We start from the raw sequence: 69,773 nt of genomic DNA on the forward strand, positions 1-69,773 counted from the left end.
TAAGAGACTTTCCTTGTGATTTAGATTTGTATTTCCTCAATGGTTAATGATACTGAGCATTTTCATATATTTATTATTTATATTTCTTCCTTTGAGAAATATCTATTTAGATAACTCATTCATTTTGATTAACCTATTGCTATTAAGGTCTTTTTTAGCTTTTATATATTTGGGAGATTTATTGTTTGTCTGATGAAAAGCTGGCAAACATTTTCTTTCATTCTGTGAGGTGTTTCACTGCTCTGGTAATTGTGTGGCCTTTGCTGTGCAGACAATTTTTATTTTGATGCAAGCTCATTTGTCAATTCTGTACAAGTTCATTTCTGAGACTACATCATATGAAGCTGTGTTCAGATATTTATAAGGATATGTGTACAAAGATATCTACTAAGGTACAATTTGACTTTGGTTTTTTTTTTTTTTTTTTTTTTTTTTGGTTTTTCGAGACAGGGTTTCTCTGTGTAGCTTTGCGCCTTTCCTGGAACTCACTTTGGAGAGCAGGCTGGCCTTGAACTCACAGAGATCCGACTGGCTCTGCCTCCCGAGTGCTGGGATTAAAGGTGTGCGCCACCACTGCCCTGCATGACACTATTTTTAATAGGAGGAAAATTGATACAATTTTAGGCTACTAACAGAGGAATGAGTAGTTGAATTATAGCATATTCATATTGGGTAAGAATGTGTGGTGAATGTCCAGAACAACATACTAGGTTGTGGTAGTGCAAATCTGTAATTCTACCATTTGAGAGGTGGTGGCAGGTTCAAGATCATCTACTGCTCCACAGGAAGTTGGAGTCCAGCCTGGGATTAAGGGGACCTTGTTGCAACAATCCAAACAAGAATAAAATCCTAATTAATTAAGAAAATAAATAAACAAATAAATAACAAAAGCAAGTTGAACAATACTCAGCCACATCAAAATACACACAAAAGCGGGATGGTGGGGGGGGGGGTGTGCACGCCTTTAATCCCAGCACTCGGGTTTTAATCCCAGCCGTTGGGAGGCAGAGCCAGGTGGATCTCCGTGAGTTCAAGGCCAGCCTGGGCTACAGTAGAGTGAGTTCCAGGACAGCAGAGCTGTTAAACAGAGAAAACCAGTCTCTGAAAAACAAACAAACAAAATAAAACCAAAAAAGAACACACACACACACACACACACACAGACACACAAAGCCTCCAAACCTGTATTTCTTTGTTTGTATATATGCTACCTTTAAATAAATGTGGAAGGATATTTCCACAATTATTCTGTGGTTAACCCGAGGAAATGGAAACTGAGTGATAGAAAGGTGTGTGTGTGTGTGTGTGTGTGTGTGTGTGTGTGTGTGTGTGTGTGTGTTGTCCAGGAACTTGATTTTGTAGACCAGGCTGGCCCGTAACTCAAGAGATCTACCTGCCTCTGCCTCCCAAGTGCTGGTATTAAAGGCTTGCACCACCATTTTTAAGGCTGGCTTAAAAACATATTTTTAAAAAACAAAACAAATACTTGATTCTGATACAGTGTGCGGGTCTTGACTAGGTTCATTTTCTCTGCCAGTTAAAGAAGTAAAGGCAGGCTGGGCGGTGGTGGCGTACGTCTTTAATCCCAGCACTCGGGAAGGCAGAGGCAGGCAGATCTCTGTGAGTTCAAGGCCACCTTCGGCTACATAGTGAGTTCCAGGAAAGGTGCAAAGCTACACGGAGAAACCCTGTCTTGAAAAACAAAACAAACAAAAAAGAATTAAAGGCAGGAAAAAATCTAAATTGCAAGAGCACTCTAAAACTTTGCAGAAAGGCTCAGCAGTTGGGGGTGGGCTACTGAGGGTGAGGAAGCAGTCCCATGCAGAGACGCACAGTTTGAAGACCGCCTGTGAAGCTGGAAAACCCAGCCTCTTCTTCAGGGCTAGGGTGTTAAGTCTCTGAAGAGTTTTCCTCCCCTAATTTAAAGTTGGTCAGATTGAAGAAAGTTCGGACGTGCTGATTGGCCAGCCGTAGACTTGTTGAGCTTGTCTGTCAGCAGGAAGAGTCAAAGGCTTGTAGGAGGTCAAGTTAGGATTTAGGAAGAAGCTGGCCATCTTGGAGATTGACACTTTATTATCTTGCTGTGTCCTCTCTCCATATTTGTCTGCCTAACAGGAAGTTGTTGTAATTCCTATGCCCTCAGTTCCATGAGTGTATATTCAGATTGGGTTCCTGAAATATTTCAAGTGTGTTAATTTACATTAGTGATAGCTCCCAAATAGTTCAGTATCTGCATGAGTTGCGTTTCCTTTATTTATTTATTTTTTGGCTTTTTGAGACAGTTTCTCTGTGTACCCCTGGGTGTCCTGAAACTCGCTTTGTAGACCAGGCTGGTCTTGATCTCTGAGATCAGCCTGCTTCCACCTCCAGAGTAAAGGCGTGGGCCACTACTGCCTGGAAATCGGGAATCTAGGATGCAGGGATTAAAGGTGTGGGCCACCACTGATCGGAAGGGGAGAATCTAAGAAACAATGAAGTAGTTAACTTTGACCCCTACTGGCTCAAAGAACATCCTCCTGCACCTAGACTAGATGCTTTCTCATTTTGAATAGCCAAATTCTGTTCACTTGTGGTTTTCTCTTTTCTTGTCTGTCTCAGTTTGTTTACAGACAATGTCTCAAAGCTTCAGGATTTTCTCTAGTAGTTGTAAAGTGAAAATACACTGGGCCCCATTCACATATTAATGGGGATTTTTCCCCAAAATTAAGGATTTGGTTAATAATTGGCTCACGTGCATTATATATATAGCTGGTCTTCCCAACTGGACCATCTCTGGAGGAAAGTCTGGAAGCACCGGTTGCTCTCAATAATCCTTATATTTGTTAGCTTTGTTGAGATTAAAAAAAAAGATTAGGGCCGCTCTCAAAAGCACCCAATGCTAAGGGATGTTTGTCAGGGTGCAGTTTAAAACACTAATTCCCAGCTCCGGTTATGTCTTAAAAGTCATGTTTTCATTTGGAATGATGAAGATGACTTGCGTGTTCTCAATTTTGCACATTCTTCTAAACTTTCCGAAAGATGCTCTAGGTGACTGAGTCGGGCCCTCTTTGGTCCCCAAATGACGTAAAGCTGAGAACTTAGACTTTGGAGACGCTGCCTCAGAAAAGACATATAAAAAGCATGGCTGAGCCGGGCGGTGGTGGCGCACGCCTTTAATCCCAGCACTCGGGAGGCAGAGGCAGGCGGATCTCTGTGAGTTCGAGGCCAGCCTGGGCTACCAAGTGAGTTCCAGGAAAGGCACAAAGCTACACAGAGAAACCCTGCCTCGAAAAACCAAAAAAAAAAAAAAAAAAAAAAAAAAAAAAAAAAAAAAAAAAAAAAAGCATGGCTGACTAGTTAGTGGCAAGCAGAGAATCATTCTCCTCAATGACTGGCCCACACTGCCTTTGGTTCCTGAGGCTCTATGGGAAAAAGATGAACTAAGATCAAGCCTTCGAGCAAGTCAAACCCTGAGGAGATTATGCCTGTTGCAGGTCTACGGGGAACCGCAGGGCGGAGAAAAGAGAAGGGAGCCGCTGTCGGGTTCCCTGCTGGCAGGCGCCATCTTTCAGGGTGGGCTGCGCAGCCTCTCCGCACAGCGCCCGCGTGCAGAGGCCCAGAAGACGTGGAAGCATTGGAGCCCGGGAGCGCGCTACAAAAGGAAAGCGCGCCTGCGCCAAGGCGACTGCGCCGGAGGGGCGGGGCCACGAGCCAACGCGCGTGCGCACTGCGAGCCCGCCAAGCACCTGGAGGAGGTGGGGGGGCGAGGTAGAGGGGCTTGGGGTAGGAGAGCGCTTGCGCAGGAGCGCGACGGTGCGGGAAGTAAGGGATCCGGAGCTCGCTCGCGGAGGCGGGACTAGCGCAGATCTCGCGAGACTTCCTGCGGCCATATATACGTGTGGCGAGCCCGCGTCCTTTCCCTGGCGTGATTCCGTCCTGCGTGTCTGTTCTGCGGAGCAGTGGGCAGTTCCCTCCGTCCGACTTCTCTCACACCGAAGTGCGCGCCTCCACCTCATGGAAGACTCGATGGACATGGACATGAGCCCTCTCAGGCCTCAGAACTACCTTTTCGGTAACTGCCTGGCGGGGAGGGCTTGGGCAGGGCCTGGTGGTTGGGGGGGGCGGGAGTCCAGCCGAGGCCTGGCGTGGGGAGGACGCGGCGTGGGTGGAGGCCGGAGGGCTGGGCGGAACCGCCGGGGCCGCGGGACCGGGGTGGGGAAATCGAGGCCCGGAGGCTGAGAGCGGCCGCCACTTAGGGCGGGAGCGGCCCAGGCTCGAGCCTCGGGCGTTGAGAGGTCGGTCTGCCGAGGGAGCGAACTTGTTTGCGGCGCCAGCAGGGGCTCCGGCGACGCTTCATCCTCGAGCGTGGAGAAGCCCGCAGGCTTTGGCTCCGGGCAGCTGTTTTTCATTGCTGGGCCCCAGGCGGGTGGCCCGGGCGAATAGTGACTCCAAAGAGAGGCCTGCGTCGCCTGGATGGGACGCTACATGTGCATTCCACTGGGTTTCCCAGAGGCCTCGGCTCCACTCGGGTACATCCCGGGGGTTCGGCCAGTATCGGGGACTCGGCCCAGCAGGCTCCCTGCTGCGGAGGGGGCCGCAACCGCTGGGAACACGTGGTTGCCACGTGGTTGGGGGTAGGGAGGGGGTGTGGGCTCTACATCCGGGCTCTCTCGGTGTCTTGTCAACCCTGAGCCGTGGGGTCTTGTGGCTTAGTCAAGAGTGCTGGGCGGGAAATGCTTCAAGTATTGGTTTTGAAGGTCTTTGTTCAAATCTCTTAGCATCCACCGTGATGGTGGTGATTTTTAGAGACCCTTTTGTACCTCTGCGGTAGGTGGAGTCATTCCTACGCTGCAGATGACTGTACTGATGGTCGAAGTAGCTTGATGTGCAAGAGTTTCACTAAATCGAAATCATCTTTTTCTCTAGAACTGTTTGTTTTTTTGTTGTTGGGGTCGGGGAGAGAGAAGTGCTGTGTTGAGCAGATCGGAGGTTAACTTTGGAACCTGGGCTTCTGGGGGTCCTACCTGAACACTGCCACCGCACAGTCTTTGGTTTTCAGTGACTCAAGGTTTGCCTTACTAGCTACGTTGAGATTCCTTTAGAGCAGTCAACTATGGCAGTAACAGTTGTGTGGGTTTTTTTTAATACATCATATTAAAATTTAAAACACTCCCTTCCCCCATGTTTAGTCCACATTAAGCATAAAGGCTTAATACCTAGCCATTCTAGATAGCTACACAAAAGCTTTCCCTATGGTTATGTGTGACCACTCTTGGTTGGAATAATTTCCTTCAGAACGTAGGTAAATCTGGCCACTATGTAAAGTTCTGGGTTTTTTTTTTCGGACATTGAACCTACTTTGAAAAGTGGTAATGGTGCCTCATTCATTGTTGACAATGAAATACTATGAGAAATTGAACTTTTATGGGCTTTGTGTGTGGAGTGAAAAAGTAGGTGAGTTAGCGATTGATGTTCATCTCTTTGCTAGGTTTGCTTTTTTTTTTCTTTACAGGTTGTGAACTAAAAGCTGACAAGGATTATCACTTTAAGGTGGATAATGATGAGAATGAGCACCAGTTATCACTAAGAACGGTACTTAAACTTTGAAACTATTTAGCCATTAAATTTCAGCCACTGGGTTCTTGCTGTTGTGATTTATGTCAGGAGTTCCGTGCTTCCTTAACTGCCGGAAAAAGTATTCTTATAACTGAGTTCTTTTTTTTTTTTTTTTAATGTAGCTCAGGTATGCACTGGTAACAAAGAACGGGGCATCTGTCACTTAGTCTTTCGTAGTCCTAGTCACTGCTATAATTAGTTGCCTAGTAAAGCTCTGCAGGAATGTGATCTTTTAAGTTTGGTGGCTTCATTATTGGTATTTCTTGGGAACATATAGTCTTTCTACTCATTTCTCAAGTATATTTTCTTTTTTGTGGGGGGGCTGAGGATTGAACTCAGGGCCTTGTGCTTGGTAGGCCAGCGCTCTACCACTGAGCTAAATCCCCAACCCCTAACCCTGTCAAGTATATTAAATGAGATTATCAATAGTGGGGACAGGCTAATTAAAAATTTGAAGGGTATTCATGAACAGAGGGAACTTAAAGTATCTTTTTGTTCACAGGTTAGTTTAGGGGCAGGGGCAAAAGATGAATTGCACATCGTAGAGGCAGAAGCAATGAACTATGAAGGCAGTCCAATTAAAGTAACACTGGCAACTTTGAAAATGTCTGTACAACCAACAGTAAGTACATTTCTAAACATGGGATTTCACATTGGGTCTCTTAGGACTAAGATACACAAAGATGTTTCAAAAAGCTACATCTTCTGTGACTGAGATTTTGTGCTGCTTCTAAATAGGTTTATTGATGTATAAGTTTGCTGGTGATACTTGGTATAAAATATTCGTCAGTGTTTAATGATTGAAAATTGCTCATTTTTAGGTTTCTCTTGGGGGCTTTGAAATTACACCACCTGTGGTCTTAAGGTTGAAGTGTGGTTCAGGGCCTGTGCACATCAGTGGACAGCACCTAGTAGGTATGTTTTTGGCTTTCATTTTTAAATATACTATGGTATTTCCTGCTTAGTTTCCAATTGGAACTGGCTTTTTTCTTTTAAACATTTGTGTGTTGGCACAAGTTCCATGGAATGTATGTCCAGGTCAGACATGACAATTTGCCTCGAGTCTGCTACCACCACATGGTTCCTGGGGATTGAACACTGATCAGGTTTAGCCACAAAGGAAGGCCTTATTACCAGTTAGACTTGACTTCCCAGATGTCCAGTTTGGACTTTGTAAAGCATGCTTTATTTAGTTCTAGTTGTCTTGTGCCAAAACAGGAATCTGGTAATGTGTGTTTAGAAAGGTCTGATTTTTGCTTATTAAAACTGCAGTGAACATTTATTATTTTAGTTTCTGATCCTCATTTGCTACCCTTAATGGAATTTTTTTATGTGGGGGCTGGAGAGATGGCTCAGCGGTTATAACCACTGGCTGTTACAGAGGACCCCATCCAGAGGACCTGGATTCAATTCCTAACACCCACATGGCAGCTCACAACTGTCTGTAACTCCAGTTTCAGGGCATCTGGCATCATCACCGATACACATAAAATAAATTACTGGAAAAAAATAGCATGTGTTATCTACTGTTAAGTTCTGAAAAGTATATCTAATTTTATTTTAGCTGTAGAGGAAGATGCAGAGTCAGAAGATGAAGATGAGGAGGATGTAAAACTTTTAAGTATGTCTGGAAAACGATCTGCTCCTGGAGGTGGTAACAAGGTTCCGCAGGTAAAAAGATTTTTTTTAAGTTGGCTTTCAGTTTGGTTAACCACTAAGGAATGGCTCTTGCTCATCAATATCTATTTTTCTTTAAGAAAAAAGTAAAACTTGACGAGGATGATGAGGATGACGACGAAGATGATGAGGATGATGAAGAGTAAGTATAAAGTATTTTAGAAACTTGACATTACATATACAAAGGGTTTTAGGAAATTGATTTGCCAGTGTACTCTTGTAAAGGTAATTATATGAATGATGTTTTGAAGGTAAAGATTTCCTGTTCCTGTAAGGATTTTGGCCTGTGACTGTTTCCTTATGACAGGCTATTATAAATGAGACATTGATTTTTTTTTTACTTGTTTAAAATATGGTTAAAATAAGATTTCATTATGATCAAGTGGTATCAGTAAACAGATGAAATGTCTTAACATGACAATTTGTTATCTTTGAATATCTTGTTAGGAGTTCTGGGATTGGTTTATGTATATTTATTGAATATTATGTACGAGGATTAAGAACTGTTCCAGGAAAACAAACTTGGGAGATGGTCTTAAAATTAATGGACTGGGTATTGGATGATAGATGATATATCAGTGGTCTCATGGGATGATACTGGATAGTGATAACTTTCATAAATACGAAATACTTAGAATAAATAATTTTTAGGTAATGTATGACATTACCTAAATACCTTGTATGCAACTACATGGTTAAAGATAGCTGAAAAGATAACTCAGTTTATGGAAATTGGCATTGTTTCTGGTAACAAAGTATTTCAACATTAGGTTCTGAAGCCAGTGTCCTGTTCTCCCCCCCCCCAGGGTTTTTCTGTGTAGTTTTGGTGCTTGTCCTGGATCACGCTCAGTAGACCAGGCTGGCCTCGAACTCAGATCCACCTGGCTCTGCCTCCTGAGTGCTGGGATTAAAACTAAAGCCAGTTTTATACTAAAAATAGTATTTAAAAAATCACCAAAAACATTGGGTTTACCATGTGACTTTCACATGGTATAAATTCCAGCAAGACAATTTTCCCCACTACTGAGAAGGTATTTATTACATACATGAAGTTCATGCTTCTTGCATTAATGAGATTAGTATAGAAAATCTGTGGCCACTGTTGGTAGAACTTGTGGATTAAACTCAGATCTGATTAACTTTGTGTACTTAATATATACTTAATGTTACTTAAGTGGTCTTAACGTAGTAATGTGATTCACTCCATTTTATTTTATTTTATTTAAGGTTTATTTTTTATGTATACAGTGTTCTGTTTGTATGTCTGCATGCCAGACGAGGGCACTAGATCTCATTAAAGATGGTTGTGAGACACCATGTGGTTGCTGGGAATTGAACTCGAGACCTGGAAGAACAGTCAGTGCTCTCAACCTCTGAGCCATCTCTCCAGCCCCATTTTTCACTGCATTTTAAAAAGCATACTGTGTCTGAAGAATATTTTGTACTTAGTATTCCTCTTAGAGCAAGTGCCATGTGGATCCAGATCACAATCTCAGGTCTAGATTGTGAAAGTGAGAAGCATCTCCTTTTTTGAGATGTTAAATAACACTCAAGTAGTTGGAGGTGGATTGTTCTGTTAATTGCAATCTGGCAGCTTAATTCTAATGGCACATATATCTTTAGGAAGAGCCAATAAGCCTTGCCAAACACTGCACACACATTGGAATGAAGAAATGTAAAAGCAAAGGAAAGCTTTGATTGTCCCAAGGACAAGACAACAGTGGTAGATTCAGGACAGATTTAAAAAAAATTTTTTTGAGACAAGGTCTCTCTTTTTTTAAAGATTTATTTATTTTTCATGTATACAATGTTCTGTATGCCTGTGTGCCTGCAGGCCAGAAGAGGGCACCAGATCTCATTACAGATGGTTGTGAGCCACCATGTGGTTGCTGGGAATTGAACTCAGGACCTCTGGAAGAACAATCAGTGCTCTTAACCTCTGAGCCATTTCTCCAGCCCCAGATTTAAAATTTTTATTTCATATTTGTATTCCCTACATTTATTTTCCCACACCAGCATTTCACTGTTTTGTGGTCCTGACTGTCCTGGGTCTCAATGTGAACTAGGCTGGCCATGAACTGAGATCAACTGCTTCTGCCTCCCAAGTGCTGACATGAAAGGTGCACCACCACAACCTTGACTCTTCTCCAGCCTTACTCTTCCTTAAGCTGTAGTTAGCTACTTGTGAGTTTTGTAGACTGACCATTTCAAAGTAATAATTCACATAACAGAAGATGGTTTCATTTGCCTGGCTTCACTTTTTTTTTTACAAAAATTGATTCTTGTACTTTCATGGGATGAGAAATCTTGGGGATAATGCTGTTGCTGTAGACATTGGTTACTGTCGGCAGTATATGGGAGTTCTTCCTAAGTTAAAGAGGAACTTAGTATTGTCTTCATATTTGTTTTACATTCCCTAGATGACTAAAATGATCATCTCATGTTTACTGACCATATTTTTTTTTATTCCTTGCACAATTAGATACAAGCATCTTTGCTCTTGTTAGGGGATTATCAAGCAAGTTAACTCGTAAAAAGCTTGGTTTCTTTGACACAAAACGTAGAAACTTACCAAATTTACTGTTAATGAAAATTAGCCTTCAAGTTTTGTAGCTTATTCCTTATTGAGACCAAGTATGAAAGAAAAACACTTCGGTTTTTCCTTGTGCAGATAATTCTTTTCTACTGAGGTTCCTTGAATATCTGGATTTTTTAGGGCCAATAACTGCAAATGAATAGTTTATGTTCTGAGGAGTATTGCCATTTTAACAGTATTAACTCCACTGATGTTGTTGTTGAGCTATTTACTACTACAGCAAAACCAACATTTTATAAGTCTTAGTAGCTAGTATTAGGAGTAAAATACTATATATCCTTTTGAGTACTTCAGTTTTGCTTCTTAATGATTTGTTGAATTTTTATTTCATGTGCATTCTTGTTTGCATATAAGTGAAGGTGTCAGATCCCCTGAAACTGCAGTTAGCCAGTAAAGAACTGGCATGTGGGTGCTGGGAATTGAACCTAAGTACTCCCTTTAACTTAACTCCTGAACCATCTCTCCAGTCCCCATGATTTAGCTTTTTAAATGAGTAACATTGTGCTGTTAGATTCTTTAATATTTTTGGTTTTCCAGACAAGGGTCTCTAGCCCTAGCTACAGGCTGGCCTCCAACTCAAGATTGCCTGCCTTTGCCTCCTGAGTGCTTTGATTAGAGGTACACTGCTCCCTAAATAAACACTTCATTAATCTATTCAAATATTGGTGCTGTTTGACCTGTCTATTAAAAACATTGTGCTGAAGGTAGCATCTTTTGTCAAATTGACCAAATGTTCTAAATGCCTTGATTGTTTTATTTATAGTGATGATGATGATGATTTTGATGATGAGGAAGCTGAAGAAAAAGTTCCAGTGAAGAAAGTGAGTACATACATAACATGCTATGAGGTTGAGGTGTCAGGTATATATAGTTAATAAAAGAGCTTGGAATTTCTTAGTGCTAATAGGTGAAAATTGACTTAGTTGGTTTCATATTATTAAAAATTGGTCTGAAATAGACTTAAAAAGTTTGAAAGTGAGAGTTTGTCTTTCCAACTGTTTCCAACAATTCATTGCATATACTAGTTTAGGACATTGTTGTCTACTTGCTGGAGGGGGCCATACTGATTAAGGCCATTCTCTAATTGCAGTCTGTACGAGATACCCCAGCCAAAAATGCACAAAAATCAAACCAAAATGGAAAAGACTTAAAACCATCAACACCAAGATCAAAGGTAAGTTCCCAGGAAATAAAACAGATAAGATAGCATTACTATATAAGAAACTAGTCTGCCTAAAATTTGATAGGTGCTTGAGGAACTTCACCCTGGCTTCATAGTGCAGTGTTAAAATTGCCTAATACTTAACTGAAGAATATGTTCTGGGGTGGGCTCCAAGCATCAATAGTGAGCTCTTGCTTCATTTTGTAGAGCTATTGAATTCTGAGCTTTATGTTTATAATTTCTTATTTCTTTTTTGCTTGTGTGCATACATATGCCCACTGCATTTCTTAGAGAATTCAGGCCAACACACAGGAGTTGATTCTCTTAAAAGATGCTTGTCAGGCCCTCCACCTCAAAAGCCAGATGGTGGCGACATGTGTTTTTTTTTAAACACTCAGAAGGAAGACACAGGCTGGTCTAAAGTATTCCAGGACTGTTAAAAAATATGCTTACCAGGTTTGGCAGCAAGTGCCTTTACACTAACCTTGAGGCATCATTCCTGACAATTAGATTTTTTTTTTAAAGAATAATCATTTTAGTATTCTGAGAGGCACGACAGGCTTTTTGAGTAGCAACAATCATCCCTCAGCCTTTCAAAGGATGAGAATAAAGGTATGAGATAGCCTGGCTAGGAACGATCTTAAAATATCACAAATTTTATGAAGTTATGAAATTGGCATTGTTTCTGGTAGCAAAGTATTTCAACATTAGGTTCTGAAGCCAGTGTCCTGTGTCTCCCCTGCCCCCCAAGAAGGGTTTCTTGGTAGTTTTGGTGCTTGTCCTGGATCACTCTCGGTAGACCAGGCTGGCCTCGACTCATCCACCTGGCTCTGCCTCCTGAGTGCTGGGATTTAATATAATTTATATATTATTTTAATTATATATATATACTTGGGCTGGAGAGATGGGTCAGCCGTTAAAGGCTAGGCTCACAACCAAAAATATGTATGTAATTAATATAACTTAATATAAACCTAATAAGGTTTATATTAGCAACTTTTCCATACTTCGTCTATAAAGGATTGTAAGAAGAATTGAGACATCATGACAATTGTTACTTAATAAAAACTTTACCTTTAAACTTTCCAGGGTCAAGAGTCTTTCAAAAAACAGGAAAAGACTCCTAAAACACCAAAAGGACCTAGTTCTGTAGAAGACATTAAGGCAAAAATGCAAGCAAGTATAGAAAAAGTGAGTAAAATTACCTTTGAATGGATTGGTCTTTTTCCCCACTATGTATGGGTGGTTGGGTTAAAAAATAGATTATAGAAATTGGTGTATTCATAATCTTTTGCATATATGAACTATGTTTTACTAGAATAAAAAGTACAAGGATGCACGCTGATCTTCTAACTTAAAACATAAGTGAGAACATGACCTTTTCTGGGGTTGTGCTGTAGAACCAGTAGAGGGCGTTTGGGTTTTCAGTAAAATTGAAAACAGCTGGAAAAGTAAGACTAAGACTTTGGCTGCTTGAGATTATAACTAAGAGAAAAAAAGGATCACCTTTAAGTATTTCTCAGCAATATGAGTATTTTCTGTGCCCTCTATACCAAAACATCCTGAGTCTGTGACCTGGAATTTGTATGTGGCTAATAGGCTTACATCTAGTCTTAAATACTTATCTTTTGCTGTTTGGCTGGTACTAAAACTATGGACCTGGCTATGTAAAAAATGGGATAATCAGTTCAAATGTTCCCAATTATGATTCTAACATGCTAGTTATTAGGAATAAATGTGGAATGATACGGAAAAATTGCCCTTTTCCATGTTTTTCCTGTCCCATAGACCTCACATGGCTTCAGAAGATTTTCCTTTGTGCAGCCACCAGTGGATTGGAAATTTAGCACTTTAGTGCCAGCACATATAATATTTACACTGAATTTTAGCTTTCCTGGTGTCACTCACTGATTTATTTATTCCTTGCATACACTGCTAAAATGGTGCCCCTCCCCTCCATTTTAATGTGGTCCTATCTCCTTGGTTTAATTGCAGGCGCATTGAACAGTCCTGGGCACTACTGGTAAATTAAGCCCAAAGATGGGGAAAGAGGAAAAGGAGAAACAAATATAGTCCATACTGAGTACCATCAACAATCCAGACTGAAGTCTTCTATTTTAATCTCAATCCCCTTTCCTGATTGGCCATCCATTCCCCCCTTGCACGCTGGAAGCAATCTCTTATTTTCCTAAAGCATTTTTCTTTCACTCTTGTGATGCAGAGAACTTTACTGCTTTCTACACTTGTGCATATGCCTCATCTCTGACCATGTTTTAATACCTTTGTATCCTTAGCTGCTCAATAAATTTTTGAATGAACCAAATAAGAATGTATGTGACAATATTTTAAAATTACTGTAGTGACTTACTTTCTAGGTGGAGGCAATTGTTCCTCACATTTGGAAGGAAGCCTTACTCTTGGCTAAACATAAAACAATGCAAAAAGCTAAAAATTTGGTTAACCAAATGATGCATTTAATGAAATGAAACAAGGGATGATAATTTGTAGTGTAGTGGTACTTACTTATATACTGATAAATTAAGGTATTTAGGCAGTAACTAGTCTTAAGAATTTTGATGATAAAACCTTGGGTATTGGTGATATTGTGTTAATTGCCTATATTTATAACTTGAAACACGCCAAATTTGTGCTGTTTAAGTAAGATAGTTAAGAGATTAGCTACTATTAACTTCAGTTTGTTTCTAGGTAAATGGTGTGCTTCTTTCTTGGGAAACACCTCAAGTTCTTGATTAACAGATTGGATTGAATTTAGTTTTGGGTGATAGAGGGTGATGAAACTAAAATATTACATAACATAGTTAGGCACCCAAATTGACTGTAATTGTATTCCTGTAGAATTACCTGTAGCTTGAGTTGGACTTTCAGCAATTGAAATAACATAGTCCAAATGTGCTGCATCTTAGGTTCTTTCTGGGCCCCAACGATGACATTGTGTTTAAAGTTGAAGGGACAAGAAATGACTTGTTCATGTAATGGCATGCAAATCTTGGAGTTTTCTAATGAGATCTCAAACAATTTCTATGCTTATCCGTAATGATTCTTTTTTTCCTCAATAGGGTGGTTCTCTTCCCAAAGTGGAAGCCAAGTTCATTAATTATGTGAAGAATTGCTTCCGGATGACTGACCAGGAGGTAACTGAATTTCCTGTGGACATACCAAAACACCAAACTCTTCATTTGTGATTTACGATTTTTTTTAAGCTTTTAGTCTCCTCAGTTGTTGGCTTTGTGTAAAAGGTTCCTAACCACAGACAGTTCTTAAATACATGGAAAGAATTTAATTGGCAGACTGAGCAGATAATTTTTTTAGTACACATTTTTCCCAGCTTTTAAATAGTTGTTAAATTATCTCTTGGTTAGTGAACCTAGTTTTACTCTTGGTAGTTTGTTGGCTAAGAAAACAAGCTGTGGTTTTCCTTTGCTCCATTTGGCTGCTTTACAGTCTGAAACTTGCTCTCTTGGGAGTGATAGTATCTTCTCCAGATACTAGATGGGTTAAATTTGGAGGTAAGCATCTTAAAGCCCTTGCAAGTGAGGTTTTATGTAAATACCAGAAAAGATGTTTATTTTTATGGTGCTAGAATTCACTTGGACCATGCAAAGGCAAAGCTCTGCCAGTGTCTTCCCAGTGGCATGAATTTCAATTTTTTTAAATTGAAGCTAGGAGTGAGAAAGATAAAAGCAGTGAAACTGGTTGTTAGATCTTTTGTATGCACAAACCCTTTAAGAGATTTCATCAATATCAAGTTTCTAACAGGTTTCTATACTTAACCTTTTTACATTAAGTTAGAAAAGTTGGGGGTAATTAACCATTTGTACTTAAACATTCTTAAATTCTGAAGACAAAATGTTGAGCCATAGGCTAACTTCTTTTTTATGCTTACTCACTTAAGGGATCTTACGCTATATTGGAGTTGGTAGAATGAAAAATAGTGAACTGTTGAAGTGTATTGATTTGTATAGTTACACTTTACCATTTTTTCTCTTTACAGGCTATTCAAGATCTCTGGCAGTGGAGGAAGTCTCTTTAAGAAAATGGTTTAAACAGTTTGAAATAATTCCGTCTTACTTAATTTCTGTAACAGTTGATATATCTGGCTGTCCTTTTTATAATGCAAAGTGAGAACTTTCCCTACTGTGTTTGGTAAATGTTGTCCAGGTTCCATTGCCAAGAATGTGTTGTCTAAAATGCCTGTTTAGTTTTCAAGGATGGAACTCCACCCTTTACTTGGTTTTAAGTATGTATGGAATGTTATGATAGGACATAGTAATAGTGGTGGTCAGATGTGGAAATGGTAGGGAGACAAATATACATGTGAAATAAACTCAGTATTTTAATAAAGTAGCACTGTTTCTATTTGTTTATTTAACTGTTCTATACTTTGAAGTTAAAAATTTCAGTGACCTCAAATCATTTATGCTTTCCCAGCTATTCCTGATCAGTTTTGGTCCATGTAAATTTAGTCATAGACGTTTAGGGACTAATACCCATTAACCTGATGATCTAAGTTGTACCTAACCATTATGATTTTTCCTGGTTTTCTGTGGTATATTAATACAGTGTTGTCACAATGCATGGGAGAGTCCTTATGTACTTGAAAACAAAACTGTCTTTAGGAGGATTTTCAGTGTACTCCCATTTTAGTCTTGCTGGTTTTAAGTGTGTTTTCTGTATGATCTGTTTTTCTACAATTTAACAATTGTAAGTAATCAGTTCTGGGAATTTTCTTAATTTTATTTTTAACTTTGCAAATGATTGTTTTGAGTATCTAAATCTGGTTGGTGATTGAGATACTGAAGTTATCCAGAAGGTCAAGTATAGTACTGTTTTGTCTTCCAAATCATTTTAAATTTGAGCATTTTATAACTTTCAGTCAAGGGTTTTGTTTCTAACCTTTTACTGGGTAAATTTTAAACTTACAGGTACACAACAGGCACACAATCATGACATTTTTAAATTTGGTAAATATACAATGAAGATTAAAGTGGAATTTTCATGGATTTCTTGATTTCTGCATAAAGGATACTTGGCTCAATATTTGTAAGTTGTAGGGTGATTATCAATATGGAGAATACCATTTTAGAAATACAAATGGTAAAAGTTTTTGAGGTATTTCAGAAGCCCAGAACTATCCTTAATTGCAAGCCAAACTTACCAGGATGAAACTCAAAGTGTTTTCTCACTGTCATCTAAAGATGTTGAGTACATGCTGAGGAAGGATAGGAAAACATTCTTAGATTTAATGTGGGCCAGTCACCAGTTTCAGGTAGTGACTTATACAGAGTGTGGTGGGCAATTAGTGCTGATTATATTTTCAGAAGTGGAGTTAACATTTACCTTTTGAAGTATTAGTGGAAGGGGAGAGATCTGAGGTGTTACAGATGAATTTGAAGCTGCTTTTGTCTAAAATTACTTCACTTGGGGGAAAGGAACATAATTTGTTTCCAACTTGTTGAATGAAAGCAGTTTGGTTGACAAAGTTCCATCTTTAAAAGTTCCACACAAAACTTGTTTGCTAATTTTGGGTTTAAGATCAAGGTACATAGAATATAAAAACTTACTTAAAATGCTTATTGTGACAAGGCAAAGATCTCTGTGTCTAGCATATTGGGGATGGGTGACTGCATCTGCAACTTCCAATTGTGCGGTGTGTATAGTTCTCTATGGGAGAACTCTAGAGCCTCAGGTAAAGCAGTACAGGCTGAATCTCACCTGCTAGATGTGCATGTCCATGTAATGCCATTGCTAGTGCTTTGTGAGGCACCAGCAATAGGTATAGGGGCTTGAGCAGGATGCGTTTCATCTTTGTCTTCATACACTGCAACAGACTCCAGGAATGTTCCCATTCAGGTTGCCAGTTTGTTTGCTTTGTTAATAAGAAGTCATTTAAATACCGTATACTGTGTCCACAGTTCTACAAGTGCTTGAGGATAGATAAGTGAAGCAGGACTTAACATTTTATTGTGTATGCCGTTGATATTCTACCTACAAAGGTGTGTAGCTTTATTAGAGTAAGGAATTGAGTGCAGGTGCAGGACCACCACATACTGGAGACCTGAACAGGCTAGACATCTTGTGCTGCTGTTTTACTTTGTTGTACTGAGTATCTAGCCTAGTTCCCTCATGTGTACCATCATTACTTCAGCTCTAGTTCTCCATTTTATTCTCTACTTACCAGAAGTAGTACCTGGTTTCTGACCTTCAGTTTCAGCTCTTACAGAGATCAAATAAATGTAGCAGCAGATAACTAGAATAGGATTCCACTGGTGGAAGGGAAGAAAGGATCTTGTCCTAATGGACCATTGGTGGTGGTGATGTTTGTACATAGGTGGGTTTGTCAACTGGTGGATTAAACTCAATATAATCCCTCAAAGATTATTCACTACTTGATTCCTTACAAAGGCCTCCTGCCTACAAGGTGCTGGTTCTGCTCTTTACTGCCATCTGGTCACCCCAAAACATTACACTTTGCTTTCTCTACCTTTGGTCTCAAAAGATACATGTTACCGGCCGGGCGGTGGTGGCGCACGCCTTTAATCCCAGCACTCGGGAGGCAGAGCCAGGCGGATCTCCGTGAGTTCGAGGCCAGCCTGGGCTACCAAGTGAGCTCCAGGAAAGGCGCAAAGCTACGCAGAGAAACCCTGTCTCGAAAAACCAAAAAAAAAAAAAAAAAAAGATATATGTTACCAAGGTCTTTGGACTACAGTTCTGCAGTTTATAACTTCCACCGCCGCCCCCCCCCCCCCTCCGTCAGGATACTGGTTTAAAAAAGGAAAAACCTATCTCTTGATTATTCAGCTTGCCCAGGAAAAGTGGATTTATTTATGTTTGAGGTATGCTTGTGTGTCTTGCACATGCATGATTGTTAGAACCTACATGTGGAAGTCTGAAGACAAGTTCTCTTGACATGGTTTTCAGGAACTTCCATGGAGTCATCTCACTGCCATATACCCCTTCCCCCTATTTTAAGCTAGGTACCTTGTCTCAACTAGGACAGACAATAAGGTAGGATCTCAAACAGCAGTGGAGTAAGTTATCAGATGAGCACTGTTAAATACACTATCTTGAACATCTTTGATTCATATGCTTATTGTGAAACTGGGCTTCAGGGTGTGTAATTGAGAAGGAATGATCTAAGTGGCTATGATTGAAGTCAACATTTTGCCTCAACTGTAGAATGACCTTGTCAATGAAGTTGAGTGATAAGACTGGAATTAAGGTTACTGACAGCTGAAATGTTTGGTTGTCTTCAGTATGTACCAGTTACTGTATTTTCAGCTGCTGTATTTTGTAGGCAAGAAAACGAATCAAGTCTAGGGCCACAGGTGCAAATACCCTAAGCACTTACCTGCTGAGCTAGCTCTACAGTCCCCAACCCCTTTTGTTATGAGACATCTCATGTACCACACCCAATGGCTGAGCCCAAGTATAAGCCTGGAGTGATCTGCAGCTTCTACCTCTGGAATGGCAGGGATTATATTATAGACCTGTATGCTTTTGCCCACTTTAAGGGGGTGTTGGGAATTGAACTGTGGGGTCCCCACTGAGCTGCATTTCCTAGGACTGTTCAGAATGCCACTGGATTTGGGGGGTTTGGGAATGTCTTGAGAGATTAATGAGGCCATCATAACATCGTAGGTTAGAATAATAGTTAACCATTGCAAAACTAATGAAAACTGGAAATAGAATGCAGATAGGAAGGAATGCTTAGCCAGAAGATAAAACCTGTACATCACCTCCCAGGGTGTGTTGTGTGCACACCACGCGCTTTCAAGAATCTGTAAAGCAAGGCCAAAGGCATTTGGGTTCATTACTATTTGTGGTTTGTCATTTCACTGCCTTTAGGATTGGTTGGTTCATTAATCTCCAAATTTAGGAAGTTTCTAATAGCTTTGCAGAACTTTGTCTAGAGCTATTTGTCTAGAGAATGCATCTACATAAAATGAATCTAGCCGGGCGGTGGTGGTGCACGCCTTTAATCCCAGCACTCGGGAGGCAGAGGCAGGTGGATCTCTGTGAGTTCGAGGCCAGCCTGGGCTACCAAGTGAGTCCCAGGAAAGGCGCAAAGCTACACAGAGAAACCCTGTCTCGAAAACAAAACAAAACAAAACAAAACAAAACAAAAATAATAAAATGAATCTATCACGCAAGAACTATCTCAAAGCACAAGCTTTTGCAAAGGCTTTTAGGATTTGTGTAGTGCGGTGTCCCATGTTGTCCATCTCCTACTTCTCCCCAGCGTTTCTCTGTGTATCCTTGGCTGTCCTGGAACTTGAACTTTTAGAAATCTGCCTGCCTCTGCCTCCTGGGAGTACTGGGATTAAAGGCCTGTGCCACCACTGCAGGGTTCAGGATTTTGTTTTTAATACTGTCTCATTGGCTTCTGCTTGGAAAAGGAACTGAAAGTTTCTGAACTGAAAGTTTCTGACAGGGAGGTCTGATACTTCATCAGTAACACCACTGAGCAGCCTCTCTACTGTATGCTCCAGAGAACGGGCAATAGAAACAACAGCTACTGACAAGGTTTTTAAACCAAATAATCTGAATTCCTGAGTTTTGCATTTTGAGCTTGTTCTCTAGTTTCTTGCCCACTGTGACCTGTTTGCCTTAGCAGAGTCCAAAGCAGAGTTTCGCTGACCTAGGCTCTAGACAGAATGAGGTAGTGCTATGACAATATCTACGTTTTGGGCTTAATGGACAGAAAAAGTTCAGGGTTGGTGATCAAGGGCAGGAAAACAAGCTGCTTAGTGTGTGAACCAAAGAGGGCCTGGAGTGAGCGCTGACCAGAGTCCTGGCTACTCAGGCATGTAGCCCATCAGCGATGGGGTTACAGCAGCACTTTCGAACCGCTAGGTGGTAGCCGTGTGCTTCCAAAAACCGGGTCACCTACTAGAGAACGCAGCTGGAATCCCTAGAACCGACCTTAGAGTCCCTGAGCGGGGGAAGGGAGAGAGACTCTCCTGAGCCCTTTCCATCTCCCATGGCAGGAACGGAAGAGAAGGCTTCACTTAGTGTAGACATCCCATAGTGGGGAGGGTGTGAGGGACTATCTTACGTTGGCCTCAGGGCAAGGGTAAACGCTACTTTTAGTTGAGCCACTCCAGCTGGTGGGCCTCGCCTGTCCTCGCCCTGATTCTGAGCACTAGTGGATATGAGTGCGAACAGCAAATGTGAGGGAGGCAGGACGCTCTGCACCTAATTGCATTCTTTGGGAACCCCGCCTGCTCCATTCGGCCAATATTAGCGTTGTGACACAGAGCTCCGACGGCTCCCAGCGCTCACCAGCTCAGCCTCGTGGGTTCTGCCCTGCTGAACGGCCAGTCCCATCGCAGACAGTCTGAGTGCCTCCCCTCCAGCCCTGAGCCGCCAGAAGAAGGAGGAGGCAGTGGAGAGGCCGCGGCAGGCAGGCAAGCAAGCAGGGCCGGCTTTGATGTGGGCGCGGCGCACCCAGCGGCTCTGAGCGCCCGTCCGGCCGCGCCCCGAGGGGGGAGCCCCCGGGCCCCGCATCCTCATTGTGCCGGCGCGGGCCCGGGCCCGCCCCCGGCCCCCCGCCCCCTCGCCGCCCGCGCGTAGAAAACGCCCGGGCCGCCGCCAGCGGTGGGAGGCGGCGATGCGCACGGCCGGAGAGACACGGAGGAGGAGACATGAGCCGGCGGGCGCCCAGACGGAGCGGCCGTGACGCGTTCTCACTGCAGCCGCGCGCCCCAGCCTTGGAGCGCTGACCCCGGCCCCGCCGGCCCCGCCAGCCTCGCGCCTCGGCCGCGGGGCCCCAGCCGCAGCCCCCGCCGTGCATGTTGACCCTGGACTGAGTCGGCAGCCGCGTCCTTCGAACGCCCAGACGGCCCTCCTGCCCGCCTCGGACCAGCTTCCCCGTACCGGCCGGGCGCCTCCCGCACCGCGGTCGCCCCGCAGCCCCCGCGCCGGCTCGGAGGGCGCAGCGCTCGGGAGGAGCCGCGCGGGGCGCTGATGCCGCAGGGCGCGCCGCGGAGCGCCCCGGAGCAGCAGAGTCTGCAGCAGCAGCCGGCGAGGAGAGAGCAGCAGCAGCGGCGGCGGCGGCGGCGGCGGCGGCGGAGGCGCCCGGTCCCGGCCGCGCGGAGCGGACATGTGCAGGCTGGGCTAGGAGCCGCCGCCTCCCCCCCGCCCCGCGATGTATTCAGCGCCCTCCGCCTGCACTTGCCTGTAAGCGCCCGCCTGGGGCTGCCCACCCTGCCTGGATGCCTGTCCCTGTGCGTGTGGCTCTGTCTGTCTACCCGTCTGCTCGCATGACTTTTTGCCTGCGTGTCTGTCTATCCATCGGCTCCCTCTCCCTCAGGTCCCACTGACCACCTCTCCCTCTTTCTCCCGCAGGTGTTTACACTTTCTACTGCTGTGCTTCCAGATTCAGGTACGTGGACTCCAGACTGAGAGGTTCTCCCCCTCCCCCGCGCGCACTCTTCCTAGAGGTTCGGGCCGACCCCCCTTCTCGGGACCGCGCCCCCTCTCGGTGCCCCACCCCTCCTGGGCAACAAGCCCAGTGCACCTGTTCCCAGGGCTCGGAAGGGCGGCTTCGCGCGCGTCCTGCGCTGGCGGTGTTGGGCCAAGGGCTAGGAGCCGCTGCGGGGCTCGAGCCAGTGCGGGCTGTCGGTAGATTTCCCAGAGCCCAACGGCTCAGCCCAAGCGCTGTGCGGGACCGCAGCTGGCGAGGGGTAGGGACCTAGGGGTTTTTCTGCCAACTGTCCCTTTACAGTCTGCTTCTGCTTGCAGACAAAAAGGTGGTTTTCAGCTGAGTGGATTTTGAGTCCAATGAGAGCTTTAGTTGTAAATTACTGTGTGTGTGTGTGTGTGTGTGTGTGTGTGTGTGTGTGTGTGTGTGTGGAGAGAGAGAGAGAGAGAGAGAGAGAGAGAGAGAGAGAGAGAGAGAGAGAGACTGCTCCCCATCCTGCTGTGCTCCGCTCCACATGTCCTTGCCCAAGGTGGTGCAGCCCAGGGCTTGTTCCCTGCTTGGTCCCCGTTCGCTCTCTGTGCATCAGAAGAGGGCTTGGCGCTCAGCCTGGAAAGCACTTGCTAAAATCTGATCTGTTACTTCAGCAGCTTTCAGACTCGGGAAGGTCTTGGCACACAGACAGTTGGAATGCTCTGGCTTCCAAAGCCGTGGAAATGAAGGAAGGGGGGGGGGGTAGGGAGTCGTCGACTTCAGCCCCGATTAGAACCAGACCAGGGCTGCCTCAGCATGGTGTGTGTGTGTGTGTGTGTGTGTGTGTGTGTGTGTGTGTGTGTGGTGGGGGCAAAGGGAATAGGAAACACCAGCTGCCCAATACCTCCACCTACCTACAGCTACAAGGGAGGGGACTTAGAATAAATTGGACACAGGCCAAAAGAGGATTATCTGTCCCCTCCCCCTCTCCATGAAAGGCAGGTGTCCTTGCTGGGCTAGTGGGAAGATGCTTGGTCGGAGCACTCTGAGTTCTGGAGATGTCTGGAGACAGCCCTGTGCATGGACCAGAGGTGGTTCTCCCAGATTTCTGGTATAGGAAGCTTGTGTGTAACTGCTGTCTGGTCAGTGTTCGCTATTGGGTCTCATGCATCTCTTTCCACTGGTTGGAGAAGACTGTTCCTTGGAACAGTCATGGACACTCAGGGCAACCAGTTGAGACTGGGGACTGGAAGGCTAGATGGATGGACAGACTGATGGCCTCTTTCCTTCTGTTGGCCAGGCTGAGTTCCCCAGTGACTCCTTGAATCAATACAACTGGAGTCAGTAACTTAACGCTGGCTGTTTGCCAAAGCAGATGTGACCCTGTGTGGTGAAGCGGGTGGGGGGGGGGGGATGGTCGATTTTAGAGAAAAAGGCCAGTGCCAAGCATGGGCTGCTAGTTTGTCTGCAGCTGAGTCCCCAGGCAGAGGGCAGGTTCCAGGGTCACTCCAGGGGGTCTTCTTGTCTGGTTGGGCCGAGCCTGGGCAGGAGCTGAGGAAATGGGTGTGGAGGCAGAAAGGAACCCTTGGATCTTGCTGCCCAAACCTGCGCATGCTTGCTGCTCTTGTTCTTCTTTAAGTAGGGCCCGGGAGGGGCTGCCGGGTGGTCTTTGTGTTCTCTGATGGGAATGTGAGGGAGAGAGTCTGGACTCCGCTTCCCACCTCCACCTCCTGGCCAGAACTAGAGCCAGCATCTTTAGGAAGGAGCTGGGTGGTCTGCTTGGGTTAGGCCAAGAGGCAGGATCTGTGCAGGTGAGGGAGCCTCTCCTCCCTCTCTTTCACCCCCTTCCTTTGACCCTTTGTCCCCTGCAGCCTCTCCACTTCTGAACTGTATAGGGCTGGTGTTTTAACCCCTGGTCTGTATCCTTGGGACTGGCTGGGGGTGTCCTTGAAGAGCATTCAGAAAATAGTGTGCAAATTTGGTGTGTCTGGAAGAGGAGTCATAGCAATCCACATATATACATATATATAAAACATAATATATATATTATTATATATATATTATATATATATACATGATTCCTAAAAGGTAAATAAATACCAGGGGGATAATTAGTAGGCTCATGGTCACTTTAGTTCAGAGACAGGGATGGAGTGGCCCTTAGAGGTAGAAATGAAGATGACTTCAGATGTGTGGATTGCCATGAGTCTGAAGTCCGAACCTTGCAGAGCCAATTTTGTCTGATGCTGTGAAAGCAGGTGTAGCCCTGGGCAGGGTGCACAGGCTCATCAGCAGTAGGAGAGCCTTTGGTGCAAGTAGACCAAAGGCCTTCCTTCCCATGTGAGGAAAGGGCCCAGGGACTTGGCAATAGGTGATCTCTGCTGGACCCCAGCTTCAGTGTGCCCTGCCGGTGGTTCTGCCGCAGTTTGAGTTGCATCATTTGTGAAAGGTGGCCCTTAAGTTGAAGTGCTGTGTGACGGGAGCAGAAGAAACGTTGCTGATTATGACCCACTCAGGGAGGCATGTCTGCCAACTGAAAAGCCAGTGGACTTCCATCTTTACTATTTTAGGGGGTTTGGGACAGTTTTAGCAATGGAATTTCTGGGTGCCTCCCCTCCTCCCAGCCCTCAGTCACCAGGCCTCAAATAGATTCCCCCCAAGTCAGGTTTCCATGAACACAGTCAATGCCAGATACTGTCCTCCGCCCACCGCCAGTGTGGTGAGCCCCGCCTTCACCCACTGGCCACCCTGGGAAGTGGGAAGCTGGGAATTTAATAAAACCCCTTCATCCTTTCTCCACACGACTCAGGACACCGCAGATAGCTCAAATCAGAAGAATTTTAAAAATTTCCGCGGGGAGCAGGCAGCGTGACCAGTAAATTGCTTTTCTGCACTTGGCTGAGCTCTGACAATGACACCAGGCCCGGCTTTTCACGACGCTCTGCCGGCACCTGCCCAACATTGTTCCCGCCGCCAGGCTCCACTAGGTCCTTGCCTTCCTGAGACAGGCTAGCGTAAGGCAGGCCAGTGCGGGAGGTGTGTGTGTGTGTGTGTGTGGGGGGGCTTCCTGCAGCCTCTTGTTCTTCCCACACAGCTACTTCCTGTCTCACCAGGAGGTGTTGGAGTTTGGAGTTCTAGTCCTACCCCTGCGTAGCCTGACCACCCGCACCTAGCCTCCTCACGGTTGGATGGCGCTTTTAATAACTTAAAGCAACGTCATTCATGGGTCCATTCCATTGAGTTTCCCTTCAACACTCAGCCTGTTTCTTGTTGACCCTGGGGGTGAGATCTAGAGAGTCCCTGGCCGCAAGAGTCTTCCAGTCCTAGAGGGGGCACTGCCAGATGCTCCAGCATCGTGACATCTCTTCCACTTTCTGGGAAGTGACTTGCCTGGGTGCAGAGGGGGGTTGCCTGTAAGAACGTAAGGCATGTCATGCAGGGAAGCTGCTTCCATCCTTCCAGCTTTCTACAAGGGAGCCAGGTAGGATGGAGTCACATTGCTGCTTCACGGGAGGAGGAAGCCGGACATAGAACTAGCTAGGAAGGGGTTTGTTCAGGGCCATGGCTACAAGCCAAGAATCTGGATTTAAGATCTTGTATTAATTCTATCTCTTCTAGAAGGAATCCTGCCGTTTACTAGTAGGGGGAAGAGTCCCAGGAGGCAGGCATGCTGGGGGTCCTTAGTGGAAAGTCCTGTTTAGTGTCTCATGAAGGTAGGAGACTCTAGTAAGATGGATTCCTCCCTGTCCCGGTCAGGAGGCTCCACTCTCCTGGGAAAGTGCTGATCTTTGAGGGCCCCGGAGCTAGATGTGGGTGCCTCCTTCCCAGGGCAGAAAGAGGGGAGGGGTGGGGCACCCTGCCAGCATTCCTGCAGCCAGGGAAGGTCACCCACTTGCTTTGAGATAAGGAGGTGGATTTTTAAAATTTCTTGTGGTTGGCACAGCGGGTGTCAGTGAACTGGGGGCAGCCTGTCAGAGTCGCAGGCCTAGCCTCCTCCCTGCACTGGGGCGGCACAGCAGTTCCGTGGGCTCCCAAAGGAAGGCTGACAGGGACAGGGAAGAGGCATCTATCCCAGGACAACTCTGGGGTTCTGACTTGGTCCTGTAGCAGAAAAGTTCTGGGGGTGCCGGCCCACAAGGCTGCCGACAGCAGCTCCAGCCCACCGTGTTCCCTGGGTGTCTGGCATGGTCTTACACTCTCCCGATTATAGCTCACCACCAGCCTGGGGTTAGGGGACGCTGTCGATAGAGAACAAGAGCCTCCGCAGGGCACACCAACCTGTCTGGTCACACAGCAAAAGGGAAGCAAAGCTGTGGATTCGACTCTGGCTGCCTGACTCTGGGGCCCAGGCTAAAAGGCAATTGAGGGCTTTACATTCGTACAGCCTGGTTCAAACGGTGGCTCTGCCTTCTGTTTGCTGTGTGACCTTGGGACAAGTTACTTAACCTCCCTGGGGCTTAAGTTCTGTATGTGTAAAATGGCAAAAATACCACTCTCCCCTACAAACAAACAAACAAACAAACCAGTAAAATAGTGGCTGTCTTCTAAGGGAAGTAGATGTCTAGGCCTGAGAGCTATGTCTCTGGTCCTCGGAGGATTCTTGCCTGCCTCTGTTGCCTGTTGTATATAGCAAGCGCTGCTCCCTCCTGGTGTGTGTGTTGTGAACAAGGGCTGTTCTGATGAACCTGTGTGTGTCTGTGCTCTTGACTGCTCACTAACAAGGGCCTGTGGCAGACCACTGGAGGAAAGGGCATTCAGACATTTCTCCCCATAGGCCAAGGCAGGAGGAGAGGCACCTGGCCTTAGGATGAGTTTAGGTCAGCTGCCACACTGTGGACCTGAGTGTGGGAATTTGTTCTGGAACATCAGTGGGTAAGGGGCCTCTTAGGCCGTGGGCTGGCCGGCTGGTAGTTCTTATTTTCTGACATCTAAGTGACATATAAAATGTTGCCGTGTTGATGACGGGGCCAGGGACACTGTATATTGATCAGCTGAGGGCCACAGAACAAAGACCCCAAGGTTGCATGATGAGCCTCTGCCTTGGCTCAAGTTCACCCTGGGCCTTTGCTCTACTTGGTTTATCCGGCTGGGTAGGAGTTGGGCACTGAAAGCTTCTGAAGGGCCCTGTGCACCGGCGCTGGCATCAGAGAGGCCTCGGTTTTGATTCTGTAGCTCTTCAGCCCATGATCGGTGGCCTTCACCCACCTGCTCCTGTCTTCCCTAGATCTGCAGAGTGGGTCAGTGTGAAGCACCTCCCTAGGGTTAGCGAGAACTAAATGAGCTATTATATGGAGAGCAGCCAACACTCAACCAATAACTGAGTGGTTGTAATTGCCTGGCCAATTATATGCTGTGTCCTAGGTACAGCATGTGCTGCCACGTGCTAGAGAAAGCAAGGGAAGAAATGTTCCTTGGATGAGTGACAGCAGGTACTCTGGTCTGTTGGGAGCAAGGGTCTGATCTCAGGTCTGTGTGTTATTCCACCATGATTCAGGCTGCATGGCTTTGGGCCAGACCTTCGAACCTCTTGCAGTCACTGCTTCCTCATCATCTGTAAACAGGGGTTAATCATGTTATTCCCAAGGCTTTGCCTGGTGGTGCTCACCTGTAATTCAACACTGGGGAGACTAAGGCAGGATGTTGAGTCAGCCTGGGGCATATAGTGAGAACCTGCTTCAAAAAGTCATCAACGACCACAACAGAATTCTCAAGCATTCCCCAGAATCACTGATAGACATAACGAAGGCCATATCTTGGGTCACGACACGGTAGACACTCGTAAACAAACAACTAATGAGCATTTATGAGATACCTGCTGTATTCCTGGCCCCCACGTGGATTTGATCTTCAAGGCTTCAACTTTCCCTCAGTGTGCTATATGAGGAGGTAACAGACACTTTGGGTTGATCCCCCTCTCCTCCACTTCCTGCCTTAGAATCCCATGGTTCTTGTTACTCTCTTTGACCAACTGCATTCTTTGTGGGGACAGGAAAGAGCCTGGGGTCTGAACTCAGTTTACTGGTCACACCCTGTCTTGGACACTCACCAGCTGTATGACAGATAGGATTGACTGCCCCTCTGTACTCATCATTAATGGAGCACCAGGATACAGCATCGGTCCTGGTGTTGCTGGGAGGGAGACTGTGGTCCCTGGGGGAGCCGTTGGCATGGAGCCAGGCTTTTCAGATGTTAAGTGAAACAGAGCTATTGCTCTCAGCTATGAAGCCTGCTTGCCCACCAACCAGCTTGTACTTATTCCTAGAAATTCAGGGGAGGGCAGGCCCTCGCTGCAGGCTCTGGGCACTGAATGGACCCTCTCAGCTTGAGCGGAGAAGCTTAGGGGCCTGGACCTGGACTGAGTGAGTCCCTGTGCCCACTGTGCCTGTGCTAGGTGCTGGACCCCTAGGAGATTTATACCTGTCCCAGCCCTCAGGTAACAGGAACTGAGGGCTGTTGTTGGAGAACAGAGCTTGGACCCTGAAACCAGACCTGAGCCAGAGCAGTTGACCAGATGAAGAGTGTACTGTGAACCTGCAGGTGCATGTGTGTGGGCTTACGCGTGTGTATGTAAGGTCACCGAGGCACACGGAACAGGCTACCTGGAAGTGGGGAGCAGCATTATGTGTTCAGGGTGCTGCAAACCCTTTGTGCTTGCTGGAGCATCACGCTCAGGAATGGGCTGATAGAAGAAGCCCTCTTGGGCACTGAGCACCAGAAAAAAGCTTGTTTGTCATCTCCTAGGCATGATGGCTACCCCTGCCCACGACTTCAGGGAGATGGAGTGATATTGAGATGCTGGCAGTGGGAGAGATGAGGGAAAAAGAGCGCAATCCATCCAGGTCCTGTCCCTATCCAGACTAGCTCCAGGATTGACTACCTGCCCGGTATTGACAATCTGTATGGAGAAGGCTGATGTATGGGCAGAGGGAGGCTGGACCTTGGACCCAGCCCCCATTCTGCAGTGCCCCACCCATGCTGATGGCTTGGCCCTGCCAATCAATACATTGATAGCCCTGGGAGCTTAATGGACAGGCTGGGGGTGGGGAAAGGCCCTTTGCGGCCATACTGTCTATCCAAGCTGCAATGGGTGTGGGGAGTGTGATGCGAGAGGCCATAAGCTTGGGCTGTGGGGAAGATGGGGCGTCAAAGAGGCTGAGAGGGGGCACCTTAGTCCCCTTGTTCTGAAGCAGTGCCAGTTGGAGAAAACTAATGCTTCAGGGCTGAATGTGTTAGATCTTGGCTCTGCTGTGCCCTGGGCACCTTGGCAAGTCTCTCCCTCTCTGTACCTCCCTGTGTCACCGGGAATACAGGGGTAGTAGAGCTGACACTTGCTCAGGTTCGGTGAGGAGTGAGCTGATGGCCCCCGGGCGGTGCCTGGGAATTCAGAACCGCTGTGAGTTTCTCTCTTGATGTAGCGGGAGCTGACTCGGGGCTGACTTCCACCCTCAAGGAAGCATTTGGATGGCTGCCTTTTGGAGTGGAGAAGGAAGCTGACTTTACTGGGGTTCACTCTTAGAAGGCCTGGAGTCTTGGAAGAGCTCTAAAAGCCCTGGCCTCCTGCTGCTGCTTGAAGCCTGTGCGTGTCCTTGGGACCAGGGAGACTCTTCACTCCTGGGCAGGGTGCCTAGCGATGGACATGGATGACGGAGGGTAGCTGGGACAGATCAGTGGGACCCCATTTCCCTGTTGCCCAGAGGACTTCAGGTTTCTAGCTCCTCAATGGATAGTGTCCCTCCCCCTCAGCCATGCCACAGGTTCTGATCTGGCTCCTGTCCCGGAGGAGCTGTGTCCTTCTACATGCATGGTACATGTTCAGATCTCCCAGGGATGGCTACCCCATGTACAAGCACTGAGATGATGAGTCTGTAAACCTGAGAGCCTAGATGGCTACTAATACCTAACAGGTGGGTAGCAGATGCAGCGTGGATACGTTGGACAAAGAACAATGTGGAATTTTATCATACTGCTCATAACAGCACTGAACTAGAAACATTGTTCATGTTTAGAATTTTCCATTTAATGTTTTTGGCTCTTAGTTGACCAGATATAGCTGAAACCAAGGATAAGGGGACACTAGTGAGGAGGTGGTGAGAACAAGGTGGTAGTACTTGTGGATGAAGTGGCTGGCTTGAACTCTAGGTGCATGGGAAAGTTGTGTTTGAATCTTGAGTCCTCTCCTCACTAATTCTCTGACTTAGGACAAATGATGTGACCTCCCTCACTTTCTCCAGCTCTAACATGGGGGTGATAATAATTCCTGCTTATGACAGCACTCTGTGACTGTGTAGGATCAGTCACCCACAGTGGGTCTTTCAAAAACATGGCTGCTGAGCTGGAGAGCTGGCTCAGTGAGTAAAAGTGCTTTTTGTGCAAGTGTGAGAACCCGAGTTCAAATCCCCAGAACACACATAAAATTGATCATGGCAGTGCATGCCTATAATCTCAGCTCTCCTGTGGCAAGATACGAGGTGGAATCAGGAGGACTTCCAAAGCTCATGGGCCACAAGGCCTGGTGTATACAGCAGAGAATGATAACAGAAAGAGATCCTGTCTCAAAGGAGGTAAGAGACAAGGACTGACATGTTCTCTGACTTCCATACATGCATCTCAGCATATACCCACCCCCTCCAAATAGGCACACATACACAAGTGCACACACAAAGACTGGAAACCCTGTGACTGTTTATAAAGCAAGACTTAAAAGAAAAAAGAATGTAATGGCTATTACAGTTACTAATGGAATTTTTCAAAGGTAAATGTTATACATAATTCCCATTTTGCAGACAAGAAAACTGAGGGCAAAGAGCTCAAGTGAGTCAGCTATTGTGGTTGGATCCAGGTAACTTGCAGGTTGAATGGTACTACTTTTTATCCTGGTGTCCAAGGTTCGTGTGGGTGACCTGGATCTTGATGGAGGTCTTCAGGAGATGGCAATGTGCAGGGTCTGAGAAGAATGAGGATGCCCCCAAACATGCTTCTCAGCGTCAGGGGGGCTGAAGCCTTCAAGGAAGCACAGGTGGATGGTGGATGGCAGGTGCCCCTGTGGAACAGGACACCTTGGTTGGTCTCTGGAAGCTGGCAGAGCTCCCTTTCATATGGATCAGGTTATCTCCAGGATGAGGGCGGTAGACTTGGAGTGCAGGCAGGGGCTGGATATTGTGCCTGGGAGGTTGGGGCCTGTCAGACTTCTGAGCAGGAAGGTGCGCCCATCCCTGAACTGAGAGCACCCAGATGAAGACAGGATGTAAGCCAAGGCGCGTGGCTCTGTCTACTGAGCACCGTATTGGCATTCCTAGGCCAATTTGGGAGAGCCCAGGATCGGAATGAGGTTCGCTGTAGGGCCCTTGTTGCTCAGGTGCAGCTCCTGGACTGAGGAACAAATATTTGGGACAGGGGAAGGGGCAGGTTGGGAGTACTCGGGAGTCTTAGGATGCATGGACAGTATCAGTCACCCACTCTGGAGGGTCCATTTTGACCAGGGATCACCTGTGAGTGTGGCATCGAGGGAGGTGGGGCCATTTTGTCTATGTATTAAGTCTTCTGGCTTTCTTGTGTGTGTTGTGGCTTTTGGCTCATCCCAAAGCTTTTCACCTCTTCTGAACATTGTGCACCTGGAGGGGTGTCAGCCAGGCAGACCACTCTTAGGCACCATAGCCAAGGGAGCTGCCACTCACTCGGCTAGAAAGAAGGGGCATTGACTCTCCCAAGGCAAGCTTGCATTGCATATGGAATTTCATGTTCTCATGGGGAAATGGTTTCTCCCTGGCCCCCTGATATATTATTCCATAGCTCTGGAGCTGATGGAGCTAGAACAGGACATGTCCAGGGGCTTCTTAGCAGGATTCCTGGAACAAAGTGATGTGCAGCTCCCATAGTTTGGCATCCCTCGTCTCTCTGCCGGGCACTTCAGTTATCTGGATGGAAAGATAACTAAATCTTGCTGCTGGCCTCCAGGTGTCCCTTATTCGTGGCCAGTCATTTGGCAAGCACTGCTGATTGCTTCCTGGGGACAAGCTGATACCTAGGGATGAGCCTGGTGGTAACTCCAGAGACGATAGCATGTCCAGATCCTGCCCTGTGGAGGGCTCTCCAAAGCAGGTGTCTAAGGGCAGGTAGAAGGGGCTGGTGCCCTGAGCCCACCAGAGGTTTGGATAGGAAGTCTAGGGTATCCAGCCTTTCCAGAAAAGGGGCCCAGTTTCCAGCAGAGGCCACCAGCTACTTCCCTAGGGATTGACCTGGTCAGAGTATGGCTTAAGTGGTGGAAGCTAGGCAAGATGGATTGTGCCCCCACATCCTGGTGCAGGGCCACCCAATAGACCTTGCTGACCCTGGGTCACTTTGCTACTTCTGTCCAGCGGGCCAGGAAGAAAATCATTATGGAAGGGCAGCTTCTAGGGTAGGGAGGCGCCCCTTGGGAGCTGGGGGTGAGGAGACGGGCTTGACCTCTAGTCAATAGGGTCTCCTGTGAGAGGAGGAGGGTGGGAGGACAGGGATGCTGTGCCTGCTTTCGGGGGAGGGGACAGGGCTAAGCTGACTCCAGGATTCATTCCAGAAAGGTCAATGGTTCCAAGTGTGGGGTCTTTCCGAAAAATACCCCCCATGTGTGGGCGCCCCTGGATGTCAGGGTGGGAGGAGAGGCAGTCCCTGGCACTGTGGCTTGGCCATCCTGGCTGGTGGAAATGGAGAGTGGTTGCAGAATGGGCATTTGTGAACCTCGATTTCTGCCCTGCTGGGCTTCACTTGGAGTCTGGTTAAAAGTTCTGACGTAGCCGGGCGGTGGTGGCGCACGCCTTTAATCCCAGCACTCGGGAGGCAGAGCCAGGCGGATCTCTGTGAGTTCGAGGCCAGCCTGGGCTACCAAGTGAGTTCCAGGAAAGGCGCAAAGCTACACAGAGAAACCCTGTCTCGAAAAACCAAAAAAAAAAAAAAAAAAAAAAAAAAAGTTCTGATGTTTGCTCAGATGTGGAAGGAACGGACGGCTATGTTACCCTTTGTATTTAGTCTTCATAGCAACCCCCACGGTGGGTTCTGTCTTCATCGTGTTCATTGTGAAGAAACTGAGTCACAGAGCCTCGTAGTTAAGGCTGAGACCGATGCTTGGGCTGCCAGGGTCCAGAGAGCTCTAGCAATGGCTGGGTGAGCAGTGCTTTTCTGGGAATGGGGTCTTGCATGCCAGACTTGGTGGGTCCACAGAACAAACCTGAAATTCTAACCATTACCCCGGGACATCTTGCTATAATTCTAACCCATGCTTCAGGACTTGTTCTGATTTATAAGACGGGATGGACCATGCATCTAACTAGCAGGTACAGGTGAACATAACTTAATTCTTAATGGCAAGGCAGGACTTTATCTCTTCGTTCATTCATTCATTCATTCATTCACTCATTTGTTGAACAAGTGCTTGGGTGTCTGTGCTGGGGCTGCAGGGTCAGTAGCACAGGAGAGAGAGACCTCTGGCTTTTGTGGTGCCGCCAGTGTAGTCGGAGCAGAAAGATCAAGACTGAGTAGGTAGATGGTATGTTGAGTCACACGAGCTAGAAAGACTCTCATAGCAGAGTGGAAGCATGGAGATTGGCAGGGGTAGGGCAATCCCAGGAGGCCTGTTTGAGGTGACATCTGGGCAGAGACCTGAGAGAATGAGTGCAGAGAACTGAGAAAGCTTGAGAGCAGAAGTGAGAGCATGTGCAAAGGGCCTGAGGTTGGGGTGTGCTAAGTACTAGGAAGGTTCCAAAGACTTTAAAGGTAAGGTGGTGTGGCTGGCATGGAAGAGGAGAAAAGCATCAGGGGCTGCCGCTCGGGTCTAGAAGCCTCAGTAAGGACCTCTGAGTGTGGGGAAGCCCAGAGGAGTGTGGACAGGGAGGGTTCTATGGGAGGGCTTTGTTTGGTGGAGGATGGGTTATCAGCAGAGCAAACGTGGACGAGGCTGAGGAGGAGGTGGGTGCATACTGTTCCGGCGAGGGGCGGTATTCCTGAAGAGGGATGGGAGCAGTGAGTGTGGGTGCAACCTAAGAAGGCTTCCTGGAGGGTGTGGCTGATGAACTAAATGGCAAGAGGTCCTCAAAGTTACCGTGGAGGATGTAAATTGGAAGACGATACAAGTAGTGAGCTGGGACATGGGCCAGTACCGTGGAGTGAGTGGGAGGGGTCCCTGTGATGATCCAGGAGAAGCGGCATGTTGGAGGCTGGCCCAGTGGCCAGTATTTGAGACCATGTGTCCCTCCGACTTCTCCCCAAAGCCCTGTGGACAGTAGTTCTCTTCCTAGTTGCTTAGGCCCTCCTCATGGTTCCGGATGCCATTGGGAAAGGGGCCTCTGTACTAAAAGAAGATCGGAGGCAGAGCAACCTGCATGCCAAGGTCACAGAAGACCACGTGCCGGCGGGTGGGAAGATCTGTATACCCAGGCCTGATTCTCAGCTTTATTATCTCCCAGTTGCCTCAATTACCTTGTCCGTGAAATGGGGCCTGGCCAGAGGTGGTGGAGAGGAGAGACATGGCTAGCTCACCATTCTCCTCCCCTTGCGTAGGTGTTGGCAGCCGAGGAGAACGTGGACTTCCGCATCCATGTGGAGAACCAGACGCGGGCTCGCGATGATGTGAGTCGGAAGCAGCTGCGCTTGTATCAGCTCTACAGCAGGACCAGTGGAAAGCACATTCAAGTCTTGGGCCGCAGGATCAGTGCCCGTGGCGAGGACGGGGACAAGTATGGTATGTGCCAGACCCTACCCATACCCCTTGTCCATACTCTTCCCAGCCGTGGAGAGTCCTCATTCAAATCCTGGCTCTGTATTGGGCTGAATGCATGGTCTTGTACCTAGTGCTAGCCCTCCTGGGCCTCAGTTTCTCGGTCTATAAAATGGGGACTCATTAGTGAGTCCTTAAGACACTCACTGATGTGAATAAAAAGTGCCCCCTTACATGGTAGTTTGGGTGGGAATGCCCAAATGTCAGAGGCTACTCCTTGTACCACAGCTCCCTCCCTCCCAGGTTCAGCTGCTCTGAGGGATGGAAGCCTCTGGTCATGCACTATGGATGCTCTAGTGGCCATGGAAGTCATCTTCATGGTTGCTTATGGGAATGTGCCTCTGTGTGTATGTGAATGTGCATGTGTGTGTTTAAGCTTGACCTTGTACACCCGCAAGACGTGGGTCCTTACAATAAGTTGGGCCATGGGCCCTTTGACCTTCTCTTGGTCCTGGAACAGCCCAGTTCTCCTGGAGGAGCAGTGCTGAGGGACACTCATGTCCTTCCTCTGCTGCAGAAGTCAGAGGAGGGACACTGGGACTTTGTCTCTTCCTAAGCTCCCAGCCCGTGAAAGTCCAGGGCAGTGAACAGAGCAGACATAACTCCACCTCCTCAGCGCTTTGGAGAGGATTCAGCCAAGATAGATGCTGGGCAAACACTGAACATGCAGACATTTTATTTAAAATTGCTAGATAGGGCTGGCTGGGCGGTAGCGGTGAATGTCTTTAATCCCAATACTTGGGAGGCAGAGGCAGGCGGATCTCCAAGTTTGAGGCCAGCCTGGTCGACAGAGTGAGTTCCAGGACAGGCAGGGCTACACAGAGAAACCCTGTCTCAGGGTGGGGGGCGGGGGAGAGAAAGCAAAGTAAAAAAACAAAACACCAAACCACTTCTTTAAAATTGCTAGACAGGAAAGGCCCGGGGCTGCCAGGAGGCTTCTTTCTGGTCCTCACCCATCTCTGGGATGCACTGGTCCTCAGCCTGCTGCTTCCTTGGGCCCAGGTTCTAGAGGTAGTGGCTGGGGGCAGGGTCCTGCACGTGTGCCGAGCCTGCCAGCGTCGCCTGTCTGGGATGGTGCCCTACCGGCCCCTGCCCGTTGCCATCAGGACATGACAAGAAGACGAATAATTTCTTGGACCTTTTATCTTGGACACCATTTATTTCCCCACAGCCCCAGGGCAGGACTGACCTCATGGTAGGGCCCTGAGTGAGGCAGCTGCACCGTGCTGGGGGCTGGGCCAGGCTGGGCAGCATGGGCTGGGTCCCGGGCCCGGGCCGGCACCTCCAGGCCAGCTGCCTCCTCCTCGGCTTCCTGCACAGTTATTCTTCCTGGCTCCTCTCCTTTCCCCCCCTTCTTCCTGTTTCGTGCCCCTTTCCCTCTTTGTTTGGGTCCAGCTCTCCTCCTCCCTCCCCATGGTCTTCCTCTGTCCTTCCTTGCTCTGACCACAGCGTCCCTCCACGCAGGTTTCAGGCCCTCTGGCTCTTGTGGGGGGCACCCCCCAGATGCTGGGCTGTGCAGGGCAGACCCAGGTGGTAGTTTTCCCTGGGATCCTCTGCCCAGTGCTGCCAGGGAAGGGGCAGCTGGCTGGCCAGGCGGGAGGAGGTGCCCTCCTGGGGTGTCCCCGGAGCTCGCTCTGGGCCCTCCAGGCTGGAGAGTACAAGAGGGGGGGGGTCAGATGCTGGTTGAGCCATCTGTCCACACCCTGGGAAGGGAGGCAGGGGCTGGGGAGGGAGAGGAGCCCAAAGTGGCCCACCCTCTCTGCAGAGGCCGCCCACACTCTCTGCCTCGACTGGGCTGCTCTGTTTCCTCCACCCAGCGCTTTGCCTTCTCTGTCCCCGTTTCTCATCTGTATGGTGCCCTTAACATGCACGTGGCTCTCTGAGGGAGGGGTCTAGTCAAGGTGTCCTCGCTGATTCGTGGGTGTGCGGGTGTGGTCTAAGCTACTGCCACTCTGACCGGCACCCAGGTGGTGCTGATGGAACCCTGCTTTGATTCTAGAACCGGCCTGGCTTGCTGCTCTTCTTGGCCTTCATCTTCTTTCTCAAGGAACATGTTTACACGATCTTCCAACCCCGCCCCCCCCCCCAACACCCAGGGCAGCATGGGGCGTTGTGGACTGTCGCTGTTCCATTTGAATGTCCCATTAGAAACGCAGATGAGGCTGGGAGACCCCATCTGTGAGCCCTGGGAGAGAAAGTGAGACAATGGAGCCCACTGAGGCTTCCAATCTAGATGATCAATACAAATATTATTGGGAGGGTGATTTATGTGACCACGCAAGGCAGGAGGATGGGCCGCTTCTCTGCATCAGGAGCTGCCTTGCTGGGGGAGGGGCAGCAGGATGCAAGGGCACTTGAGAACCTGCTCTGTCTTCTCAGGGCTGGGTCGGGCCACCAGAGTCTTGTGATACCCACTTGGCTTCACGGCCTTGCGTCATCTGCTGAACCAGATGAAGTACAGCAGATGGCAAGTGAACGCTTGCCGTCCTCAGCTTCGGGTCTGTCGTCCAGGGCCTGGCCTCTGTACTGGGTCCTCTCATCTTGCTGCTTCTTTGTACTTCCTAGTACTTTCTAGAAGGTGGTTTGAGCCACGAGCAAGGTTCTTCTGGACCAGCCATGGCTGAAGCTGCAGGCCCCTGTTCTTATGGTTCCCTAGTCTCTGAGTCTGACCCCTTGGTCCATTTTTCTGTCCACCAGTCCGAAATGCCACTCTGTTGTTGAAAGACTCATGTCACTTAGAACCTAAATCCTTGGGTCCGCCAGAGGCCTGGGTTGGTTCTGCTCGTGAGACACCCTGTCCCTCCATAATCTCAGGCAGCATCACCTCTCCTTGCGTACTGGGCTACACCGGGCATGGTACCTTGGTCAGGCCAAGCACATTTCATCTAAAGGCCTAGGATGCTCTCCACTCACACATTCCTGAGACCCGCCCCCTCACTTCTGCCCTCTCATTGGGGACCTCATCTCTGCCCTTCTACCGGCATACTGTTCTCTTGTGGCCCAGCATCTTGTTATATGCTTCCTCACTGTCTCTCAGGAGATGCTGGGCTTCTGGGGCTGTGCACAGCCTCGTTCTCGGCACTCATAGCCAGCCACAGGGAGGTGATCGGGATTGCCCGAGTGCAGGGACCCCTCCAGGGTGCACCTAAGACTGAGGACAAGGTAGTCACCCCAGGACCTCAGGGCAAAAGCCTCTTCCACACTCAGGATGCCCGGGCCCAGTGCTCAGGCAAGCTCTTCTCCCCTCCTCCCATCTGTTTTTGTCTTGAGAATACAAAGATGAGCAGACATGGCCTCCCCAAGGAGCCCTCTCATCGGGCATGGGGTCTTTGCATCCCAGTTTAATCCTCCCATACTCGGCCTTGCCTCTGTCCCCAGGGAGCAGTGGCCACCCACGCCTTGTGGACCCCACGTTGAAAGGGGTGTGTTAGCGCTACAGCCAGGATCCAATATAGTTTCTGATCAATCCTATTGATTTTTTTTCTTTCCCTCTTCCTTTCTGGTGAGTCTATGTGGCCTGCAAACCTCCCCAGGGACTTGTGGAGAAGGGGAACCCTGGGCACCTGAGCATGCGTGTGTAACAGCAACCGGGTAATGGCTCCAGAAGGCAGCTTTTCAGCTAGCCCACCTTCGCGGAGGAAAGGGAGAGCTGACTGGTGACCCTTTGGTGCTTTTGGTGGCAAGGGCATGTCTTCATGGGAGGGTACTGTCTAGAGAGCTCAACAGCTCTGTAGTGTGGGAATGTGTCAGCCGGTCCCTCATGCACACGGATCTGCCTAGCCTCTCCCCAGTGTGTGTGTGTGTGTGTGTGTGTGTGTGTGTGTGTGTGTGTGTGTGTGTGTGTATGTGTGTCCTGGGGGATTTCCCTGGTCAGGGAAGTACAGGGAGATCTAACCCATCCTGGCTTTCTTCCCTGGATTGCCTCTCACTGAATCAGGCTCCCAAGTCTTTCTGTCTCCATTGCCTCTGTATCCCCTACCATTTCCCACCCTTCAAACCCAGAGTCTAAAAGCGGAGGCCCCGAATTGCTTTTGGGAAGGCCCGCTGGGGACCTACACTTCAGTGTCTGTCTGTCCATCAGGACCTTTCTTGCTATTTGAGGTCCGTCCTGTTTGCCCAGGCTCTGCCCGTGCAGCTCAGGTCCAATCCCTGCCTGTCACCATTAGCTCTGGAGTTGCAGACTGTCCTCATGTTTCCACCTTACAGTGAGTCTCTGGGCAAGCGGCTCAGCGGCTCTGCCGGCTGCAAGGCCTCAGGTTCTCCATGTGTGAGCTGCTATCACGGTCCCTGCCTCACATTCCATGTTCTGACTTCCAACCCACACATGTGATACACATGATAGGTACTGGCTGTTGTTATCAGTCTCTCTTATTTTTGAGATCAGGCGGGCCTTGAACCTGTGATCTTCCTGCTTCAGCTTCCCAGTCTGGCTATGGGTGCCATGTTTTTTCTCCAGGCATATCAGAGAAACAGAGGGAAAAAGACAGTGGGCTGCTTCTTGGAGGGCTTGGGGAATCCTCCTCTTCTGTCTATGGCCTGAGTTTAGCCCTGAGTGCTCCCATGGGCTTCCCCATCTCCCCTTGTTGACTCCAGGTGTCCTCTTAAGGTGATCTGGGGACTCCTCCCCTTTCAAGGTCGTCTGCATGGGAAGCTGAGAAAAGGATGAGTCCCGCTTGAATTCTGTCTCAGGGAAGTAAGGCCGGAGGAAGGAGCCCCACTGCTCCAGCCAGGGCTCATTCACCTGGGAAAAGGTCTGAGAAGGGAAAGGGGGTGAGCAGGCTAAGAGCAAGACTCCGGGGCTGGCCTGCCGGGGATTGCTTTAGCCTCACTGTGCGTGCTGTGGGAACCCAGTTTCTACACCTGAGAGGCGGGAGGGCGGGGACAGTGACAGCAGTGCTGACGTCATAGGATGGTTACAAGAGTTAAATGAGATCGTGACCCAGAGCGTCACCAGCCTGACACGAGTGTGCGTTTCTATCTTTTCCTAGAGGGGCTGACGCAGAGGAGGCCTCAGAGTGACTTTCCCCTGACCCACATACTTCCTTTGACACACAGCAAGGGAGTGTTCCCTGTCACCGTGCCTGGGGATGTGTGGGTAGGAGTCTAGAGTTCTAACAAGGCATGGACAGTGTGAGGAGTCACAGCAGGAGGAACTAGATTGAATCAGAGGCTGATTAAACTTATCATCGCCAGCTCTGTGGGATATGTCGCTTCACCAAACTGAATCTTCCTTGAGCTCTTAATCATGCTCGTCATCACCTACATCCTGAGGCTGTCCGTGAACTTACAGTAATTTAATCAGTGGCCATTTACTATGAGCCAGGCCTGGGCTGGGCGCTACAAAAAACCCAGTGGGGAGTGAGGAGAGCTGTCCTGTCTTCCTGGGGCTTACCCTGCTGGTAAGGAAGGACACACCATGGACAAGGTAACAAATTGTGTTAACTTGCTATTATTATAATAAAATATCTGAGGTGGTCAAGTTAAAAAGTTTTGGCTCAGGTTTGGAGGCCCACTCCATGATGGGCTAGCCCCTTGTTCCTGGGCCTGTGGCAAGTCAGAATGCTATGGTTTGAGTGTGTAGAAGAGGAGGCTTACCTCCTGATGGCCGGGAAGTGGAAAGAGAGACAGGAAGGGGCGTGTTACCTCACTTCCTCCTCTGGACCTCACATCTGAAGGGACCTAGTGATGCTGTAAGCAGGCAACTAAGCCTCCCACACATGGGCTTTGGAGGGAACATTTAAGACTGAAACAATATCAATAAACAGTTGTAGAGTGCTGGAACACACTGCAGAGTTGGCTCAGCTGTTTAGAGCATTGGCTGCTCTTCCAGAGGACCTGGGTTCAGTCCCCAGCACCCGCATGGCAGCTCACAGCTGTCTGTTCTAGTTCCAGGGGACCTGACACTCTCACAGCATCACAATAACACTGCACAGACAAAAAACCAACCAACCAAACAAACAAAACCAATAGAGTGCTGCAACGTGGCATGGGAATCGTGCGTGTTCGGTTGGGGAGGATGGTACTAATATCAGGCAGTTACAGTCAGGGAAGGTGTCTCTCTTAGTAACTCTTCTAGTTGGTAAAGAGACACCTCAACCAAGGCAGCTCCTATACAGTAAAGCATTTAGCTGGGGGCTTGCGTATAGTTTCAGAGGTTTAGTTGGTGATCAGCGCGGCAGTAGGCATGGCAGCCATGGTGCTGGAGAAGTAGTTGAGAGCTTCATCTTGATCTGAAGGTAGGGGTGGGGGGATGGGAGAGAGAGAGAGTGTCTCTAAGAGACTGCGCCTGGCATGGGCTTTTGAAACCTCAAAGTCCACCCTCCAGTGACACACTTCTTCCAACAAGGCCACACCTACTCTAACAAGGCCACACCTGCCAATCCTTCTAATCCTTTCAGGTAGTGCCACTTCCTGAAGAGTAATCATTCAAACGTAGGTGCCCATGGGGGCCATTCTTATTCAAACCACATCTCTAAGGAGATGCTTCTTGGCCACCTGGAGGGATGAGACTCAACCATGGGAAGGTTTGGGCAAAGCAACCTCCAGGAAGACTAGCAAGCACCAAGGGCCTGCCACAGGAACTAAGTGTGTCAGAGAGATAGCAAGGGAGACAATGTGCTTGGGAGGCCGGGAAGGAGGGACAGCAGGGGCCAGATAAGGTGGGTCCCGGTGAAGAGCTTGCATTTTCTCTATGCTGCTTATGAATCCTGGGAGGTTTTTCAACAGGGAAGAGATGTAATTTGTGTGTGTGTGTGTGTGTGTGTGTGTGTGTGTGTGTGTGTGTGTGTGTAGATAGAGGTCAACTTCATATGTCTTCCCTCAGTCGCTCTCTATCTTTAATTTTGAGAAATGCTCTCTCACTAAACCTGGAGATCACCGATTGGCTTAGACTGTCTGGCCCGTGAGCTTTGTGAATCTTCCGGTCTCCGCTTCCCTAGCACTAGGGATGTTCGCCCCCATGCCCAGCTCTGACGTGGGTTGTTGGGGATCCAAACTCAGGGACTCATGCTGCAGGGCAGGCACTTTACCGACTGAAGCACCTTCTTAGCCTCGTCAGGATTTTAGAAGGATGCTTCCAGCTGATGTGTGGAAGGAATCGGGGCGAGAGTGGCAGTGGGAGGTGGCTGTTGAGCTGGACGGGCTGGTGGGGGAGGGGTGGCAAGATAATGTCATCCCCCAGGCCAGCTGCAGGCCCTGCCGACGGAACTGAGCCAATATGAGGCTTCTGCTCCTGAGAGCCGCATCTTTGGAGCTTGGCTCTCAGAAGCGGGTGGAGGATGAGGAGGACCAGGAAGGCTCTGGAGCAAACCTAGCTTGGGTGGAGTGTCTGTTCCTCTTTCTCTCCTGCTGCTGCTGCTGCTCTATTACTCCCCAAAGACTTTACATAATTCTGGCCTGCCTCCCGCCTCATTATGTCATTCTCTGAGTGGAGTCTAGGTCACTCCACTGCGTGCCGTGGCCAGGGTGGGTAGGAAGAGCAGACTGCTAGTGGCTAGCTCAGACCCTGCCTGGGCTGGATGGGGGTGGCCTGGCCTGTGGAGGGTGGAGTCGAACTGAAGCCCTAGCCTCTCTACCCCAGGCCCCTTGGATGTCCGCACCCACCCTGGGGATGCGGCGGGATGCAGGGGATGGCCAGGGTCCTTGCTGCTGAGAGGTGGCACAGTGTTGGGAGTAGCTTTCAGAGCCAGCCAACCCTGCCGTTAGTCCTCCCGCTGGGCCCTTAGTCCTCCCGCTGGGCTGTTGCTGGGCACCTCACTCCTTACCCTGGGAAATGAGGACCAGGGCCCCTTACTTCATGTGGATGTGGCGGGAGCTTTAACTGTATCCTATGGAAGCAGATCTGGTCCATGGAGGAATGGGGGTGAGGATGGGCCCTCTCCCCAATGCTTCTCCCATTAATGACAGACTCCCTATTCCCAGGTGAGTCTGCTCTTCTCTGAAGCTTGACTCCAGGGCTCCAGAGAGAAATAGAAGGGGGCCGAACTCCACCCCCTTGCACCAGGGAGGAAACTGAGGCTCAGGGAGGGGTGTGGTGATCTGCTCAGGGTTCAAGTCATACAGTGTGGGATGGCACCAGACTGGTGGGCATTCTTAGAGGCCCTCTCTGGTGTGGGGTGCCTGTGCCTGGAGAAGGCTGGGTAGGTTCAGAGCAGGGGCAGGGCCTCGGGAAGCAGGCTCCCTCCCACCCTCGTGTGAGCATGTGGGGTTGGCCACTGGGCGCCCTTTTCTTCCAGGAAAGGTTAAACTTTGTAGCTTTTAGGAAACTTAAAATGAAGGTTAGTGAGTTCCCCCTCTGGACCTCTAGAAGGAGGCACTCTCATACTACAGGCCCCCCGGGCCCTGTTGAGGGTCAGGACAATTCTCCCCAGTTCACTGGGGAGACCCTGTGGCCCAAGGCCACACAGAGGCCAAGTAGAGCCTGGGGGTCAAGTCCATATTTAGGCATGCCAGACTCTTGCCTTCTTCACACACATGCAGCCCCCCACCCAAGCTTCTAGAACTTTCTCACTATGGGAGGCCTGAGTTCTGCCAGGAGATGGTAGAGCAGCCTGGGGAGCTACTGTGAATCTCCCGAGCGAGTGTGAGCGGAGAGAAGGACAAGGGGTGTGAATGAGGGCATGCAGCGTACACAAGGCTAGTTCACGGTCCTAACTCAGTGTTTACTGGGGGGGGGGGGACGCGGAAAGAGGAATGTGCCCCACCTTGCTCCCAGAATTACAAAATTCTTGTTAGGTCTTTAAATTTTATGTAAATTCTTTTTTTAAGGTGGGAATCATATTTTAATTAGAAGTGGTGTCAAAGGAGGCTAGATTAATTATGGAAACCCCAAGTTCCAGGTGGTTTCAATTTTCACAGCGGGGCACCAGGGCCTATATTTGTAAATGTTTTTTATTAAAATCATACCTAGTGTATTTTAGAGGCACCGAGGTACACCCCTTGTGGCTCCGCAGATACTGTACTCAGGAATTTGGGCCTGTGATTGTGGAGAAGCAAGTCCCTTGTCACTGAAATGAAACTTTTGTAGCTGAGGGAGGGGCAGGTGCTGGAAGTGAAGGGGTCACAGCCAAAGAAAACAGCCATGGGGGAGGGGAGTGGTAATGGAGAAGGCCATGGGGGGTCAAGACCAGAGAGGAGTGAGAGCCCACCCCAGGTCACACTGAATCCTACGCGGGGGAATGTGGACTGGCTAGCAGGAAGGTCACTGATGCCTTTGTCTGCCAGGGGTTTCGGGGAGCAGTGTGGATACCTCCATCCTGACCCTGAGGCATGGGTGGGCTCCGGTCCTGGGGATGGGGGAGCGGGGAGAATTGGGTCCTGACCAGACCTCTGTGGTCTTGAAAGGTAGTTAGTTACCCATCAGTCAGGAGGAGGGAGATTCTGAACATACTCTTTCCCAGGGGTGCGGCACCTTCACCTCTGTGTCTTCCTGTGTCAAGTGGCCAGGTCAAGGGTGCCAAAACTGCATTAGTAGGGAGGCCAGATGTTTGCCCTTGGGGAAAAGGACATCTGACCTAACTTTTGAAGGAAACAGCACGGGGTCCCGACGGCTCTGTGTGTGTGTGTGTGTGTGTGTGTGTGTGTGTGTGTGTGTGTGTGTGTGTGTGTTCCCTTGGTTACTTCTCTGGGCATTCTGTGTGACTGTTGGTCCCACTTTGAGGAGTGGAGTTGAGGGGCTGGGAGATATGTGAGGGGGAAGGGCCGCAGACAGAACTCCTCTCAGACTGGATCATGGGGGAAATAGGAGCAATTTCTTCCCCCCTGTCCTAGAGTCAGGGTGTTCTCATGGGACCTACCAGAATCCTCTTCTATGCTTGACTTTGGGGGAGTGAGGGGCCAGGGGTAGGGTCAGGGAGCATGTCACTGGGTCTTTAGACTATACCATTGCCTCTGGTTAAAAAGCTTGTCTTATTCTCCTTCTGCCTTTCGAAGCCCAGCTCCTAGTGGAGACAGACACCTTCGGGAGTCAAGTCCGGATCAAGGGCAAGGAGACAGAGTTCTACCTGTGTATGAACCGAAAAGGCAAGCTCGTGGGGAAGGTGAGTGCTGAAATCCTGGGTACTTGGGAGTCCATTCAGCCAGCTTTGGAGAACTGGCGAAGTATATCCAGGGTCCTGTTAGCCCTACCTGGAACAGGGGTCTGGAATATATATGTGGATGAGGGAGATCAGCCCCTGATGGTATCTCTCTTCCAGTCATCGTGGGTTTTTGTTTTAGTGACTGCAGCAGCCAGGTTGAGATATTTATGGCTGCCACTTGGTGCCACAGAGCCCTGGACTCTGCTGGAGAAGGATGTGGAGTTCTGGCTTGTTCCATAGGGAGGAACCCCTGGGGTAGCCAGCTCCTGTGCTCCTGATGGCTGGGAACAGAGAACCTGCAGCCCACGGGCTGTGACTGCAGGGATCAGCTTAACTATCCTCAGGGGTTGGCAGCAACCGCAGTCTCCAGAAAGTCACTCAGAGCTGGGGCCCACGGTTCCATCAGTTCGGGAAGATTTTGTTACTTTGGAACAGGCCAGAGAGCTGCAAATGTCGAATTAGTGTTTTTGTGTGTGGTGTGTGTGTGCGCCAGAGAGAGAGAGAGAATACACCCACTTGCCGGGCTTGGTTGCTCTCTGAAGGCTGCCCTTCACCTCTCCTCTTTGTATTCTCATGTGCTTGTTTGTGAGGGTCCTGGGCTTGCTTGTTTCTCCCAAAGGTTCAAGAGGAAGATGTCGCCCACAGAAGCTCTGTAGTGGAGTCACCTCTCTGTCCTCTGCTCTCTTCAGGGACTCTCCCTGCTTCTAAATTGAACTGAAGGTGGAATCTGTCTGGACAGGTGGTGTGGAAGATAGGCCTCTGCTTAGGAACAAGGTCCTGGGGAAATCGCTTCCACTATACCTTCTCGGCATAAGCAGGGAGTGGTCAGTCTTGTTGGAGCAATTCTTGGTTTTTTTTTAGCCTTTTGTTCTAACCTCTGTCCCTTTATCCCTGGGTGGAGGACCAAGGAATTGACACATGAGTAATGACGACTTTCTCTAATTGAACACCTACTGTCTCACAGGCATCGGAAAAAAAAAAAAAAAAAAAAAAACCTGCAGATGATTTTGGCAGGTTGGCATCACGACCATTCCCATTTCACAGGTGGGAAAGCTGAGAGCTGGCCACATTCCTGAGCACTGATCCCAACCTCCCATACTTAGCGCTAGGCGGGATTCAAAGCCGGGTTTGGAAGGGAAAGATTCCAGCCACACACCCATACCAACCCAAGCTGCAAAATAATAGTAATCCGAAGAGCACTGGGATGCCGAAGAGTGGTTTCAATTAGTGATTCACTTTCCGCCGCCGTCGCAGGCCGGCCGGCGAGGGGGTCCCTCAGCGGCTGGGGCGGCGGGCAGGGGCGGGTGCCGTGTCCCCTGGCCCAGCCCGTCCCGTCTTGGCCAGCAGTTTCCTGCGGCGGCGGCCCAGCCCCGCGTCAGGCGCTTTGTTCTGTTGCCCGCCTGGGCCTCCTCCCAGACCAACCTGCTCTGGGTTTGAGCCTCGGTTTTCCCCTTTGCTCCCCCTGTGCCCAGTGTCTGCGCCGCCCGGTGCCGCCTCCCTGCCTGCGCTCTTCCCGGCATCCTGACCCCCCAGGAGTGCCATCATGGGGTCAGGAGAACGACAGGTCCCCTCGGGCTGGAGCCCTGCCGCCTCCCGCCGGCTGGCCGCTGAGTCACTGCTTCCACAGGAGCCGGCTCCGATTTCCTGCCCCCTTGCCCTCTCCCCCGTCATTAATATTGGTGACGGTTCAGCTGGCTCAAGGCAGAGCCGCGAAGCGGGCCGGGCCCCCTCTCCACCTCTGCGCCCTCCCAGCTCAACAGCCTCTACCACCCTTCTGGGCCCAGGGGCTTGGTGCCTCCCCTCCCCCATCCACCTGTGCTGGGTGGGGTGGGAATCACGCTTTTGGTAGGCTGTCGATGGCACGCTCGCTCCCTGCTCACTCAGGCTGGGTCCTGCGAGGGGAGAGTCCCCTCTTTAATGGCTGGGTGTGCCTCCTCATTACAGTCTCAGCGCTTTCCAGATATTGTCGCCCCAAACTTCATTGCCTTGCTTGGGAAGTTTCAGGCCTCATTCGAGCCTTCCCCTCCTCCCCTAGACCAGCGTAGGGCTCATTCAGCTCGGCCTCTCCTATTCCTGGAAACCTATGCTCCAGGTTCTCTGAACTGCTCACACCCATTCCCTGGATGTAGATTTAGGGCTCCGTGCTTGAGCCTTCCCAGCCCTATCCTGCTCTCTCCATGGACCCTTCAGGGACATCTCTAGATGTCCCTAGCCCCTGGCTAGCTCACTGTCTGCCCACAGCTGTCTATGCCTCCTCTTGCTCATCTGAATGTCACTCCTTGCCCTCACTCAGGTCTGCATTCTCCTCCAGGCTGGGAGCTCGTGCAGAGCCTGGGGGTGGGGCTGGGGGTGGGGGTACCAGCACAACCCAGAAGCAGGGATATTGGCTCTTGCTTTCTGAGATGACTCAACCTGCTGCAAGAATGATGCCTATCAGACCAGCCTGGTGTCCTGGCCCACTAGGTGTCCTGGCCCACTGAACCTTGGAGCTTTGTCTGTAAGGGGGACTCATGCAGACATTTAAGCAGTCCGCATAGAGGATGATTAGGACCATGGGCCTGAGTGCAGGTGTCTGAGATGGTCTGCACTTGGCTGTACTGGGGGATGGTCTGTATGTCAAGTTGTTCTGATTGATCAATAAATAAAACCTGATCGGCTGTGGCTAGGCAGGAAGGATAGGCGGGACTAACAGAGAGGAGAAATAAAAGGACAGGAAGGCAGAAGGACTGACTGCCAGCTGCCGCCATGACCAGCAGCATGTGAAGATGCCGGTGGGCCACCAGCCACGTGGCAAGGTATAGATTTATGGAAATGGACTAATTTAAGCTATAAGCACAGTTAGCAAGAAGCCTGCCACGGCCATACAGTTTGTAAGCAATATAAGTCTCTGTGTTTACTTGGTTGGGTCTGAGCGGCTGTGGGACTGGCGGGTGACAAAGATTTGTCCTGACTGTGGGCAAGGCAGAAAACTCTAGCAACATTCCCCTTTCAAATACAGGCTTATTTTACTTTATTTTTCGAGACATGGTCTCCTCCTTCGAGGGCTGTACTGGAACTCTGGAATTCCCTATGTAGCTAAGGATGACCATGGACGTCTGATCCTCCTGCCTCTACCTTCTGAGTGCAGAGATTAGAGGCATGCATAACTATCTGATCCATGTGTTACTGAGAATGCACCCTGAGTTCTGTGCCTGTCAGGCAGGCACTATATGGACTGAGCTACACCCCCAGCCTGAAGCTGGCCTTGGCATCACTGCCACACCCCCGGGCCCACTCTGCATTGGAGTGCCTTAGCAGGATGCTTTCCTCTTTCCTGTGGGTTATAGGTATCAGCCCTTGCACATCTCTGGCCGGAGCAGGGGTCATGCATTGAGCCCTGAAAACAGCTGTTTCAGATGCACTAGCCATTGGCTGGAGTCATTCCCTCTGTCTGTCCCTGCATGGTCTGGTAGCCCGCTCCCAGCCACCTCTCTGAACCTATCCACTTGGCCAGAAGGTAGCACAGTCCGGAAAGAATTGCTGAGCATCTCCTATCATGTGCCAATCAGAATCCCCCCCCTCCGCCTGTCCTTTTGGGAGTAACAGAGCCTCAGAGTCTTTCAGGGCAGGGGATTAAGGCCACTTTGGTTGTAAGTCACTGAAAAATTCAATGTTTTCAGCAGAAGGGGATTTTTCCTCCCTCATAGATCTAAAATCTCTTGGTGTTAGGTGAGGTGTGATTTAGTGATGTTATCAGCATACAGGTCACATAGAAGGACTGTGACTCTCATTGGAAATAAGGGGGTGGGAAGTGGGGTTGGAGGAGAAGGCTGATCTCTACTAACTTTCCAAGGTTCTGAGGTTACACTCTAAAAGCTGATGCCCCTGTTTGCCTTAGCCAGCAGAGTTCAAAGTTCTGAGGTGCAGCCCAAGCTTTGATTTTTTTTAAAAGTAATTTATTATTTTTTTAATTGTCAACATAAGTGACTTATGGTCATAGAAGGGGTCAGAAACAGAGGCAATGGTCAAGCTCAGGTGTAGCCGGCTGTTAGCCTCTTGGCCTTTCAGGCTGAGTCCATGGTGGAGAATATGTGCTCATCATTGGCTCCTACTAGTTCACGCACTTTATCTTTGGAAGTCCCTGGGTACCCACCTCTCTCCTACCCCATGCTCCAACAGAGTACTCTACTCTGCATCTACCTGCCTCCTCCATAGTCCAAGAGCTCCCTGAGACCAGGATTGCTTCTGACTTACTCTAGGAGCTGAGCACAGGCCTTAGCCCAAGACAGGGTTTGTGGTCAAACAAATGAAAGCCTACCAAGACGGATGGAGTAAGTGGATGATACAAGAGCGAGCCTGAAAAAAAAGAGAACCTACCTTCTGAATCCCTCACCGTGTCTCTCGGATGTCCTTCCAGAAGGACTCGCTGTTCAAGGAGACCGAGCAAGCTGAGGGTTTGAGCCTTTTCCTGGCCCACTTGGTCTCCCTACTCATTCATTCAGTACTTATTAATTGCTGACCACAGGCCAGACATTCCCACATCCATTATGTCATTTCGCCCTCTTAAGTCATTGAGATTGACTCGGCCTAGAGAAAGGGAACTGCTCAAAGAGGCCAAGGGGCTTGCTCTCCCAAGGTCATGGCACTCGACAACGGCCCCTAACATCCTGGTCTCATGTCCAGTTCTGGAGAAGTCCGTGGGGAGACGAGAAGAGGCAGAGTGAGTGATGGCCACCAGAGCTCCTCACCTCTCACAGAGCCACCACGGGCACATAGTAAAACGTGGGCACAAACTGCAATGTTGGTCTAGCACAGATCAGGCATGTAGGATCAGTACATGTCTATGTTTCCTATGTACAGAGGGCTGGGAAGCTGGGCTCTGGATTGGTCCCAACACCACAGGGCACAGAGGGGCTTGGGAACCAGTGGCAGAGCCTATGATGAGCACAGATTCTCCACCATGGACTTGGCAAGAAAGGCTAAGAGGCTAACAGTAGGCTGCACCTGAGTTAGACCCGTGCCTCTTGAGGGAAGTGGAGACGCTGCCTAGAGAGTGAAGCAGCAGTCAAGGGGTGCTTCCCAGAGGAGGCAATTACAGAGCTGAGCTTCGAAGGACAGAGAACCAGGACGGTGTTGTCTAGCTCTTGCTTTGGTTGCTTTGACTTTGGTGAAGATCACGTAAAGAGTTGGAAGAGGAGCTTCTAGACCTTTTCACAAGAGACCTAGAGCCAAGAGATCACTGGCCTCAACCTGCCTTACACACGTTTTTTTTCTGCCTTCCTTTATAATAGTCTTACTACTGTCTCTGCCCAGGTTGTCCTCTGGGTATCGTGTGGTCTTGAACCTGCCCTCTGTCTGTTCTGAAGCCGGCTTAAAAGACAGCATTTCCCAGAGTTCCTCTACCGGGCCTTTCTGCAGAGTTCAGCACTCTGTCTGCAGGGACTAGGTTTGCCCTCCTCTCAAAGGTGAATGTCCCTGGAAGCTCCGGCCAGTTTTCCACTTCAAACAAAAGGCTGGAACCCTCACCTCAGTCTCCACACACAGCCAGACCGCTGGGCTTCCAACTTGGCTGGGCGGCCGTCCGGAACGAGGAGTGGGCCCGGCCTAAATTTGGAGATGTTAGCTGGAAACTTGTGCTGCTAAGTCAGCCGGTCCAACTTTGTGTTTCCCATTGTCTCCCATGAGCCATTGCTGCTCCAGGAGGAGGCCGCAAGGTCGCCCCGCCGTCTTTTGTTCCGGGTAGTCCCAGCAGTGCCAACCTGCCCTTGTACCTTGAGGTATTTGTGAGGTTGAAATGAGGCAGCCATTTTACCAGCCTGAAAGGAAATCCTGCTGGGTAGCAGTGCCAGAATGAAGAAACCACGCAGCCCTGGTCGCTACACTTGGGCTGTGGACCCAGCTGCATCTGCAGGTCACGTGACCTCACCACCACGTGGGCCAACAGTGTCTCATTTCCTTTAACTCAGCTGATGTTTTAGTCCATCTTTTGTAAGAGAAATGGGTCCTGGCAGGTCTGCACGAAATCTGCCGTGATGTCAGCCGTTCAGCTCTTCTTCGATACAGTTCAACACACTCTGTACTCAGTGGGATGTGGCACACTTTACTACTTGGTATGAAGCAAGCTAGGAACCATCCAAAAATAAGACGTAGCATGGCCAAACTCCACAGGCTGCGTCAGGGGGCCCTGGGGTCTCAAGTTCCTGAATAGATGTTCCTAAGTCTTGAGAGACTAGACACGCAGGGCAGAGAGCACTGACTTTGGAGCCAAAAGCCAAATGAACCCAAGCACATCCCGTGACCTCAGGGTGGCCAAGTCCTCCTCCAAACCTCAGATTCCAGGCAAAAGAGTACAGTGACTTCTGCATCATAGACAGGCGAGGAATGGCACTTATAAATGAGGTTGACGCACTGGGGGACTCTCCAGGTTGGCTCTGCTGGGACTACCCGGGACAAAAGACGGTGGGGAGACCTTGCGGCCTCTTCCTGGAGCAGCAATGGCTCATGGGAGAGAGTGGGAAACACAAAGTTGGACCAGCTGACTTAGCAGCACAGGTTTCTTTTCTGTTTGTTTTGTTTGGGGCACTGGTGGTTGTACCCACATAGTACACTGATTGGTGGGCTTGGGTCACATGTCCGGGAGGGGCTCCTATTTGATTGGCTAGATCTAGGTCTGTTGCTCAAGTAGGGATGATATGGAGCCTGTGAGGAAGGATCCTAAGGACGCTGTGGACTTCTGCAAGACAGTGGGACTCTGCTCCCTGCTAGGAGGACTGAGCAAGCTGGGAGGGCCTATGACAAAGGACTATTTGCGTCTAAGGAAGCAGAGATTAGCCCCTTTGTGCTGTGGTGTCCCAGCCTCAGCCACATCCCAGCGCCCACTCGGAGCTTCGTGCCGCCAGGGTCTTTGCCCTTTATTTTCTCCTGCAGGCAAAGGTTTCCTGCCGGGCTTTTAGTTGGGCTCCCGAATCTTCTCCTAGGCCCATCCTTACAATGCTCGTGAAGTCTAGTTTTAAGCAGAGCCCCTCTTGGTATCTGATCACCTGCCACGTCCACAAGGCATGTGTGCTCCTGCCTGTCTGTCCTCAACCCCTTCCCCTGGCGAGACTACCCTTGTTGGTGCCGTGAGGCTGGGAGCTGAGTGAAGCCTCTCTAGACCTGGGGGGACCTGGGTGCAGTGGGCCCCGGTCCCCTCTCTCATCACCGTGGTTGTGTGTAATGTCTGCCGTACTCTCCTTTCGTTGACGCTCCTTCTCTCTCTCCTGCAGCCTGATGGTACTAGCAAGGAGTGCGTGTTCATTGAGAAGGTTCTGGAAAATAACTACACGGCCCTGATGTCAGCCAAGTACTCAGGCTGGTACGTGGGCTTCACCAAGAAGGGGAGGCCTCGCAAGGGTCCCAAGACCCGGGAGAACCAGCAAGATGTGCACTTCATGAAGCGTTACCCCAAGGGACAGGCTGAGCTGCAGAAGCCCTTCAAGTATACCACGGTCACCAAGCGTTCCCGGCGGATCCGCCCCACTCACCCCGGCTAAGTCCGGCCACACTCACCCCTAGAGAACTACATCAGAGGAATATTTTTACACGAAAAATAAGGAAGAATCTCTATTTTTGTACATTGTGTTTAAAAGAAGACAAAAACTGAACCTAAAGTCTTGGGGGGGCGAGGGGTGATAGGATTCTACCGTTGACCTGAACCCCACGACAAAGGACTCCCGAAAGGGGACTGCTGTCAACCCACAGGTGCTTGCCTCTCTCTAGGGGGTGACAACTCAAAACTCATCCCCAGAGGAGGACTTGAATGAGAAAACTGACGCTGCGAGAAACCAAAGTCCTTTCCCCAAAGGTTCTGAAAGCAAAACAAAAACAAAAAACAGAAAAAAAAAAAAAAAAAAAGGAAAGTAGTGCCCCTCCCCACCCCTCCCCCTGCCCTAGACTCCAACAAGAATCGCTCTCTGGTTTGCAGTCATTTATTTATTGTCCACTGCAAGCTGTCCCGCGACACCGCGCAGGGAAGGCGCCCCTGAGAATTCTCCGCGCCTCGACCTTCCGACGACAGACGCCTCGTCCAATCATGGTGGCCTGCCTTGCCCGCAGTTCTGGAGGATGCTGCTATGGACCTTCCGTGACTCACGTGACCTAGTACACCAATGATAAGGGAATATTTTAAAACCAGCTATATTATATATATTATATATATAAGCTATTTATTTCACCTCTCTGTATATTGCAGTTTCATGAACCAAGTATTACTGCCTCAACAATTAAAAACGACCCACAAATTATTTAAAAAAACCGTGAGGAGTGTGGTGGCTGGGGACCAGGCTCTGGCGGGGCAGTCTCTGTGTGCTTTTTCCTCTCGGTCTTTGTGCTGGGACCACTGTTCTAGGCACTGAACAGGCAACCTCAGAGCACATGGGAATCTGTTTCAGATTCAGAGAAATCAGTGTCCTTGATGCAGGGTTGGGCCCAGTCATTTGTTCATAGGCATCGACATGGCCTCCTCTAGTCTGGTCTGGGCTCTGGGGATCTACCGGAGCCCACAGGGAACTTCACCTTTAGTAATTCAGATTCACTGCTTCATTGATGTGTGTGTATCCACTCGCCCTTGATTAACTTGATTTTTGCTAAGTGTTGGGAATCCATCAAAGAACAGTTTATGAAATCCACAGTATTTGGTCAAGCTCAGGCTGGATTTTGAGGTCATTTCCATCCTTGGAGTTTCTCTTTTATGTGTGAGTCTGGCTTCGGTGGCTTGGAGGACCTGCTCTTCCAGGTGACCCCAGGGCTGGAAGCAGACTCCAGGGGACCCTTTTCTTGAGGCTTGGGTGAGGGTGTGCAGCCACGTCCTTCCCTCCTGCTGCCCCCAGCCCAGGCCTCATCCTTGGAAAACCAGCTCTGGAAGGTGGGAGGGGACCCTAAGGCTCCTTGTCATCCTCTGCCTTTGAAACATACTCCTGCAGAGACTGGCTAGAGGGGTCCTGTGTGGGGCAGGGATTGGGGAGGGAAGTCTTCTGGCCAGGGAAGGCCTTGGGGTGGGCTTCTGAATAGTTGCCCTGGACTCTGGACAAGCAAATCTGCATTGTGACCTGCCCACCACCCTCGCCCCAGCTCCTGCCACTTGGTTGGTTTGCCCGCCTGCCAGGGGCAGCCTGGGTCCTTGAAACTTTGTGAGGCCCTCTAGGTGCCCAGTGGGGTGGGGAGTTCTGTGATTGTTCCGTTTGTAGATGATGAACTGAGGCTAAGAAGCATAAAACTGCTGGGCCAAGATCGCTGAATAAGACAGAGGCAGGGCAGGCCCCTTCTGAGGCCCACTGCCTCCTCCCGCATCTGACACAGATACTCTCAGGCTCAACAAAATCATCTCTCGCTCAAGGCCTCAGTGAAACCCTTGGCGAGAACCCTAACGCGTGGGGCCTGGATGCACCACAAGGAAAGTGTGAGGCAGGCCACAACTGTTACCATGGCCACATCATGGCCAGGAAGAAAAAGAGGAAAGGGGGACGAGGCCTGGAATCCTCTGATCCCTTTCAAGGATGCACCGCTGGGGATCTCCCACAGGCTCCATCTCTTTCCAGTAAAGTCGCCCCAAGGAGCAAACTTAACATCCGACCTTTGGGAGGCCATATTCAAGCCATAGTGCCTAACTGCCGGGCACCCTCCTGTACCTGTCTCTTCCTCTCTGCTCTTCCTCTTTTGAAAACTGGAACCAGAATTGAGGTATCCATTCACTCACCCAGACAATGCCATGCTCGCTCTTGCTGGCTGCTGCTGTCCCAGGGGCTGGTGACAGCAGTGAGCTGAGCAGTCTCTAGGGATGAGGAAATGGCTTATGGGTAAAGAGCTTTCTGGAACAAGCATGAGGATCTGAGTTCGGGCACCCAGCACTCAACAAAAGCTGGGCTTGTAGCACTGGAGAGGGGACACACAGTGATAGACCGCCTCTGGGGCCCCCGTGGAGCTGAAATGTGAGATCCAGATTCAATGAAAGACATTGTCTCAGAGTCAGGTGGAGGACGGTAGGGGAAGACACCTGGCGCTGACCTCTGGCCTCCTTATAAACACACCTGGGTGTGTGCACCCGTACACATAGGTCCGTGTATAAAACACACACACACACACACACACACACACACACACACACACACACGGACTATGATGTCAGGTAGTGGGGAAAACTGGAGAAGGTAGGGAGAAGAAGGGGTAGGGCTGCCGTTTCAGAGTGGGCAGAGGAGGCTTCTGGAAGGGATTTGTTCGGGCCTGAGAGACAAGAAGATGCATATCCACACTAAGGGGAAGGGCATTCGGCAGAGGGAGCAGAGGGTACGAAGGCAGGAGCCCTGTCGTGGAATCAGAAGGTGAGTGGGGCCGTGAAGAATCATGGAGTCAGGGTCTGGAGGCGGCTAGACTTCACCTTGAGCAACTGTTGGTGTGAGTCAGGCAAGAAAGGGCCTTTAGCTGTACGGAGGAGAATGGCAGATCCCAGCCTGAGGCCGTCCCGGAGGAACCTGGGCTCTCACAGACTCAGGGTGTCCAGAAACAGCAACCCTGAGACGGCTCAGGCCTCTGAGCTTGGCCCCCCAGGGTGCACTGCTTCCATTTCAGGCTCACTGGGCCTGAGGTGGGAAGACACGGTAGATGTGGCCCAGCTTCTTTCTGCTCTAGACAGCACTTTCTGTACATTTCCTGAGTTAGGAGAAATATGTGAATGATAAGCATAGTGGGCTGGCGAGACGACTTCCCTGCATGGATGATGTCGTCTCAGGAACGCTCACTCTAGGGAGGAGGTCAGGAAGGACTCCCACAGTCCAGCTGTGCAGAGAACCTCAAGAAACACAGTCACCATGTTGAGAACGCATGCTGTGCACCAGGACCCACCACAGGCGGCTTCTTGGGTAGTCATTGTTAACTGTACTTTATAAATCTGGATCAGAGAGGAGGAGTCCCTTGCTTGAGGTCACACAGCTTGGAAACAGAGCTAGGATTTGAGGCCAGCCCTATCCATCTCTAATGCCATAGCTTGACCCCAAGTCTGGATGCTTGGAGCTGTCTATATTTGTCAGAGTTCAGCGTCTTCACAACTCCAGACCCACAGTTCAGCCTTTGTTGGGAGCAGAGGGACCCTTGAGTGAGTGAAGTCCTCGGGTGGGTGTGTGTTGTTGACACGAACCAGTCCAGGACCAAAGCCTCAGACCCACTGGAAAATGGCAAAGCCTTCCCCCTGGGCGAGGCTCAGACAGACGGCAAAGCCTTCCTTTGGTTTGTGTGTGGATGTTGACAGTGTGCACAGAAAACATCCACAGCAGCTTTCTCTCCCTGGATGTTTATGGCCTGCAGACTACCTCTACAGGGATTGGCTAAACTTGCCTCCCCGTTCAACTATAGCTCCCAGGGTGCCAAGCTTCTCCATTCAAGAGCTCAGACCACTGGACGCCAGCTCTTCTGGTGTGTCTGCCATTTCTTCATGCCCTGCCACCCCAGTGAGGTCAGTCCCCAGAGCCCTGGAGGCTGCCGTGTGCCTTGGTGTTCACTATGCCCCTTCCCACTTCCAGTCTCCCATGCTCGTTATGGCTTTTCCTACTCTCTAGACAGGACCTGCGGTGGGTTTTTGACTCATCCACTCTGCCTCATCGTGTGACCTCAGGGAAATCACACCCTTTCTAGGGTGGTTTCTTTCACATCCCGATGGCTTTGACCTCACGGGGCTGATGTCTTGCTTTGCGGGAACAACAGGAGACACTCCTGTTGGGCAGGAGCAGGGACGCTCTCTCTGTTTCCCAGTCTCTTTAGAGACTGGTATCCCAGACCAGGAGAGGAGCAGGGACTCTCGGGGCCTTCCAGTGACTTATGACCCGGCCTGCTTGATGATAACAGACACAGGGCTATGGCAGAGGAGGTAGTGGGAGTGAGTGCAGTGAGTGAGGGGTCAGGATGACTTCGTCATTGGCCAGCCAGGCCCACTAGCACCCTCCTCAATCTGTTTCTATGATCTGAAGCAGGGGGAAGCGGAGGGACACTGGCTCTTTGCCCTACACTCACGGTGGGGATGTGTGCCCGGGCATTGGACAGGGGTACAAAGGGGGCTGGGCATAGCGTTTCAAGGTGATGGCAGGAACGGTATGGAGAACACCAAATCTGGGCTAGAGTGAGTTGGAGGACGAAGTGCTTTTGACCGCCACCCAGGCGTGCTGTCTAGATGGAGTCTCCCTGCAGGCTCTGCAGCAGCACATGTCTGATTCTGACCTGTGGTTCCAGCAAAGCTCTTGGTATCTCAGCTGTTACCATATTGAGCAAGATGTCACATAGTGTCCTTTATAGATGGGAAAACAGACCAGAGGAGAATGATATTGTTTCCAGGACCCATGCTAGGAAGCGACTGAACTGAGATTTGAACCCAGGTCCCTGATCCCACATCTCATGTCCATCCTGTGTTTCTTCCCATTCTCTACTTTTGTGGGGGTGGAGTGGGGGATAGAGTCAAGGCCTGGGGCAGGAGGCTAGTCTGGTGTTGGGGGCAGCTTAGGGCTTGAGCTGAAAACCAAAGATGCTCTCCTGGCCACGGGGCCTACTGGAGCCTTGCCAGATCAGACCAGGATTCCAGGGGCTCAAAATCCCTGTAAACGGGCATGTCCCTCTCTTGCGGGCAGGGAATGGGGCTTCCAGAGAAACAGTAGTGAATTAGGTGCTAAAGACGTCCAGGCAGCGCCCCAACCAGGCAATTAGCTCAAGGTCTGTTGCAGACATTAGGCAGCATTGGGGACCAGATGGCTGCCAGGCTCAGCTTTGTATGCTGTCCTGGGACAGGACTTGCCTGGCCTTCTGGCTGCCATTTCCAGCTCCGGCCAGGAGGGAAGGTGGTAGGTAGCCTTGGGTGTGGCCCCCTGCTGGGAAAGCCAGTTATTAGGCAGGCTTTCCCCCCTCTCTGGGCAGTGTGCAGGCCTAATTAGCACTCTGAGAATTTCTGTCCGCTGCAGTGGGAGGGGGGGGGGCCCTCCCATCATCGTCCGAGGCTGAGGGCCTGCAGGGTCCACCCCATGCAGGCTGAGGTGTCATTGGGCAGCAGCAGCAGCAGCAGCAGCAGCAGCAGCAGCAGCAGCAGCATGTGGCCCTCTCTGACTTTTCTCATTTGTTTCTCTCTAGTTCTCCAAGTTGCTTCTTACCAATAAAGAAACCGAGGCACAAACAGTGAAGCTTGCTGGCTGGAGGTCATTTGTCTGATTTCCCAAACCCTGCACATGTTTATTAAGCCAGAGAGGTCTCCCTTCCCTTCCCACCACAACACGTTGGTGATTTTCCTGGTTGCCCAGAGTCACACAGTTAAAGTGAAAGAGCCAGGATTTGAACTTATGTCTATTAGGCTAAAGAGCCTTAACTCTCCCCCAGTCTCCAGTTCTCCCTGCGATGTGTGAGACTCTTTGGGCTCTAGGACACACAGGAAACCAAAGCCCAGAAAGAACCTTATTCGTATGTATGGTAGAAAAGTGAGCTGGCAGCTGGCTTCAGCTAAAGCTGGGTCCAGGCGCTCGATGTCTTCGCGCTCCATCTTGCTGGGTTCCCTCTGATTCTTGGGAAGAGGTTTCTTGTTCTTCCCACCTCCCATCCAACCAGATTTATAACTTCATCCTGCTCAGAGGCTCCAGCCCAAATCCTGCCGACTCTGATCCGATGAATCTCTCTCTCTTGTGCTTTTACACCAGTCACTGGGGACACAGAAGCTGATGTAGCCAGGACTAGATCCAGGGCCAGTCAGTGGCTCTAGGTTGGGATAAGGAAAAGCCAGTTCCATTGAACTATAATCTCTGAAAGTGGGACCGATGATGGGTCACAGCATGATATGCCAGGTGAAAAGCCAGGGCCTGCCAGGGGCCCTCACCTCAAAGCATATTGCAAGCCCAGAGACACAGGTTGCTGGGACCCACCTAACAGGCTCACCTTCAGAAGGCTTTATACTGCTGCCAGGTTCTGAGGATCCTGATACTGCAGGTTCCCATTCTTCTCCTCTTGTGTTCTGACCCTCAGTGCATGCTCCTGTGCCATGTGGGGATGTCCCCCCCTCCCTCAGGGCTCTGTGCTAGCCTGGCCTCCTGCACATGTCCCAGGGACCAACAGGATCTTCTGCCCTCCCCTTCCCACAGTGGCCCTTCTCCACTTCACTGGAGAAGGCGGCAGCTCTAATCACAATGCATTGCTCTTTGGCCCTTGCCCTGGGCTGTGGAAAATTCTAGAGCATGGAATCCAAGGTAGGGATGCTGAGTCATGGTGCCTTCATCCTGTGGGAGGGACCTCTGCCTTCCCTGCCTGGTATCCACCAGCTCTAGAAAGACGAAATATGGCTTTTGTCTTGGCCCAGTTGGGCTGTTCTGAGCTTAGGCATAGCTGGGCAGCAGGAGTGGCAACAGCTTGGTTTGCTACCTTGTCTCTCTTGTTCTCCAAACCTTGCCTTGCATTGCATTGAGTGGTAACAGAGGGTTCCTCATAGGGAGAGATATTGATGGTAGTAGAGGCTTGATTCTGGAGACACAAACTCAGGGCTAAGTACTCAGTCCATTTGACCATCAATACTTCTACCTTCCCATGCAGATGCCCATCCATCCACTTGTCTATCCATGCATTCGTGCATTTTTCCATCTATCCACCCATCTACCCACCCATCCATCCATGTATTCACCCATCCATCCACTCATCATCCATTCATCTATCCACCCATCTACCCCTCATCATTCACCCCTCCTTCCACCCATCTACCCACCCACCCATCCACTCATCATCCACCCATCTATCCACTCATCCATCCACTCATCATCCACCTATCCATCTACCCATCCATCTACACATCATCCATCCATCTATCCACCCACCCATCCACTCATCATCCACCCATCTATCTACCCATCCATCCACACATCATCCATCCATCTATCCACCCATCCATCTATTCATCATCCATCCATTTATCCACCCACCCATCCACTCATCATCTACTCATCATCTAGCCATCCAGTCACCCATCCATCCACCCTCCATCCATCCATCTATCTGTCCATCCATTGGCACACTCAGCTGCCTATCTACCTACATACTGTGTAAGATTTGGAAAAGGCAAATCCCGGCTGGGGAGCCATGACACTCTCCTGTCCACTCCTGTCATAGCCCGTGTCTCTGTGAATTCTCCGTCTCTCTCAGTTTCAAAGCAGGAGTGAAATGTTCCCAGCTTACCTATTTTTTAAAATTACATTTATTTACCCTGTGTGTGCACGTGTGTGAGTCCCACGGTACATGTGGCAGTCAGATGACAGCTTGTGGGACTCAGTTCTCTTCTTCCACACGTGGGTCCCTGGGATCAAACTCAGGCTTGGTGGCAGATGCCTTTGCTTGCTGAGCTATCTTGTCAGTCCCAAACTCACTTTCTGCAGATTGTCCCACGTAAAATACCATGCACTGGTGCTTAGCATGTCCCTGTCGAACACTTGTGTCCTCACTTAACTTTCATACAAACATTACTAGATTCTATAAATACACTTTCTGTTTGGCTTTGTTTTGAGACAGAGTCTCCCTATGTATCCCAGGTTGGCTTTGAACTTTCCATGTAGCCCAGGCTGCCCTTGAATTCCTGATTCTTCTGCCTCTACCTCCTGCATGCTGGATTACAGACATGTATCACTCTGACCAGACCCCGCCCCCTTCTTTTTCCTCGCACCTGAGGGCACATCTGTCTGTCATTTGCCGTCACTTGTCATTGACATGGATTTATTCAAGATCTGATGAACTTGATTGTGTGAGATACAGCTTCTACAGAGTGGCTGTGATTTTCAAAGTTACTGACAGGGTCTCATGAGCAAAGTAGGCTAAGCCCGTCCTAGCCCAGCTGGTACACATACACAGATAGCTGGTCTCAATCGTCAACGTTCTTCTGGCCTCTGGCTGCTTACACCCCTTCCACATAGTCCCTTAGGAGGACAATGGGAAAGTCTGGGCATACACCAGCTTAGAAGGCGTGGGTCTGCCTCCCTGCCTTCTTCCTCTCCTCCACTTGCAATGTTTCTGAGGGTTTTACTCTATCCTGAGCTCCTTGGAACCCCAAAGTGAGTGTCACACACGTGGCTGAAAAGCAATGTAGTCAATAGCAACCATCATGTGGTAAGCACCACCATGGGAAGGACTGCACACATGCAGTCAGAGAAGCCTGCCTGGAGGAAGCCACACTCAAGCTGAAGAGAGCAAAAATTGGAAGGGAGAAAAGGGGTGGGCTTCTCTGTGGGGGCGTTTACCCACCAACCCCACAGCTCCCCAGAGTTTTCTTGAGTGCAAGCAGCAGGAAATATTAGATAGAAGGATTTAGATTGTGGAGATAAACAGAGAGAAAATAAAGGATAGCCTCAAGGGGGTCTGAAACCTATTCCATCCAGCCCTGACTGTCTCTGCCCCAGGGTATTTATAGAGACACCAAGGGGTGGAGCAAAAGACCTCCCCCCAGCACAGCCAAGTGCAGACCATCTCAGACACCTGCACTCAGGCCGTGGTCCTAATCATCCTCTCTATGCAGACCTGCTGGGTAAAGCCATGAGGAACCTGAAAATGGGCTCCCACACTTCTCCTAGGAGGACCTTGCATTGGAAACACCTGTTGAGAGAGCAGGTCGCAGAATCTGGGTGGTCCTCCTTGTGTCTCCCTCCTGCCCACTCCCTCCCCCCCAATCTGTTCAGTTCCACCATATCAATGTGACTGTCATTTGTTTACCTGGAACCTCCAGCTGGGCCAGCTTGGATCCCAGAGAAAATCCAGCCCCTAGAAGGGGCTCACAGGCTAGTGACAAAGTCAGGCTCACAAGCAGGTTGACTATTACATTTTAGAGTGGAGCGTGGCTTGGCGATAGAGTGCTTGCCTAGCATTCAAGAGGCCCTGGGTTCTAGCCCCAGTATTTAAAAAAAGTGAAAGAAAACATGTATTTGATATAAGTAAGTGTAAAGTAATCCAATGAGACTAGACAAGACACATACAAACACGGGGTAGGGGGAAGGAAAGAGAGAAGAGAGAGAGAAAAAAGAGAGGAGAGCAAGATTGGGCATGGAGGGGTCTTTGTGCATAGGGGGCTAGAAGGGGAGACAGATGAGATGTTTCAGCCATTGTCTCTGCACTTCTGTTGGTCAGGGGGCTTTCCCAAGTTTCCCGAAGGTAGATTCTAAAGGGAGAGTGCCGGGGAGAGTGTGCTGACTTCTCAGAACACGACAGTCAGCTCTGAGCACACAACGGGGAAGGGACCTCAGAGAGGCTACCCCACCCGAATCTGTGCGATGAGTCTAGACTTCCCACACCCACCATGCCAAGGTTCCCTTTGCCAGTAACTGGGTCCTGTGATCCCACTCTGGCCAATGAGTTATAGAGGCGGGGAAATCTTTTCTACGGAGACTTCTTAACTCTTAGACAAAAGGGAGAGGCATAGTGACACACCCCTGCAATCTTCGCACTTGGGAATCAAAGATAGGATTGTACATTTAAGGTCAACCTGGTCTATACAGGAAGACCCTCTCTCAAAACAACAGCAACAATAAAGTCACAACCCTTTTCTGTGAGTTTGGGGTTTTTTTTTGGTGAGGATGCAATGGCTGGAGCTATTGCAGCCATTTTGCAACCGCCAGAAGAGGAGGAAGTCACTGCACCGAGAAGGACGAACCCAGGAGGACCGCATAGCAAAGGGGTGGATAGAACGAAGCCACATGGGGTCTTGTCAGCTGAGGTGATGGAATTTTCCTTGGATCTGCTTCTCAGTTGTGTTTTATGGTGTGTGCTGCTGAAAACTCAACCGATAGAGAAGAGGAGGCAAGTCCTGAAGAGAAGGGAGGGTGGTTCAGGAAGGGGACGGAGCCCACAGCAGTGCTGAGAACACTGGATAACTGGGAAGGGCAGCCAGTCCCAGCAGGTCCTGAGGTGAGTGTGCACAGGGCTCAGCCAGACAAAGCAGCAGCCCTGAGCCCTGTCCTCCGAGGCTCTTGCGGGGCTCCCCTTCCTCAGCTGCGCCCCCCAATCTACCTAGGAGGGCCGTGCAGGTAGGAGCCATCGAGGCCTGGGTGCATGACCAGTCTCTGTGCCAGCCCCGCACTGGGTTGAAAGGGTAGACTGCGGATCCCTCTGCACAGAGCTCCCAGACGGGGTGCATGCTGGAACAAACCTGCTATAAACACACACTCAGCCTTCAGAGGGAGGGCTGCAGCTGGCTCCGGGACTAACATTTGCTTTCTATTTTAATGTTGTGAGTATATTTTGATGATCAATTTCTATATATGGAAGAAACATAAATTTCCCTTTTAAGTACATATGAGCAAGGGCAGAAAGAGTTAATTAAAGGAACAATAAAAAGAATGTTACAGGTGGCGTGTGAATGTGCAGAAACGCGTGCAATAAGAATTTAACAGATGTGCGTACTCAAGCATATGCGTGCATGTGCGCTTATGTGTGTGCATGAATGTGTGTTGCAGGGATGTATGCATATATGTTGCATGGATGAGTGTGTGTGTGTATATTCATGTGTGAGTGTGCATGCATGTGTGTGTTTCAAGAGTGTATGAGTGTGTGAATGTGCATGTGTATATAGTATGTGCATGTGCATATGTGCACATATGTGTGTCACATGCATGTATACATGCATTTGCCTGTATGTGTTGCACATATGTGTGCATGTGCGTGTGTGTGTGTGTGTGTGTGAGTGACGTTTATCTGCTCAGTCCTTCCAGGTCTGTGACAACAGGTTCTTTTGGAATTGCTGTGTCAGAGTTTTTACATGGCTTTCCCAGGAGATGCCATGTGTATGACCATGGCCCTCTGCTCTTCTGTTGCTGGCTGGTCCTGGGTTTGTATCTAGAAAGGGGACCCCTACCCCTGGGGACAGGGCTGGGACATACAGGGCATCTGCTCCCTACCCCACAAGGGACTGGAAGCTGTGGCGAGGAAGGCAGGATGGGCAGTTAACAGGGAGCCTTGCTGTGTGATGTCACGGTGAGGCATCTGAGAGTCGCCTCTTCATCAATGAATTGGAAAATAACTTACCTTTGGCATGTTCCTTTTATTTGCTTTCTATTGGTATTTTGATACAGGGTTTCTTTGTGTAGGCTTGGCTGTCCTGGAACTCTCTTTGTAGACCAGGCTGGCCTCAAACTCACAGAGATCCTCCTGCTCCCAAGTGCTGGGATTAAAGGCGTGCACCACCACTGGCCGGTTGGCATGTTTCTTTTAAACACCTTATTTAATACAGTCATTAGCGATGGGCACACAGGCATTAGATCTCTAACCCCTGTTGGGATACAACCCCTAAGGCAAAATCTTGACAATTATAAACATCAAAACCACCAACCAAAGGCAAAACTGAGCAAACTTTGCCCCCAGATGGCTCTTTAAAAAGATACTTCGTTTCCAGTATGAGAAGAGAGGGAAGGCCAAGGCTTGCCTTGTTTGATGCTGGCTGGAAATGTTTGTATCAGGTGATCTAAACATTTATATCACTCTGTGTGTGTCTGTATTTGTCAGGGTCTCTACAGGAACAGACCCCCCAAAATAAATACATAATGCAAAGGGAATTTAGCACTGCACACTGGAGAGGCGGGGAACCTGCTCAGTCCACAAGGCTGGGCACTGCAGCAGTCCCAGCCTCCTCTGAGGGCCTGGGGCTACCTCAAAAACTGCTGGTCTTTAGTCCACATCGGAAAGTCCGAGAATCTAGGGCCTGATGTCAATGGAAGGTGGCAGCAGCAGCAACAGCAGTAAGATGGATGCACTCATTTGCAAGACACAAAGGTGGACAGGCAAAAAGAGCATGGCTTTTCCCTCAGAGTCCCCTATGCCTGGGCTGCTTGCTCTGGGGAAAGGGCTTCTCTTGTCAGTTAATCCTTCCTGGGAATGTCCTCACATACCTACCCAGAGGTTGTGCCTTTTACTTGATTCCAGATCTGGTCAAGTTCAATCAATATAAACTGTCACAGTGTCCATGACTACCTGTCAAATGACTATGGATATTGATTTGGGCACTGTGAATACATTTTAGTAAGTCGACAAATATTCAGTCACAGATTCAATCAATCAACCAATCTATTATCTACTTATCAACCATCTTAGTCATCTGCTTATCATCTATTTATCTACATATCTGTCTCCTACCTACCCATCTATCCATCCGTCCGTCCCTCAGCTCAGTGGGGTATCATCCATCAGTCACCGGCTCTAGTTGTCTGCCTGCTCTGGTTTGGGTTTCACCTTCTCTTTGGTTCTAGGAGCGATTCCAAGGCCTGTCCCGAACCCTCACCGTTTTCTTTCCTCCCGTGCTGATCAATAGCACCAGCCCCCCAGCTGTTCTGATCTAGTATATGAAGCACACAGCAGGTCCTCAGAGAGCTCAAGTTCTTTCCTCAAAGGATTGCAGGGCTGGCCAAATGGCCCCTGTGGCAGAGAGAAGCAGCCATGAGAAGGTAGACCAAGAGATTAAAGGGAGAGAGACCCCACATCCCCAGCTTTCTCTTCCACCCTCAGCAGCAGCCATCATGACTTGCCAGGTTCCAGTACAGATGGAAGTCACTGGATTACAGACGGATGGCAAGCTATTTTTGGTGGAGTTGTGTGTGTGTGTGTGTGTGTGTGTGTGTGTGTGTGTGTGTGTGTGTGTAATGTACGCACTGAGGTTCTTGGCCAGCGCCTCTGTTTGTATCTGCTGTCAGCAAATCAGAGGCGCCATCCACATTTGTCATAATTCATTACACTAATTAGCCACGTTTGAGAACTGGGCGCGGGCCAGCAGGATCAGGAGGCCACCGCATTGTTGTGTCTCAGCCTCTTGGGTCAGAATTTCCACGGTCTGATGGGCTGCCATCTCCTGCACATGTGTCCCCTCACACGAGGACCCTGATGAAATCACCATGCTTACATCTGGGACTATTCGCTGCAGATGATGCCCGTGGCAGGAGGCCAGAGGCAAAGAGCATTCCAGAACTTGGCTCTAGAGGCCCCATGCTGTACCCAAAGGAGTTTGGAATTACCCTGACGTCGGATCCCAGGCTGAGCATCCTTCTGTGGTCTGTCCATCCCTGACTAGTCTCCTTGGCCCAGGCTTTGAGTAGGCTAAATGGCACTGGCTGCATCAGACCCATTGAGACCCAGTTAGGGTAAGCTATTTTCTCTAGTCCCATTGCAGTGGGCACAGCCTGAGCCACTTCCGCTGTCAGGCTTGGAACCTTTGGTGGCTCTGCACTTTTGCCTCGTTCAAGTCCCACGTCCTGCCGGGTCCCCTTCGTAGTGTCTCTCAATCCTCCCTCCCTGTGTGGGATTCCGTCATCTCTCACTTGGACAACAGCAGTGGCCTTGTCTTAGCCTCTTTCTCTGCCCCTGTTTCCTGCAGCCAGAGGCTTCTCTTAAATGCAAACAGAAGCAGCGGGTCCCTCTCAGGGACTGTTGGCCCTCCCTGACCCGGCCCCGCCAACCCCCTCCTGTTTCCAAGCCTTGATTGCCAGCCTCCTCATCACGTCTTCCCACCTGTTTCTTTGACATAAGTCAGTGTAACGGCTGATCCTGACCTCCCACCTTGAATGGATTAGTACATACCTAGGAGATCAGTAAAGCACAATTCTGGGGGTGTGTGCAAGGCGCTTGCTAGAGATGGTGTAGGTGGTTTGGAACCAACAGATTCAACACCTGAACAAGTAAGGAGGGGGTGGGACTTGGCTGAAGGAAGCATGTCACTGGGGCTGTGTCCTTGGAGACTGTATCATAGCCCGCTTAGTTTTGATATTCCTTTACTTGCTTCCTGTCTGCCATGATGTGGGCTCCTCCACGCTGCTTCCTGTCCATTGCAGATGAAGATTCTTTCCCATCACTTCCTCCCAATGCCATGATGTTCTGTCAAAGCCAAGGAGTCAAGAAACCATGGATGGGGCACTCTGAAGAATTCTTCCTTTGAAGTTGTTTATGTCAGATGTTCCATTGGTGACAGGAAGCCAACAGAAAGGATTGGTGTCAGGAGGGCTGTGTGTGGTCATTGTTGACCTTGCAGTCTTTTATTTTTGTGAAATTTTAATTTGTGTGTATACGGCTGAACCCGAGTTAGTTGATTTGACTAGGCTGGTGGACTCCAGGGACTTGTCTCTACCTCCCCAGTGCTGGACTTAGATCCACACCACTGAAGGTTACGATGCTGGGTGTCAGCATCCTTCCCCCTCCACTTCCTGCCCACCATGAACTGAGCAGCTTCTGCACAGACTTCCGCTGCCATGATGTTCTGCTTGGCCTCAGCACAGGTCCAGAGTCAACAGAGCCCAGGACCGTGGGCTGGAATCTCTTAGACTGTGGGCTGAAACACAGCTTTCATACTTTAAAATGGACTCATCAGAGATTTAATTACAGCAATAACAATAGCAACACAGCTTTTGCTGCATGTAACCGAAAAAACGGATTCCTGAATTATCAAAGCTAATATTTGTTCTACATGTCAGGTCAAGGGCAATTTTCTTTATTTGTTTTGACAAAACAAAGCCCTTGGTTCTTCCCATGTACCCAGAGAATGGGCCACGCCTGAGTGTTTAGTCACCTAGTCTTTGCTGCGTAGACACCAGGTGTTTGGTGACATTTAAGCTACTAGATCAAAACCTCCCCGAAGTTAATGCCCAAACTGTCCCAATGTCTTGAGTCAACACATTGTCCCTACTGAGCAAGCTGTTTTGAATTAAGTTTTCTGGGATTTTCAAGTTAAGGAAGCCATCGAATCACAGGCTGTGTTTGGACAAAGGCAATAGACTACTGCCTTCTGCTGGCTGTGACCGGGGTGGGGGTAGGGGGTGGACTTGATCTTCAAATCATCTAAAACTCTCACCAACCTCTTCCCTCCCTTGGTGATGAGGACAGCCTCTGCCTCTCATTTATAGTTCACAAAGAACTCATATCCACGCTCTCATTTAAACTACAGACAACCCCGAGGTGTGTGCAGATTGTTTTCATTTTACATCAGAGAGGACAGAGGCTCAGAGGAGCCTGCCAGAGACCACACAGCAAATGAGTTTGAATCCTGTTCTCTAATTCTAGACCCTTCCCTTCTTAGGTCTGGAGATTTGGACTCAGGTTTTCGTGTATGCTAGGCAAGTACTCCACCACTGAGCTATGTTCTCAGCCTTAGGATATATACTCATTCATTTTTTAAGAACACCTAAACTGCCAGGCAGTGGTGGCGCACACCTTTAATCCCAGCACTTGGGAGGCAGAGGCAGGCTGATCTCTGTGAATTCAAGGCCAGACTATAAACTAAGTTTCAGGACAGTCAAGGGATAGACAGAGAAACCCTGTCACAAAAACCCCAAAACAAACAAACAAAAATCCAAAAACAAGCCAAAACAACCTCCCCCCCAAAAAAAAACAAAAAACAAACAAACAAACAAACAAAAAACCAAAAGGCCAAAAAAACAAAACAAAAAAGCTCAGGTAAATTTGTTGAATGCCTACGGTGTATATATAGACAGCTTGCTAAACTTCAACAGTACATCAGTGAACTTGGCAGGGTCTCTATCTATCAAGGGTTTGAGGACACAGACAGACAGTTGCGGTGTCGTGGAAACATATGCGATGGGAGGTAGGTAGGTGGCTGGAGGTGGGTAGGTGGCAGGAATTGCCTCTTTATTCTGAGCTTGAACAATAGGGCCGCAAGCCACCACTGAAATGAACAAAACTCAACCACTTCCAATCTATGTGTCTCATTGCTCAAGATTCAGATTCTAGGCTTGAGTGTAGGGGGAGCAGGTGAGGAAAGACACACCGGAAGGTGGGTAATGGGGACTAGGCAACTCCCCAGGAGGAAGTTGGGCAGTTGTTAGGAAGCAGGATGTTGATCAATGTCTGCTGCAGTTCAGCATGCCCCGGCTGCGCACGGCTCTGGCTATACAGTTGAGTGACACTAAGCACTAGTGTTGCTGAGAATTCTAAACTGGCTTTGGCAGGTAGAAGTTGGACTTTTGTCCTCCTGGTCCTTCCAGCTTAGTTGGTCCCATCTTCTGTGCCTGTTTGTAAACATTTAGGGGGAAGGTAAAGATGACGAGAAGGGCCAATTTTCATCCTAACTTTAGGAACGTAAATGCCTGTTGGGAGCTCTCTGCACCCTTAATGGCAGACATGGCTGATGATGGATTCTGGCATTCTTTCCCCTTGAACCCTGATAAAATCTCTGCGCTTTCACTGGCCTGCATGCAGCCACAACCAATGGCCCAGAGTTCGCACATGGCCTGATGCCTATTGGCCAGTCCTGTTTTAGAGACATGTCCCCTTTGTTAAATAAGGGCCCAACGGATGTGTCTATGGGTTCTGAGCATCTGGATAAGGAAGGTCTTTCAGGGACTGGGTGAAGGGTCACCTCCGTGGAGTCTCCCCTTCCCCTTCCTGGGGCTGCAAGATTGGGTCATGAGTGGTGATCAGACTTGCTGGGGAGCAGGGGGTGTGTTTTTCTCCTTGTCTGTCTTGGCAGCTCCCCACAATGGCTAGGACCATCACACTACTTAGGGAGTTCCTACTGTGCCTGCCTGTCCCACCTCTCAGCTACAAGTGCTAAGCCTTTTGACTGATGAGGACACTGACCTTGAGGTAGCATACTTACTCAGGCACCAAGTGAGAGTAGGGTCTCTGTTGCTTCTTGTGATTTGCCAACTGTAGTCCCATTTAAGCCACCCTCCCCACACTTCCCAACAGGGATGTAGATTACGTCATATTTTCTAGAAGCATTTCAGTTCATACAGGGTTAGTTTTGCTTGCTGTGACACACACGTGCTGGTTACCAGGGAAGACTGTCTCTTCATTTCCCAGTCTCTCTTGCGGGTCAGTGGTAGAAGGGTGGCTGTCCCTGGCCAGAGAATCCAGACAAGGGAGTTGTGCAATTTCTGGGCCACAAAAAGGGCCTTGGTGGCTTCCCTGGGGATAATCACACTCCCGGCTGAGAGGAGCCAGGCTGCAGTTGGAGGCACCATTTGCCTCCCTGGGACCCTGCCGAGGAGAGCTCTCCTTGCTGGGGACAGACAGTGCTGTACAGAGCCACAAGCAAATGACCAGCTTTCTGGTTCCCAGGCCCGCTGTGGTCTCTCCTCACTTCTACCTCGCCATCTCCTTGTCCTTCAGAAAAGTGCTCAGCAGCTTGGAGCTGCCTTGGTGACTGTCGCTTGGACTTCGAGACCTGTGGCTTAGAGGACTGCCACCTCCCGGAGAGGACTTCAGAGCATTTTGCTGGGGCTCGAGCTGAGGGTCTGTTACACCCCGCGCAAGGGCTGTATCACTGAGCTCCAGCCCCAGCCTGGATGAATGTTCAGGCCTGTGACTTTGCTAGAAGTGCTGGGGGTTCCTGCGGAGTGGGACAGGGGCAGCATTGGGCGGTTTCCCCAGGCTTGAAGGGAGAGTCCTATCTGGAATCGTACATAACTCCCATAGGAAGCTGAGAGGGGAAGGTGCGCAGCGAATGCTGGGAAACTCCTGGGGGGGGCGTGGTCTGGTGCACCCACGAGGACCACACAAAAGGAAGGGTAACCGTGGGT

General features: G+C 49.5%; 2 protein-coding genes and 1 non-coding gene across 5 annotated transcripts; 2 read left to right on the forward strand and 1 right to left on the reverse strand.

Moving 5' to 3' along the window:
• The first annotated feature begins 3,742 nt into the window (after window positions 1–3,742).
• On the forward strand, window positions 3,743–15,420 carry Npm1 (nucleophosmin 1). 3 transcript variants are annotated; one of them, XM_006978882.4, is made up of 11 exons: window positions 3,743–4,051; window positions 5,492–5,571; window positions 6,098–6,217; window positions 6,417–6,510; window positions 7,160–7,266; window positions 7,353–7,414; window positions 10,632–10,689; window positions 10,959–11,042; window positions 12,120–12,221; window positions 14,108–14,182; window positions 15,043–15,420. In XM_006978882.4, exons 1-11 carry the CDS (start codon window positions 3,994–3,996, stop codon window positions 15,079–15,081), a joined length of 879 nt encoding a protein of 292 aa, XP_006978944.1. In that variant the 5' UTR covers window positions 3,743–3,993; the 3' UTR covers window positions 15,082–15,420. The 3 variants fall into 3 exon arrangements, 2 of the variants coding, with proteins under 2 accessions (XP_006978944.1, XP_076434179.1); XR_013053189.1 differs by having other exon boundaries at window positions 3,864–4,051; window positions 13,026–14,182; XM_076578064.1 differs by lacking the exon at window positions 3,743–4,051 and adding an exon at window positions 4,257–4,508.
• Window positions 5,910–5,987, reverse strand: Trnag-acc (transfer RNA glycine (anticodon ACC)). Its single transcript has one exon. It is a non-coding gene; the product is annotated as a tRNA-Gly (tRNA).
• Window positions 15,421–21,113: 5,693 nt separating the features above from the next.
• Window positions 21,114–52,536, forward strand: Fgf18 (fibroblast growth factor 18). Its single transcript, XM_006978881.3, has 5 exons — window positions 21,114–21,230; window positions 21,399–21,435; window positions 33,973–34,153; window positions 44,120–44,226; window positions 51,510–52,536. Exons 1-5 carry the CDS (start codon window positions 21,199–21,201, stop codon window positions 51,774–51,776), a joined length of 624 nt encoding a protein of 207 aa, XP_006978943.1. The 5' UTR covers window positions 21,114–21,198; the 3' UTR covers window positions 51,777–52,536.
• The last annotated feature ends 17,237 nt before the right edge of the window (window positions 52,537–69,773 follow it).

Source organism: Peromyscus maniculatus, chromosome 8, assembly GCF_049852395.1.
Source record: "Peromyscus maniculatus bairdii isolate BWxNUB_F1_BW_parent chromosome 8, HU_Pman_BW_mat_3.1, whole genome shotgun sequence".
NCBI lineage: Eukaryota > Metazoa > Chordata > Mammalia > Rodentia > Cricetidae > Peromyscus > Peromyscus maniculatus.

What these genes read in the sequence shown, in the direction of transcription:
- Npm1 (XM_006978882.4), top strand. Translation starts at nt 3,994, where the DNA reads ATGGAAGACTCGATGGACATGGACATGAGCCCTCTCAGGCCTCAGAAC. An exon ending in GTGGTAACAAGGTTCCGCAG is followed by an intron (nt 7,267 to 7,352) that starts GTAAAAAGATTT and finishes TTTTTCTTTAAG; the next exon opens with AAAAAAGTAAAACTTGACGA. An exon ending in TGCAAGCAAGTATAGAAAAA is followed by an intron (nt 12,222 to 14,107) that starts GTGAGTAAAATT and finishes TTTCCTCAATAG; the next exon opens with GGTGGTTCTCTTCCCAAAGT.
- Fgf18 (XM_006978881.3), top strand. Translation starts at nt 21,199, where the DNA reads ATGTATTCAGCGCCCTCCGCCTGCACTTGCCT. An exon ending in TGCTGTGCTTCCAGATTCAG is followed by an intron (nt 21,436 to 33,972) that starts GTACGTGGACTC and finishes CCCCTTGCGTAG; the next exon opens with GTGTTGGCAGCCGAGGAGAA. An exon ending in CGAGGACGGGGACAAGTATG is followed by an intron (nt 34,154 to 44,119) that starts GTATGTGCCAGA and finishes TGCCTTTCGAAG; the next exon opens with CCCAGCTCCTAGTGGAGACA.